At 45.4% G+C, this 72,089-nt stretch overlaps 3 gene segments (V, D, J or C); 1 reads left to right on the top strand and 2 right to left on the bottom strand.

The window, feature by feature from the left end:
• Window positions 1-2,690: 2,690 nt before the first annotated feature.
• LOC145348433 (Ig kappa chain V region Mem5-like) lies at window positions 2,691-10,549 on the top strand. The segment is given in 4 exon segments: window positions 2,691-2,739; window positions 2,924-3,226; window positions 4,350-4,388; window positions 10,221-10,549. Coding segments are annotated over 4 exon segments (720 nt in total).
• A 13,176-nt stretch (window positions 10,550-23,725) lies between these two features.
• On the bottom strand, window positions 23,726-33,911 carry LOC145348432 (Ig kappa chain V region Mem5-like). The segment is given in 4 exon segments: window positions 23,726-24,054; window positions 32,065-32,103; window positions 33,374-33,676; window positions 33,863-33,911. Coding segments are annotated over 4 exon segments (720 nt in total).
• Window positions 33,912-48,555: 14,644 nt separating this feature from the next.
• On the bottom strand, window positions 48,556-55,030 carry LOC145348431 (Ig kappa chain V region Mem5-like). The segment is given in 4 exon segments: window positions 48,556-49,292; window positions 53,722-53,760; window positions 54,490-54,783; window positions 54,970-55,030. Coding segments are annotated over 4 exon segments (711 nt in total).
• Window positions 55,031-72,089: the final 17,059 nt, after the last annotated feature.

Genomic DNA, 72,089 nt, shown 5'->3' with positions numbered 1-72,089 from the left:
TATTGGAGGCTCCAGTGGGAAGGAGGCCCATGTTTACTGGTCCCTACTGGAGGCTCCAGTGGGAAGGAGGCCCATGTTTACTGGTCCCTGTTGGAGGCTCCAGTGGGAAGGAGGCCCATGTTTACTGGTCCCTACTGGAGGCTCCAGTGGGAAGGAGGCCCATGTTTACTGGTCCCTATTGGAGGCTCCAGTGGGAAGGAGGTCCATGTTTACTGTTCCCTATTGGAGGCTCCAGTGGGAAGGAGGCCCATGTTTACTGGTCCCTATTGGAGGCTCCAGTGGGAAGGAGGTCCATGTTTACTGGTCCCTATTGGAGGCTCCAGTGGGACATGGACATCATGGTCGATGTGGAGCAGTTTCTTTCTGTTTTGCACATGTCATTGTCCACCTTTGCGGAGGTCGCAAAATGGATAAAGGGGAACTTGTAGCTGTGATGTACAGGGAATTTGAAAAGGTATTTCATAAATTGCCACATTAAATGTCACTACACAAGATATGATGGTGTGTGGGTAAGATAGACTGTGGGTAACATATTAGCATTAATAGAGGATTGGTTATCTAACAGAAACAAGGGAGAGGGGATAAATGATTGTTTTGGGGTTGGGGAGCTGTAATTAGTGGAGTTCTGGAACAATCAGTGCTGGGACCACAACTATTCACAATCCATATCAATGACTTGGATAAAGGGAATGAATGGAACTAATTTCCCAGTGACACTAAGATAGGTTAGTCTGCAGCTCCAGCAAGTGATTAGGGAAACAAATGGAATGTTGGTGTTTATTACAAGGAGAATGGAATCTAAAAATAGGGAAGTTTTACTGCAGCTGTACAGGGTCTCAGTGAAACCACATCTGGAATACTGTGTACAGTTAAGGTCTCCTTATTTGAAAAAGGATATCATTGTGTTAGAAACAGTTCAGAGAAGATTCACCTGACACATTCCTGGGGTGAGGGGTTACCTCATGAAGAAAAGTTGGACAGGTTGGGCCTGAACCCATTGGAGTTTAGAAGAATGAGAGGTGATCTTATTGAAACATATCAGATTGTGAGGGGACTGACAGAGTGGATACCAGGAGGATGGTACCTCTTCTGGGGCAGGGTGAGATGAGAATACAGAGGAACAAAGAGAATGAGCGATGTGCCACAGGGATCGATGCTGGGCCCACTGTTATTTGTCATTTATATTCATGATTTGGATGAGAATATAGGAGGTATGGTTAATATGTTTGTAGATGACACCAAGATTGGTGGAATAGTGGGCAGTGAAGAAAGTTATCTCTGATTGCAACCGGAATTGGACCAGTGGGCTGACAAATGACAACTGGAGTTTAATTGAGATAAATGCGAGGTGATGTTTTTTGGGAGATTGAACCAGGGCAGGACTTACTCAGTTACTGGTAGAGCATTAGGGAGAGTTACAGAACAAAGAAATCTAGGGGTACATGTTCATAGCTCCTTGAAAGTGGAGTCACAGGTGGACAGAGCGGTGAAGAAGGCATTCGGCATGCTTGGTTTCATTGGTCAGAACATTGGATACTGGAATTGGGACGTCTTGTTGAAGTTATACAAGACATTAGTAAGGCCACACTTGGAATACTGTGTTCTGGTCACCCTGTTATAGAAAGGATATTATTAAACTAGAAAGAGTGCAGACAAGATTTACTTGGATGCTACCAGGACTTGATCGTTTGGGTGATTAGAAGAGGCTGGATCGACTGGGATTTTTTTGTCTGGAGCGTAGCAGGCTGAGGGGTGACTATATAGAGGTCTATAAAATAATGAGGGACATAGATCAAATGGATAATTTATATCTTTTCTCAAAGGTAGGAGAGTCTAAAACCAGAGGACATAGGATTAAGGCGAGAGGGGAGAGATGCAGAAGTGTCCAACTGGGCAATTTTTTCACTGAGGTGGAACAAGCTGCCAGAGATATTAGTAGAGACGGGTATAATTTTGTCTTTTAAAAAGTATTTAGGGAGTTACATGGGTAAGGTGAATATAGACGCATATGGGTCAAATGAAGCAATTGGGGTTAGGGCTTTTAAACAAAGGGCAGCATGGACAAGTTGGGCTGAAGGGCCTGTTTCCTTGCTGTCAACCTCTATGACTCTATGAGATAAAGTGAGGGAGAAACTGAGAGGAATAGAGGGAGGGAGAATGAGAAGGGAGAAAGAAAGAGTGAACGAGAGGGTAAACAAAGAGTGTGAGACAGGAAGGACAAGAAAGGGAGACAGTGAGAGTGTGATGGACAGAAACATAGACTAATGAAGAGTTACTCAGAGAGTGAAAGAGACAGCAATTGAGGGAGTGATATCAATAGAGTGATGGAGACAGAGACTGAGGGACAGATATCGAGAAAGAAAGACTGAGACGGACAGAGACTGAGAGACAAATATTGAAAGAGAGAGAGACAGCGAGTGAGGGAGAGATATCAAGATAGTGAGAGACAGAGACTGAGGGACAGACTGAGGGACAGAGACTGAGGGATAGAGACCCTCAGACTCTGTCCCTCAGCCTCTCTGGAGAGAGAAGAAGAGGAAGTGAAAGGTACTGACGTGGTTTGTCTGGGTCAGACCATTTACAAACTGAGGAACAGACAGTGAGACTCTCACAGGCTGCAGCTTTATAAAGCAGAGCCCAGTGAAGGGAGAGTTTATCAGTAACCAGGCACAGGGACACGAGCACACACCATGATTTCAGCCATCCAGCTGCTCTGGCCTCTGGCATCCTGCATCGCAGGTACAAATCTCTCTCCTTCCACCTTGAATATTTCCCTGCTCTCCATTTCAATCCAATTCTCCTGACTTGTGATTGAAGGGAAAATGCTGAAAGGAGAGGAACAGTCAGTGTCTCCAACAATATCTCATTGTACAGCCTTTCTGTGACAGTTCTTACTTCACTCTGTTTCTCTATTACCCCTCAGGTATCAATGCAGACATCATCTTGACCCAGACTCCCCCGGTGCTGTCAGTGAGCCTGGGCCAGACCGCCACCATCACCTGTACGGCCAGTGAATATGCCAGCGATGACGTGCATTGGTACCAACAGCGAGAAGGACAGAAACCGGCTCTGCTGATCTCCGATGCATCATCTCGATTCACAGGAATATCCGAGCGATTCACCGGCAGTTACCAATCCAACACATTCACCCTGACAATCAGCAATGTTCAGAATGAGGATGCCGCGGATTATTACTGTCAGCAAGATTACACCTTCCCTCTACACAGTGATACAAAGCCTTACAAAAACCCCAATACACACAGTCCCACCTCCTGTACTGACACATCCCACAGTTTTATATAATATATAATAATGGACACACAGCACCACCTCCTGTACTGACACATCCCACAGTTTTATATAATATATAATAATGGACACACAGTCCCACCTCCTGTACTGACACATCCCACAGTTTTATATCATATATAATACTGGACACACAGTCCCACCTCCTGTGCTGACACATCCCACAGTTTTATATAATATGTAATAATGGACACACAGTCCCACCTCCTGTGCTGACACATCCCACAGTTTCATATAATATATAATAATGGACACACAGTCCCACCTCCTGTACTGACACATCCCACAGTTTTATATAATATATAATAATGGACACACAGTCCCACCTCCTGTACTGACACATCCCACAGTTTTATATAATATATAATAATGGACACACAGTCCCACCTCCTGTACTGACACATCCCACAGTTTTATATAATATATAATAATGGACACACAGTCCCACCTCCTGTACTGACACATCCCACAGTTTTATATAATATATAATAATGGACACACAGTCCCACCTCCTGTACTGACACATCCCACAGTTTTATATAACATATAATAATGGACACACAGCACCACCTCCTGTACTGACACATCCCACAGTTTTATATAATATATAATAATGGACACACAGTCCCACCTCCTGTACTGACACATCTCACAGTTTTATATAATATATAATAATGGACACACAGCACCACCTCCTGTACTGACACATCCCACAGTTTTATATAATATTTAATGAACACAAGAAAGGAAACTGAACAAATTATTTGCACTGTCCACTACACACTCCAGTCCCTGTGGTGTCCACCACTCGCTGAAGGCCTCGAGTTTCCCTCTTACTCTCCATGTCCACATATGAAGAGCAGCTGAAAGATTTATCATCTCAAATTAAAATTCTCAACTCTCCCAACAAAACACAGAGATAGTGAGAGAAACAGAGAGAGAGAAAGAGTGAGGGAGAAAGAGTGAGAGAAAGATGAGTGAGTGAGTGAGTGAGTCAGAGACAGAGGTTTTTGTACAGCTCCTCCACTGGAAGCTGTCAGTGTGCCTTGTTTTCGGTACAGGAACCAAACTCAGACTGAGTAAGTAAAGCCCAATCCTCCGTTATTAACCCTTTCAATGCTGAAACTTTCTCAAACACAAATACTGAATAGTTGAAGGTGTTAGTGAGGAAGCTGCAGTCAATGAAATGGTTGATTGAAGAACACTGTGTAGAACAGGGAGTCCAGCTGTATTTCTTTCCTTCCATTCCCCCCTTTAAGCAGCAAGATATAAGTAAGCAGCTTTTACCCACCGTGTGGAGGAGATCTGGACGTTTGCAGACTGTGTTCACATTCCTGCAGCATGGAGTGAAATCACTCTCTAGACTCCTGTCAGTCTCAGTGTGACACACACAGGCAGAGTTTGATGTGAAGTTGAACTCTCTGTCTCACTCTCTGATATAACTGATCACAGCAGCAGCACAGTCAGACACCGAGGTGCCACCTGCCCCAGCTTTCACTCTGCTCTCTCCACTCCCTGCTTATCTCTTGCTGAAGTTCTGATGACAAACAGACACAGCAGGGCTCACAATCCAGTGGCTTCAGTGTTCCAGGCTTTTGGGGAGACTCTCCGTTACTTTCTCTTTGGGATGAGTGCAATCCAATATTTATCCCGAATCCAATGCTGATTGTTCTCATTGCTGTGTGTGGGATCTTGCTGTGTACATGTTGTGACCAGTCCTCAGACAGGGTCCCTCATTTGTTAACATCCTGAACCGGATCCCAATTTTGTTTTCCTCTGGGTGAGGAGTAATCAGCTGGAATCCCACCCTCGATTGGTCACAACAGGGTTCATTTAAAATGGATCCCTTCACCCGTGGAAACCTTACACAGTCCATGTAGTTTTTTATTAGCCATTGAATCCCTACAGTGCAGGAGGAGGATATTCAGTCCATTGACAGAATTACGAGGGACAGAGATAGGGTAGATATGAGGAAACTTTTCCCCTTAATCACAGAGGCAGCAGATTTTGAGAGACGTGAGGGAAATCTTTTCACCCGATTCTCCAAAAGAGCTTCTTACCCAGGCTCCCTGTAACCCTGCGCATTTACCATTGCTAACCCACCTAAAGAACACACTCGGGGCAATTTAGCATGGCCAATCCATCTAACCTGCAGAGCTTTGGAATGGGGGAGGAAACTGGAGCACCCCGAAAAATGTCTCAACTCACATTCTGTCACCCCAGCACCAGTACACACAGCTCAGGGATACAGTTGGATTTTTAACCCATTTCCCTGTTGTTTCCTGAAATGTAACAAACAAACATGTCTTTCACCCCAGGATCAGTTTACTTTGAATTCAGACCATTTCCACATTCTGGGATATAACTCAACAGGAGATGGGTTTTGGATTCTGCTGAGATGTGACAATCAGTCTCCATTGTCTCCATAACCACAGGAGATTAAAGTTTCTATTTTCTGTTTGAAGAAGTCCCTGACACCTTTCAGGTGTGATATTCCATCTTCTCTCGGGTCTGGTCAGTCAAATATAATCCACATCGGAATTTTCCAGAAGTTGGTCACTTTACATTCTCGGCCATCTTGGTTCAGTCAGAGTGTCATAGACATTTACAGCACAGAAAGAGGCCCTTCAGCCCATCCTGTCTCTGCTGGCCATCAAGCTCCTAACGATTCTAAACCCATTTTCCAACACTTGATCCGTAGCCTTGTGTGCTTTGGAATTTCAAATGCGCATCTAAATACTTCTTCAATGTTGTGAGGGTTCCTGCCTCTACCACCCTTTCAGGGAGTGAGTTCCAGATTCCCAACACCCTCTGCGTGAAAAGGTTTTTCCTCCAATCCCTCAAAATCTTCTGTTTCTGAAATTAAATCTGTGCTCCATGGCTTTTTGAATCTACTGCTAAAAGGGGAAAAGTTCCTTCGTATCTGCTCTATGTCTTCATAATTCTGACCTGCTGCAGTTACTCAGGGCTTTGGTGAGGCAGCACTGGGAATATTGTGCACAGTTTTGGTCTCCCTATCTCAGGAAGGATATTTTTGTTCTAGAGGGAGTGCAGAGAAGGTATCCCAGACTGATTCCTGTTATAATGGGACAGATGTATGAGGAGAGATTGAGTTGGTTAAGACTTATATTCATTGGAGTTCAGAGGAATGAGGAAACAACTCATGCAGACTTATAAAATTCGAACACGTTAGGGGGAATAGTGAGGTAAATACATGGGGTTATGGGGAAAGAGTTGATGCAGACTCAATAGGCCAATACAGGAAGCATGTTCCCAATACCGGAAGCATCCAGTTTGAGGCATCATAGCCTGAGAATATGGGGTAAACCTTTTAGGACTGGGGTCAGAAGAAATTCCTTCACCCAGTGAGGGGTAAACCTGTGGAATTCTCTATCACAGAAAGCAGTTGAAGCCAAAATATTGTACATTTTCAAGAAAGAGTTTGATTTAGCTTTTGGGGTGAATAGGATGAAAGAATTTGGTGAGGAAGACAGGATCTGGCTCCTGATTGGATGATCAGCCATGATCATGATGAAGAATGGAACAGGCTCAAAGGGCCAAATGGCCTATTCCTGTTCCTATTTTCTGTGATTCTATGCAGACCAGCATTTATCACCCATCCCTAATTGCCCTGGTGAAGATGGTGCTGAGGTGGTGGAATAAGTTCTACTCCAATGAGTATCGGCCCAACTTGCTCAAGCTTTCCTCATAAGACAATCCCTTACTCGGTGGAATCAGCTGAGTGAACCATCTCTGAACTCTTTTCAATTCTCCTATATCTTTCCTTAGGTAAGGCGACCCTAAGTGTCCACAATATTCTAAGTGTGATTTTCCCAATCTGCTTTAGCAAAACATCCCTCCTTTTATACTCATCCTCATTGGAATGAAGAGCAACATTCCATTTGCCTTCCTAATTTTTTTCTGTTCCTGGATGCAAAGACACCCAGATCACTTGATAGAATCTCTCCAGTTTACTAGTATTCTGCTCTATCCTCCTGCCCAAGTGGACAACCTCACATTTTCCCACATTATTCTCCATCTGTCAATGTTTTCCCACTCACTGAACCTATCACTATTCCTTTTCAGACTCTCTATCCTCCTCACAACTTGCATTTCTACTTTTCATTTTATCATCAGCAAGTTTAGTGACATTACTCTCATTCCCTTCATCCAGCTCATTAATATAGATTGTAGAGTTAAATCCCAAACAACAGCCATCATCCTTTGTGCCGGGTATAACTCCAACCAGCGGAGAGTTTCCTCCTGATTCCCATTGGCTCCAGTTTTGCGAGGGCTCCTTGATGCCACATTTGCTCAAATGCTGCCTTGATGTTAAGGGCAGTCTCTCTCACCTCACCTCTGGAGGTCAGCTCTTTTGTCCATGTTTGAACCAAGGCTGTAATGAGGTCAGGAGCTGAGTGACCCTGGAGGAACACAAACTGAGTGTCAGTGAGCAGATTATTGCTGAGTAAGTGCTGCTTGGTATCACTCTGGACATGTTCAGATCACATTGCTGATGATCGAGAGTAGACTGATGGGGTGGTTATTGTGCGGATTGGATTTGTCCTGTTTTTGTGTACAGTTCATAACCGGGTAATTTATCACAATGTTGGGTAGATGCCAGTGTTGTAGATGTACTGGAACAGCTTGGCTAGGGACACGGGAAGTTCTGGAGCACAAGTCTTCAGGACCTCCGGAGGAGGTCGAGATGGATCATCCACTCGGAACTTCTGGCTGAAGATTGCTGCAAATGCTTCAGCCTTATCTTTTGTACTGATGTGCTGGGTTCCTCCATCATTGAGGATGGGGATATTTGTGGTGCCTCCTCCTCCAGTGAGTTGTTTAATTGTCCACCACCATTCACGGCTGGATGTGACAGGACTGCAGAGCTTAGATCTGATCCATTGGTTGTGGGATGGTTTAACTCTGTCTATCACTTGCTGCTTCTGCTGTTTGGTACACAGTCTCTGTGTTGTAGCTTCACCAGGTTAACACCTCATTTTTCAGTATGCCTGTTGTTGCTCCTGCCATGTCCTCCTGCACTCTTCATTGAACTGAAAGCAGCAGAGAATCCACAGAAACAGACTGATGTTTGTCTGATGTGTCTGTGTGTTTATTAGTTGTGACTGAGCAGATAGCAAGAGTTTCAGCAGCAACAAAGATGTTTCTCTAGTTCACCTCCCACTTTCCCCATCCACTTCCAAAATCCTTATGGGGAAAGGGCCAGCACCTGTCACATCCCCCCTCTAAACTACAGGCCTCCCATCTTTCAGATGAGACAATCTGATATCTGCCCTCTCAGGGGGTGTAAAAGATCCCATGGAACTATTGGAAGAAGAGCAGGGGAGTTCACCCCGGTGAACTGGTCAATATTCATCCCTCAATCAACATCACTACAAATCTGCTTATCTGTTTTTTCTTACTCTGCCTGCTGGGATCTAGCTGTGCACAATGAGCTGTAAAACACATTGGGACATTCTGAGGTGCTGACAGGTGCTATAGAAATGTAATTCCGTCTTTGGAGTTGGAGATTCCTGATCCTGACTCTCACCCATTCTCCACACACTCGCACCCTCCAGAGTTCATGGGGTCATTCGGAGCAGTGACCCAATCTGACCCCTGGACACTGAGAGTAATTCTAGCCTCACCCTTGACCTCAGCCCAGTGCTGGGCAGTATGGTTTGAAATGAAATCTAGAAGCTTCTACACCAGCCAATGGGAATCCTGTGTGAAGTGTGTTGATCCAAGTCTGCTCCAATGTTCTGGGATAAAGTTCTCCTGATCTGTGTGTGATCTGAGGTTTGTTGATGCTCAACCTGTTTCCCCCAGACAGACTGAGCAATAGTTCCAGCTTCCTGACTGGTTAACACTCTGTTAAAGGGACACTGTGTCTTTAAATACTCTCACTATTAACCATTTCAGTGCTGAATTTGTAGTAATCTTCTTTACAAGTGTTTCAGTTACATTGTAAAATGATTTAACCAGCTTCAAATCAAACCTTTAAAGTCAGACATTGACATAATTTGAAATCGAATGTGCCACTTTCCCTTGGATTCCAGCAGCTTTTAATTATAAAAAGCATTATCCATCCTCCAGTCCACCCACATCACACCTGTAGCCAGAGAGGATTGGAAAATAATGGTCAAAGTCTCTGTTATTTCTTCCCTCGCTTCACTTCGCATCCTGGGATACATTTCACCCGGGTCTGGGAATTTCACCATTTTAAAAGATGATAAACACATTAATATCTCCTCGCTCACTATCATTATCCCATTAATTATTTCACAATCCCTCCCCTCCTGAACTTCAATGTCAACTTTGTCCCTCCCACTTGTGATATTTGATGGAAATTATACATTAAGAACCACCTTTATGTCTTCTCCCTCTACTTACAAGTTCCCCTTTTGCTTTCTAATCAGCCCTATTTAATCCTTAGTTATTCTCTTTGCAATGTCCCACGCTATTGCTTGATGAACAAATCTGTCCTAAACGCTATCTCCAGCTTGAATATCCTCCCACTGCTCTGACACTGATTTACCTTCAAGTTGCTGTTTCCTTTCCATTTTGGAAAATTCCAGTTTGGTGAAATTGGCCTTTTCCCAATTTAAAATGTTTACTCTTGATCGATCTTTCCCCTTTTCCGTAGCTACTCTAAATCTATTATGATCATTATTACCCAAATGCTCTCTCACTGATACACATTCCATGTGCCCAGTTTCATTCTCTAAAACTGCTAAAACTGCCCCTTCTCTTGTTGGGATTGTTCCGTACGGGTTAAAAAAGTTCCCCCGGAATGGATTTTCAGAATTCTGCAACGTTGAAACATTGACACTGATTTGATCCCAGTTAATATTCGGGATGTTGAAAGCCTGAAAATGACAGTGATTAAAATTCCTTCTCTTCTCTTCCAGCCCGTGAGAATTCACAACCCACACTGACCCTGCTGCCCCCCTCCCCGGAGGAGGTCAAGACCAAGGGCACTGCCACCCTGGTGTGCCTTGCTGATCACTTCTATCCCGATGAGGTGGAGGTGAAGTGGAAGAAGGATGGTGCAGCCATTTCCAACGGGGTTCAGACCAGCAACTACCTGCGAGCTTCGGACAATACCTACAGCGTCAGCAGCCTGCTGACCCTCTCTGGCTCCGACTGGGAGTCCAACGCTCGCTTCTCCTGTGCCCTCACCCACGTGAGCCTCTCCTCTCCCCTCAGCAAGAGCGTCAGGAGTTCAGAATGTGCCTAGAGTGTTAGAGACAGTCCACAGAGGAGACACAACTTGGAATAGAACAGGGGTGAGCTGGGAGGACAAAGGTCACTGTCAGCATTGAATTACAACTCTCTTCCTTCTTGGGACTGAGTCTGAGACACTTCTGAGGGTCAGCGATTAAAGAACATTGTTGGGATATTGTTGAGGGAGCTTTACTCTGTATTAACCCCATGCTTTTCCTTTACTGGGAGTGTTTGATGGGGACAGTGTGGATTTGTGATAACAAGTAAAACCTCTCGAAGATGCTGAAGACTGTCAGCTGTACAGAAATAATGTGACCCTCTGAAGTATCTGCTTCAGTAAACCAGATCTCCTTCCTGCTCACCCTGCAGTTACAATTGAAGCTTTTGTCACTGTTTAAAGGGACAGGATTCTCATGTTATTGAGAAAATCCCCACAAGTGTTTTAATAAACCTCCATTCTCCCTGTGAATTTCTCCAGCTTCCTCTGGCTGGGCTGTTTATTCAAGTCTTTTTTCTGTCAATGTCAATGTGTAAAAGGTAATAAACATTAAGAATATTCAGTATATGTCTGGTGAGTGCTTTGGAAATGTCCCACCTCCCCATCAGCTGATTGGCTGCATTTCACCAAGTGATTGTCCTGATTGGTTGCTTGGCCTGTCAATCAATGACACAGGAAGAAGTCTCACAACACCAGGTTAAAGTCCAACAGGTTTATTTGGTAGCACAAGCCACTCGCTTTCGGAGCGCTGACCCTTCATCAGGGGAGTGGGAATTCTGTTCACAAACAGGGCATTTAAAGACACAAACTCAATTTACAATTTTGTCTTTAAATGCCCTGTTTGTGAACAGAATTCCCACTCCCCTGATGAAGGGTCAGCGCTCCGAAAGCGAGTGGCTTGTGCTACCAAATAAACCTGTTAGACTTTAACCGGATGGTGTGAGACTTCTTATTGTGTTTACCCCAGTCCAACGCTGGCATCTCCACATCATAATCAATGTCACATCAGCAGAAGATTGGATTCAAATCCAATGATCAATCATTTGAAAATGATCAGTTTGATCTGGAATCTCTTGAGTGACAAGATTGAAAACAGAAAAGAAACTGGAAGTTGCTGGGATTAAACCATCACAATCACAATTCTCCATCCCATATTCACCACCTCCCCCTTGACCTTTCCATCTCACGTGGTCCCACTACTCCCATAGTTTCAATCTGAGATAAGACCATCTCTCATCACTTCCTTCTATCAATCCCCAGACACATCCCCCTTCCATACCCCAACCCTACTCCCTTCTGTATCCATCCCTGCAAAAATCTATTCCCCAATTTACTTACATTCAAATTTCCAAATCCCGACTATCATAAATTTCATTGTACCTGAAGCCAGTTTATTGTCAGACCAGCTCTGAAAGGAGGCAACCCCTTTGTTTCTCCTCACCCAACTCTTCCAGCTGTGTCCATTGACTTACAACCACACTTTCCAAATCCCAACTGTCTCATCTCTGGCCCTCTGATCACCACAACATTTCTGCGGTGACTGCTTTGCTCCCCTTTACCTCCACCTTTGATATCCTAATCCCCAATAAAACCATGATTCTCTCTCCCTCTGGCCGTTCCCCCTACTCTGGCCTCATCTCCACTCACTTCATTCCAGGGATACAGAGCTGAAAAGATCTGGTGGACAACTGGTTTATCCATTCACTGGCTGATCTAACTGGAGCCCTTCAAACATTTCCCAGCTCCTAATCTCATTTGCTAAAACTGCTGACTATTCCAGGATCATCCTGGAATGAGAAGATAAGCTCTGGCTTCTTTTCCCAATTGCAGATTGTATTTTTAAACCCCTTTCCCCTGTCTGGTTCCCCTTCACCTCCAGCAACAAGTGTGAGGATCTCACGGAGGTCTTTGTCTCTAAAATTGAGACCATCCAATCTGCTGCCTGTGCCTTCCACTAGCCCGTCGGGACAAACTTCCTCTAATTCTCTCCCCAACGCCACCCCACTCCCTCCACCGTCCCCACCGCCCTGCCCCAGCCCCTGCTGTCCTCGCCCTGAACTCACATCTTTCTCTAGTTTCTCTCCGATCCCCCCTCATGGCTTCTCTGAGCTCACCTTGTCCATGAGAGCCACCTGCTGTTCTCAGTCCATCTGCTGCTGAAAGTCTCACCCATGCCTTCGTTCCTCCAGACGTGACTATCCCAGTACACTCCTGGCTGCTTTCCCACATTCCACCCTCCGCACACATCAGCTCATCCCAAACTCTGCTGTCCCAGTCTGAACTCACACCAAGTCCCGCCGTTCCCCTATCACCCCCTGTCCTCACTGACCTACACTGGCCACTGGTCAAGCAATGTCTTGATTTTAAAATTCTCATTCTTCTTTTCAAATCTCTCCATGTTCCCACACCCTCCCTATCTCTGGAATCTCCTCCAGCCCCACAACCCTCTGAGATATCTGTGTTCCTCTAATCCTGGCCTCTTGTTCATTCCTGATCGTAATGTCTCCACCATTGGTGGCCGTGCCTTCAGCTGCCTGGATTCCAAGCTTTGGAATTCCCTCCCTAAACCCCTCCAGCTCTCCGACTCACTTTGATCCTTTCAAACTCTCATTGTCCACCTCTTTATTCCGTCTTCGGTTGGTCTGACCTCCTGACCCAAAATTTCCAATCTCCGGATGGTCATATCCCAGACTGATATGGGGAAATTCCCCTGAGCCTGGAACCCTCTGAGTCTCAGACTGAAATCCGGAGAATTCGGATGTTTCTGACTTACTGCCCAGAGTTGTTACCCAGGAAAAGTTCGAAAGATTCAGAGCAGTTCTTACATCGGGTAAGAATAAAACGGAAACATTTCCCCTGCCTCCACAGGGCACTCTGTCTGACCCCCTCACCCTCCTGAATACCCTCCTGACTCGATTGGCAGCACTAAAACACCAACCACCCCGTGACCTGACCCGTCCTTCACAATATCCCCCAATCTCAAACTCAACCAAAGCCCCAATGCATCCAAACCCTCACCCACTCCAGTGCCATCTTACCCCCTCCCTTACCCCCTAAAGCATTTGCCTCATCAACACTCACACACACACTCACACGCACACACTCACACACGCACACACGCACACACACACACACTCACACACACATATACTCATGCACATACACACACACACACTCACACACACACACACACACACACTCACACTTACACACACACACACACACACTCACACACACTCACACTTACACACACACGCACACACTCACACACGCACACACACACACACTCACACACACACACTCACACACACACACACTCATACACACACACACACACTCACACTTACACACACACACACACTCACACACACAAACACACTCACACATACACACACACACACACACTCACACACACACACTCACACACACACACTCACACACACACACACACTCATACACACACAAACACACTCACACATACACACACACACACACACTCACACACACACACTCACACACACACACTCACACACACACACACACTCATACACACACAAACACACTCACACATACACACACAAACACACTCACACATACACACACACACACACTCACACATACACTCACACACAATTCCCAGCTCATTGATCGTAGGAGGCATCACAAACATACACAACTCCCAGCTCATCAACAACAGGTGGCATCACACACAACACACATACACAAACATACACACACACACGATTCCCAGCTCATCAACCATGGGATGCATCACACACATACTGCACAAACAACTGCCAATATAATACAACCTTTTTGTCTGTGAGAATGTTCACTTTTGACCTTTAGGATTAGTATCTGAGGTTGTCAATTAATCTGTCCAAGAAAAGTAGGACATCCAGAATAAACAGACCAATGAAATACCATTAAAACTGATAAATCTCCGGGGCCTGATTGCATTTATCCTAGGCTGCTTAGGGAGGCGAGAGATGAAATTGCTGGGTCTCTGACGCAAATCTTTGTCTCTTCTTTGGACACAGGTGAGGTCCCAGAGGACCGGAGGATAGCGGACGTGGTACCGTTGTTTAAAAAGGGTAGGAGGGATAACCCTGGTAACTATAAGCCGGTGAGTTTGACATCAGTGGTAGGCAAGTTGATGGAGAGGAATCTTAGGGATAGGATGTATGAGCACTTAGAGCGTTGCGATCTGATTAGGGATATGTAGCATGGCTTTGTTAAGGGGAAGTCTTGCCTTAGAATCTGGTAGAATTTTTTGAGGAGGTGACAAAAACAGTCGACGAAGGATGAGCCGTTGATGTTGTCTATATGGATTTCAGTAAGGCGTTTGACAAAGTCCCTCATGGTAGGTTGGTAGAAAAGATTAAAGCTCAAGGAATACAAGGCCAGGTATCTAGATGGGTTGAGAACTGGCTTGGTAAGAAGAGACAGAGAGTAGTAGTGGAAGGGTCCTTTTCTAGCTGGAGGACTGTCACTAGTGGTGTGCCACAGGGCTCGGTACTGGGACCTCTTCTTTTTGTAGTATATATAAATGACTTGGAAGAGGGAGTAAGTGGTGTGATCAGCAAATTTGCTGATGACACTAAGATGGCTGGATTGGTGGGCAGTGAGGAGCAGTGTCTGGCAATACAACGGGATATAGACAGGCTGATATATTGGGCAGATACATGGCAAATGGAGTTTAACCCTGATAAATGTGAGGTGATACATTTTGGGAGAAATAATGTAGGGGGGAGTTATATGATTAAGGGTAAGCCTATAAAGAGTATAGAAACTCAGCGGGACCTGGGGGTGCAAGTGCACAAGTCTTTGAAGGTGGCAGTACAAGTGGAGAAGGTTGTGAGGAAAGCTCATGGTATGTTAGCCCTTATAGGAAAGGGTATAGAGTATAAGAGCTGGAGTCTAATGTTGCAGTTGTATAGAACGTTGGTTAGGCCACATTTGGAGAACTGCATCCAGTTCTGGTCACCTTACTACCAGAAAGACGTGGAGACCCTGGAGAGAGTGCAGAGGAGGTTTACCAGGATGCTGCCTGGTATGGAAGGACTGGGTTATGAGGAAAGATTGAGCAAATTGGGGCTGTTTTCCTTTGAAAGAAGGCGACTGAGGGGAGATCTAATAGAGGTGTATAAGATTATGAAGGGTATAGATAGAGTCAACAGTGGTAAGCTTTCTCCTATGGTAGAAACGCACATTATGAGGGGCCACGGGCTTAGGGTGAGGGGGGCGAGGTATAACACGGATGTTAGAGGGAGGTTTTCCACACAGAGGGTAGTGGGGCTATGGAATGCTCTGTTAAGCAAGGTGGTGGAGGCAGGCACGCTGGAGTTGTTTAAGAGTTACTTAGACAGACACATGAGTGGGTTGGACATGGAGGGATATAGGAGATTGTTTTAAATAAGGTTCAGGAGACTTGGGACGTCCCTGGGAATGTATAAGGATGTGGATGATACTGATGTTTTCCTCTCTTAATCCACAGGTGCTTCGGTCCGCCTTGTTGTCCAACGAGGGGCATACACGCGATGGGTCGTACAAGGGCTGCTCTTGGATGTTTGAGAGATGTTCATGTCATTAGTGTACGCTTAAACTGGACCAGATGCTGGGCAACACGACAGCTCAGTGACTATCACTGTTTGCTGTGCAGACACATGGATTTGGGCCGGTGTCTGTGGGAGTTTGCGCATTCTCCCCGTGCTTGCGTGGGTTTTCTCCGGGCGCTCCGGTTTCCTCCCATACCCCAAAGATGTGCTATTAGGCTGACTGGAGGTAATAAATTGTTCCTAAATTAGTTTTCCCTCAATGTGGAATGCCATAAGCATAGATAAGAGTCATGGGTGGAGGGGGGACTCAAAATGTTAAAATGGCGGCGCGGGCTCATTGGGCCGAAGGGCCTGTTTCCCGGGCTGTTTTGTCTTTTGTTCTTTGTTGTTATTCAGATGATATTCTACAATTGGCTGAGGTATATGGCAGGTATTATTGCTGATTGTTGTATACTGAAGATGATTGATGCTAAGCTAGTGAAAGGCAGATATATCTGATAAGAAAGTAAATAATGGTTCTGTTTCAAGCTGTAATCGTCATATTATCATCAGAGGGGTCCGGCTGCTCAATCACTGAGGAGCTGGGACCCTTCGGTGATATCTCACAACGATCGTCGGTTTAAATAAAGATATGTCTTTAACTGTGACATCGGCTTCATGATGCTTTGTGGTCACCTTGCAAAAAACCCTGCTAATATTCAGGAACAATTCCTTCTCCTGTGTCTGCTGATCCTGTCCCTTGGGAACAATCCCTCCCTCCTGTGTCTCCTGATCCTGTCCCTTGGGAACAATCCCTCCCTCCTGTGTCTGCTGATCCTGTCCCTTGGGAACAATCCCTTCCTCCTGTGTCTCCTGATCCTGTCCCTTGGGAACAATCCCTCCCTCCTGTGTCTCCTGATCCTGTCCCTTGGGAACAATCCCTTCCTCCTGTGTCTCCTGATCCTGTCCCTTGGGAACAATCCCTCCCTCCTGTGTCTCCTGATCCTGTCCCTTGGGAACAATCCCTTCCTCCTGTGTCTCCTGATCCTGTCCCTTGGGAACAATTCCTGAGGGGAACGTCTGCTCTCTCACCATCACCAGACGGTGAAATATTCAACGGGACTCCAGGGGAAAGTGAAGATTGAGGGCTGACCTTAAAGCCCTTCTGTTGTCACAACAAGATTTAATCTAAAAAGAATCCCTTTTCACGGAAGAGGAGAGGTGAGAGTGACTGCCCTTGACATCAAGGCATCATTTCACCCAGTGTGGAATCAGGGAGCCGCAGCAAAACTGGAATCAATAGGAATCAGATTGGAGGTCAGTCATCTGAGCTCGTGGACATCACTGCAGGAGTTCCTCAGGATAGTGTCCTCGGCCTAACCATCTTCAGCTGCTTCAACAATGACCTTCCTTGCATCATAAGGCCAGAAGTGGGGATGTTGACTGATGACTGCACAATGTTCAGCACTATTCAGGATTCCTCAGATACACAAGCAGTTCCTATCTGAATGCAGCAAGACCTGAACAATGTCCACATCTGAGCTGGCAAGTGGCAACTAATATTCATGCGACACAAATGCCAGGCAATGACCGTCACCAATAAAAGACACTCTAACCATTGCCCTGACATTCAATGGCACAACCATCACAGAACGCCCATTATCAACATCCTGGGGATTACCATTGACCAGACACTGAACTGGGTGAGCCATAGAAAAACTCTGTCTACAGAAGCAGGTCAGAGGCTAGGAATCCTGTGGCGACTGACTCACGTCCTGACCCCCAAGGCCTGTCCACCATCTACAAGGCGCAAGTCAGGACTGTGATGGAATACACTCCACTTGCCTGGATGAATGTATCTCCAACAACATTCAAGAAATTAGACACCATCGAGGACAAAGCAGCTCGCTTGATTGTTATGCCTTCCACAAAACCTCCACCAGCGACAAACTGTGACAGCCGTTTGCACCATCTACAAGATACAGCACAGGAACTCACCAAGTCTCCTTTGACAGCACTTTCCAAATACACAAGCACTACCACCTAGAAGGACAAGGGCAGCAAACACCTGGGACACCATCACCTGGAGATTCCCCACCAACTCATTCACCATCAAGACTTGGAAATATATCGCACTTTCTTCACTGTCACTGGGTCAAAATCCTCAAACTCCCTCCCTAACAGCCCTGTGGATGTACCTGCACTTCATGGACTGCAGTGGTTCAAGAAAGCAGCTCACAGGAAAATAGGGATGGGTAATAAATGTTGTAAGAAGTCTCACAACACCAGGTTAAGGTCCAACAGGTTTATTTGATCGTAAACACCACAAGCTTTTGGGACACATTGTTCCTTCATCAGGTGAGTGGAGAGTTCTGTTCAGAAACAGGGCATATAAAGGCACACAACATTTACAGAATACTGATTAGAATGCAATCTTTACAGATAATCTGCGACTTAATTCTTAAATGTGCAGACAATGTGAGTGGAGATAGCATTCAGCATAAGTTAAAGAGATTGTATTGTTTCCAGACAGGGCAGTAAGTGAGATGTTGCAAGTTCAGCAAATCATGGGGGTTTCAGATAGTGTGACATGAACCCAAGATCCCGGTTGAGGCCGTCCTCATGTGTGCGGAACTTGGCTATCAGTCTGTGCTCAGCCACTCTGCGCTGTTGTGTGTTGTGAAGACTGCCTTGGAGAATGCTTACCCAAAGATCAGAGGCCGAATGCCATGCCCATGAGAATGGAAATTGTGAAATTAAACAGGAGTTTATGGATTGAATGATGTATTATGAATAGAGTATTATGAACTGCCCACAAATCTACCAACCTTTGTGTTATCCGCATTATGAATGTGCGAATGACACAAAGGTTGGTGGATTTGCGGATAGCGATGAAGACCAGAGGATATAGCAGGGTATAGATCAGTTGGAGACTTGGGCGGAGAGATGGCAGATGGAGTTTAATCTGGACAAATGTGAGGTAATGCACTTTGGAAGGTCTAATACAGTTAGGAAATATACAGTAAATGGCAGAACCCTTAAGAGTATTAATAGGCAAAGGGTTCTGAGTGTACAGGTACACAGGTCACTGAAAGTGACAATGCAGGTGGAGAAGGTAGTCAAGAAGGCATACGTCATGCTGGCCTTCATCGGTCAAGGCACTGAGTTTAAAAATTGACAAGTCATGTTGCAGCTCTAAAGAACCTTAGTTAGGCTGCACCGAGAATTTTGTGTTCAATTCTGGTTGCCGCACTACCAGAAGGATGTGGAGGCTTTGGAGAGGGAACAAAAAAGATGTTGCCTGATATGGAGGGCATTAGTTATGAGGAGACGTTGGAGAAACTTAGCTTGCTCTCACTGGAGCAACGGAGGTTGAGGGGAGACCTGATAGAGGTCTACAAGATTATGAGAGGTGTGGACATAGTGGATAGTCAGAAGCTTTTTCCCCAGGTAAAAAAGTCAATTACTAGGGGGCATAGGTTTATGGTGCAAGGGGCAAGGTTTAAAGGAATGTATGAGGCAGATTTATTACACAGGGAGTAGTGGGTGCTTGGAACTCGTTGCCGGGGGAGATGACGGAAGCGGATACGATAGTGACTTTTAAGGAACGTCTTGACAAGTTCATGAAGAGGAGGGGAATAGAGGGATATAGTCCCAGAAGGGGAAGTGTTTTAGTTAAGTCGGGCAGCATAGTCAGTGCAAGCTTGGAGGGCCGAAGGGCCTGTTCCTGTGTTTTAATTTTCTTTGTTCTTGGTATTTCTCTCTGAGGTCGGCCCTGTTGAAAATGGATTGTTTCCAGATAAAAACAGACTCTGCGATGTTCTATTGGTGTCAGAAGGAGAGAGCAGCAGGAATCTTTATCATGCATGTTCAGTGGGGAAGTTTTGTCGAATTTGATCAATAAAATCAAGAAGGAATTCCAGGCTGGAAGCCAGGCTTCAGGAGCTTTTAAACACATCGGTTTAAACAGGAAGCAAAAGAATTTAGGTGTGACATTGAACCGACAATCATTTGGGAAATGTTCATCCCATCCCAATAAATGTGGTCAGATCCTCACAAAAAGGAGATCCAGTGTCCAAGGAAGAAAGGGATCCTTGGAGAATTTTGATTGGACAGTTGACCTGTGTATTCAGCCCAGACCTGATGCCAGTTGTGAGGTGTTGGAGCAGAGTACATGATGAAGCAGGCCAGGACAGAGGGGAAGCTCTGACAGCAAACTAAACATTGAGGGAACTAAACTTGGAGAAACCCACACTCAAGTTCCCAGCCCTGACTGAACCAGATGAGATGGGTGGTAAGAAGCAGAAAGGATATACCCAATGGTGGGGATGTCCAGAACCAGGGTTCACAGTCTGAGGATCAAGGATAGAGTGTTTAGGACAGAGATAAGGAGAAATTTCTTCACCCAGAACATGGTCAGCCTGTGGAATTTGCTACCATAGAAAGCAGTTGAGGCCAAAACCTTGTATGCTTTCAAGAAGCAGTCTGTAACTAGTGGTCTTGAGCAGGGATCAGGGCTGGGACTTCTTTTGTTTGTAATATATACAAGTGACTTGGAAGAAAATATAGTTGGTCTGATTAACAAGTTTGCAGATGATACTAAGATTGCTGGAGTTGCGGAAAGTGATGAAGATTATCAGAGAATATAGCAGGATACAGATAGGCTGGAAAATTGGGTGGAGAATTGGCAGATAGAATTTAATCCAGATAAATGTGAGATGATGCATGTTGGTGGATCCAATTCAGGTGGAAGCTATAAAATAAATGGCAAAACCATCAGGAGCATAGACACACAGAGAGATCTGGGAGTCAAGGTGCACAGATCCTTAAAAATGGCAGGACAGGTGGAAAAGGTGGTGAAGAAAGCATATAACATGCTCACCTTCATCGACTGGGGCATCGAGTATAAAAGTTGGCAAATTATGTTCCAGTTATACAAAACGTTGACTAGGTCACATTGGGAATACTTTGTTCAATTCTGGTCGCCACACTACTGGAAGAATGTGGTGGCTTTCGAGGGAGTACAGAAAAGGTTTGCCAGGATGTTGCCTGGTATGGAGGGCATTAGCTTTGAGGAGAGAGTGAACAAACTGGGACTGTTGTCCCGGGAAAGACAGAGGCTGAGGGGTACCTGATAGAAGTTTATAAAATAATGAGGGGCAAAGATAAGGTGGAGAGTTGGAAGCTTTGTTCCCAATTACAAGGGGGCACAAGTTTAAGGAACGGGGAAAATGTTCAGTAGAGGTGTGCAGTGGAAGTCTTTTACACAGAGGGTAGTGGTGGCCTGGAATGCAGTGCCAAGTAAGATGGTTGAGGCAGTTATGTTAGCAATATTTAAGACTTTCCAAGATAGAAACATGAACAGGCAGAGTATAGAGGGATACAGGGGCTAGATAGAACAATGTGATTGGCACAGGCTTGGTGGGCTGAAGGGCCTGTGCCTCTGCTGCATTGTTCCTGATTCAGTTCGATAAAGCACTTGAGATGGAAGGGATCAAAGGAACAAAGGATACACGAGGAATGCTGTTGAGTTGGATGATCAGCCATGATCATAATGAATGGTGGAACAGGCTCAAAGGGCCAAATGGCCTCCTCCTCCTCCTAGCTTCCACGTTTCTATGTAAGATTTAGTGATGCTTCACATGCCAGTCTCCTGGGTAGGTTTTTGAGCAGCACAGGATTCATCATAGTCTTGGTGGGAAAGAATGCGAAATGTTACCCTTTAATTTGAGAATCCAAGAAGAGTTGTGAAAAGCACTCATTGTTCTCCATGGGATAATGTCCAAGATAATGCAACGGAAAAGGGCTAAGAATAGACTTCGCTCACAGAAATACAATGTTCAAGAGAAGGGAGATCTCCAAGATACAAAGACTTAACACGAGTCACCAATTTTCAAACTGCTTTACAGATAAACATGCCTGTTCCAAGAAATTATTAATTATGTTGGGACGTTATAAAGAAAAAGTGCATGTTTTGCTTTGTCATTGTGTCTACATATGGCAGGGTTTATGATGGTTTTGTTTCATTTAAATCTGTTGTCTTTAAAGAAAGTGGGATGAAGGTATGACACTTCCATAACAGTTTGAGGACCACATTGGACCTTGTCCAATACCAGTATCCTGGAATGGAAAGAGTTCAAATTCCTCCCAGTGCCATAATGGGATTTGAACCCAAATCCCATTTGGGTTCCCCAGGCCTGTAACATTGTTATTGTGCTACCATCCCTCCCTGTTTCCAAACTGGCATTTTCACCAACTCAGCCTTTGTCAATGTGCTCGCCATTGCATCCTTTGATATTTATATTCTTCATCCAATTAGATTGTCCAAGACAGGTGATGATCATTGGTCCAATGATCAATGGACACAGTTTGGAAGAGTTGGGTGTGGAGAAACAAACAGGTTGTCTCTCTGCTGGGCTGATCTGAGAATAAACTGGCTTCATGTAAAATCAAGTTAAAGATAGTTGGGGTTTGGAAAGTGCAGTTGTAAGTGTATTCTGGAATAGGTTTTTGCAGGGATGGATACAGAAGGGGGTGGGTTTGGGGGTGTGGAAGGGGGATATGGCTGGGGAGTGATACAAGGAAATGATCAGAGATGGTCTGATCTCTGATTGAAATTATGGCAGCAGTGAGACCATGTGAGATGGTAAGGTCAAGGGGAAGGTGGTGAATATGGGGTGGAGGATTTTGACTGTAATGATTTAATCACAGCAACTTCATTTCACCCCAGAGTCAGTTTCCTTTGACCTCAGACCATTTCCACATTCTCAGATATAACTCAACAGGAGATGGGTTTTGGATGTCTGCTGAGATGTGACAATCAGACTCCATTGTCTCCATAACAACAGATTAAAGATCAGAATTGTGATTGTGATGGTTTAATCCCAGCAACTTTCAGTTTCTTTTCTGTTTTCAATCTTGTCACTCAAGAGATTCCAGATCAAACTGATCATTTTCAAATGATTGATCATTGGATTTGAATCCAATCTTCTGCTGATGTCATTGATTGACAGTCCAAGCAGCCAATCAGGACAATCATTGGTGAAATGCAGCCAATCAGCTGATGGGGAGGTGGGACATTTCCAAAGCACTCACCAGACATATACTGAATATTCTTAATGTTTATTACCTTTTACACATTGACATTGACAGAAAAAAGACTTGAATAAACAGCCCAGCCAGAGGAAGCTGGAGAAATTCACAGGGAGAATGGAGGTTTATTAAAACACTTGTGGAGATTTTCTCAATAACATGAGAATCCTGCCCCTTTAAACAGTGACTAAAGCTTCAATTGTAACTGCAGGGTGAGCAGGAAGGAGGTCTGGTTTACTGAAGCAGATACTTCAGAGGGTCACATTATTTCTGTACAGCTGACAGTCTTCAGCATCTTCGAGAGGTTTTACTTGTTATCACGAGTCCACACTGTCCCCATCAAACACTCCCACGACAGAAACAGCACAGGGTTAGATACAGAGTAAAGCTCCCTCTACAATATCCCAACAATGTTCTTTAACCCCTGACCCTCAGAAGTGTCTCAGACTCACTCCCAATAAGAAAGGGAGTTGTCATTCAGTGCTGACAACAACCTTTGTCCTCCCAGCTCACCCCTGTTCTATTCCAAGTTGTGTCTCCTCTGTGGACTGTCTCTGACACTCTAGGCACATTCTGAACTCCTGACACTCTTGCTGAGGGGAGAGGAGAGGCTCACGTGGGTGAGGGCACAGGAGAAGCGAGCGTTGGACTCCCAGTCAGAGCCAGAGAGGGTCAGCAGGCTGCTGACGCTGTAGGTGTTGTCTGAAGCTCGCAAGTAGTTGCTGGTCTGAACCCCGTTGGAAATGGCTGCACCATCCTTCTTCCACTTCACCTCCACCTCATCGGGATAGAAGTGATCGGCAAGGCACACCAGGGTGGCAGTGCCCTTGGTCTTGACCTCCTCCGGTGAGGGGGGCAGCAGGGTCAGCTTGGGTTGTGAATTCTCACGGGCTGGAAGAGAAGAGAAGAAATTTTAATCACTGCCATTTTCAGGCTTTCAACATCCCGAATATTAACTGGGATCAAATCAATGTTAATGTTTCAACGTTACACAATTCCGAAAATCTATTCCAGGGAACTGTTTTAACCAGTACAGAAACATCCCAAGAAGAGAAGGGGCAGTTTTGGGTAGTTTTAGAGAACAAATCTGGGTAGCTGTAAGTTGTATCAGTGGGGGAACATTTGGGTAACGCTGATCATCATAAAGATAACGATTTAGAGTTGTTATGGAAAAGAGGAAAGATCGATCAATGGTAAAAGTTTTAAATTGGGGAAAGGCCAATTTCATTAAACTGGAATTTGCCAAAATGAACCAGAAACGGTGACTTGAAGGTAATCAGTTTCAGAGCAGTGGGAGGATATTTGAGCTGGAGATAGAAATATATTCACACAAAGCAATAGCGTGGGATATTGCAAAGAGGATAACTGTATGAACACGGCTGGTTAGAAAGCAAAAAGGTAACTTGTGTGTGGAGGGGAAAGGTACAGAGATGATTCTGAATGAACAATTTATATTAGATATTACAAATATGGGGATATGGCTGAGGTCTTAAATAACTTTTTTGTTTCTGTCTTCACGGAGGAGGACGTGAATAATTTGCCGGATGTTGGAGATGGAAAGGTGGTAGGACTGGAGGGTGTCGATGACATTACTGTTACTAGAGAGGCGGTGCTCGACAGACTGGAGGGGCTGATTGTGGACAAGTCCCCAGGACCGGATGGAATGCATCCGAGGGTCCTGAAAGAAATGGCGGAGGTGATAGTGGATGCCTTGGTGGTTATTTTCCAGACGTCGCTGGATTCCGGGGAAGTGCCGGAAGATTGGAAAACGGCTAATGTTACGCCGTTGTTTAAGAAGGGTGCCAGGCAAAAGGCGGGGAATTATAGGCCTGTTAGTTTAACGTCTGTTGTAGGTAAAATGTTAGAATCCGTCATCAAGGAGGAAATAGCGAGGCATCTTGAGGGGAACTGCTTGATAGAGCAGACGCAGCACGGTTTCGTTAAAGGGAAGTCGTGTCTGACAAATTTACTGGAGTTCTATGAGGATGTGTCTTGGGCGGTGGATAGAGGAGAGCCGGTGGATGTGGTCTTTCTTGATTTTCAGAAGGCGTTTGACAAGGTACCTCACAAGAGGTTATTGCAGAAGGTCAGTGGGTATGGAGTTGGTGGTAGGGTGTTAGCGTGGATAGAGGACTGGTTGTCAAATAGGAGGCAGAGAGTGGGGGTCAATGGTTGCTATTCGGATTGGCGGATAGTGACTAGTGGAGTGCCCCAGGGGTCGGTGCTGGGGCCTCAGCTATTTACCATTTATATACATGATCTGGAGGAGGGAACCGAGTGTAGGGTGTCAAAATTTGCTGATGACACCAAAATTGGTGGAAAGGCAAATTGTGCGGAGGGTGGGGAGAGTCTACAAAAGGATCTAGATAGGCTGGGCGAATGGGCCAGGAAATGGCAAATGGAATTTAATGTTGGCAAGTGCGAGGTGGTCCACTTTGGTAGGAATAATGGTCGGAAGGATTATTACTTACGTGGAGAAAAACTGCAGCAGGCGACGGTGCAGAGGGACCTCGGGGTCCTTGTGCATGAGTTGCAAAAACCCAGCTTGCAGGTGCAGCAGGTGGTCAGGAAGGCGAATGGGATGCTGGCCTTCATCGCGAGGGGGATTGAATATAAAAGTAGGGAAGTCTTGCTGCGGCTGTATAGGGCATTGGTGAGGCCGCAGCTGGAGTACTGTGTGCAGTTTTGGGCGCCGTACTTAGGCAAGGATATTTTGGCCTTGGAGGGAGTGCAGAGGAGGTTTACTAGGCTGATGCCGGAGTTGAGGGGGTTGAGCTATGAGGAGAGGCTGAATAAATTAGGCTTGTACTCCTTAGAGTTTAGAAGAATGAGGGGGGATCTCATTGAGACGTATAAGATCATGAATGGGATGGAAAGGATAGAGGTGGAGAGACTCTTCCCGCTCAGAAAGGATAGTAGGACTAGGGGGCATAGCCTCAAGATAAAGGGGGGGCGGTTTAGAACAGAGTTGAGGAGGAACTTCTTCACTCAAAGGGTGGTGAATCTCTGGAATTCTCTGCCCGTTGAAGTGGTGGAGGCTACCTCGCTAAATATTTTTAAGACGCAGGTTGATGGGTTTTTGATAAGAGAGGGGATTAAGGGTTAAGGGGAGAGGGCGGGAATGTGGAACTGAGCCACGACAGATCAGCCATGATCTTATTGAATGGTGGGGCAGGCTCGAAGGGCTAGTTGGCCTACTCCTGCTCCTATTTCTTATGTTCTGATGTTCTTATGTTCAAATGAGAGGGACAAATCTGACATCGTATTTCAGGAGGAGAGAGATTGTGAAATAATTGATTGGATAATGTTAGTGAGAGAGGAGGTATTAATATACTTATCATTTTTGAAAGTGGAGAAATGCCCAGGCCCGGGTGAAATGTACCCCAGGATGCGAAGGGAAGCAGAAGAAGAAATAGCGGAGAGCCTGACCATAATTTTCCAATCCCCTCTCGCCACAGTTGTAGGGTGGGAGGACTGGAGAACGGGTAATGCTGTACCGTTGTTTAAAATTAGAAGCTGATGGGATCCGAAGGAAAGTGACAAGGTGGGTTTCAAAGTAGTTCAGTGTCTGGGGGTAAAGGTTTGACTTGAAGCTGGTTGAATCATTTTACAATGTTACTGAAATATTTGTAAAACATTACTACAAATTCAGCACTGAAATGGTTAATGGTGAGGGTATTTAAAGACACAGTGTCCCTTTAACAGAATGTTAACCAATCAGGAAGCTGGAACTATTGCTCAGTCTGTCTGGGGGAAACAGGTTGAGCATCAACAAACCTCAGATCACACACAGATCAGGAGAACTTTATCCCAGAACATTGGAGCAGACTTGGATCAACACACTTCACACAGGATTCCCATTGGCTGGTGTAGAAGCTTCTAGATTTCATTTCAAACCTTCCTGCCCAGCACTGGGCTGAGGTCAAGGGTGAGGCTAGAATTAGTCTCAGTGTCCAGGGGTCAGACAGGGTCACTGCTCCGAATGACCCCATGAACTCTGGAGGGTGCGAGTGTGCGGACAATGGGTGAGAGTCAGGATCAGGAATCTCCAAGCTCAAAGACAGAATTACATTTCTATAGCACCTGTCACCACCGTCTCAGGAGTGGGATTTGAAGCATCAGTGTGTTTCTGTGGATTCTCTGCTGCTTTCAGTTCAATGAAGAGTGCAGGAGGACATGGCAGGAGCAACAACAGACAGACTGAAAAATGAGGTGTTAACCTGGTGAAGCTACAACACAGAGACTGTGTACCAAACAGCAGAAGCAGCAAGTGATAGACAGAGTTAAACCATCCCACAACCAATGGATCAGATCTAAGCTCTGCAGTCCTGTCACATCCAGCCGTGAATGGTGGTGGACAATTAAACAACTCACTGGAGGAGGAGGCACCACAAATATCCCCATCCTCAATGATGGAGGAACCCAGCACATCAGTACAAAAGATAAGGCTGAAGCATTCGCAGTAATCTTTAGCCATAAGTGCCAAGTGGATGATCCATCTCAACCTCCTCCGGAGGTCCTGCAGACTCGTGCTCCAGAACATTCCATGCCCTTGGCCAAGCTGTTCCAGTGCAGGTACAACATTGGCATCAAGCTGGCAATGTGGGAAATTCCCTGGTTATGATTTGTCCACATAAGAGAAATCCAATCTGCACAATACCCGTCCCTTCAGTCTAATCTTGATTGTTAGCAATGTGATCTGAACATATCTACAGCGATATCAAACAGCACTTACTCTGCAATAACCTGCCCATTGACCCTGACTCTGGGTTCCAGCAGGGTCACTCAGTTCCTGACTCATTACAGCCTTGGTTCAAACATGGACAAAAGAGCCGAACTCCAGAGATGAGGTGAGAGTGACTGCCTTTGATATCGAGGCAGCATTTGACCAAGTGTGGTATCAAGGAGGCCAAGCAAAACTGGAATCGATGGGAATTAGGGAGGAAACTCTCTGCTGCTTGGAGTTATACCTGGCACAAAGGAAGACGTTTGTTGTTTGGGGTTTAACTCTACAATTTATATTAATGAGCTGGATGAAGGGAATGAGAGGATTGTCGCTAAATTTACTGATGATACATTTATGAGTAGGAATGCAAGTTGTGAGGAGGATACAGAGTCTGAAAAGGAATAGAGATAGGTTCAGTGAGTGGGAAAACATTGACAGATGGAGGATAATGTGGGAAAATGTGAGGTTGTCCAATTTGGCAGGAGGATTGAGCAGAATCCTAGTAAACTGAAGAAATTCTATCGCGTGATCTGGGTGTCTTTGCATCCAGGAACAGAAAAAAATTAGGAGGGCAAATGGAATGTTGCTCTTCATTCCAATGAGGATGAGTATAAAAGGAGGGATGTTTTGCTACAGCACATTGGGAAAATCACACTTAGAATATTGTGGACACTTAGGGTCTCCTTACTTAAGGAAAGATACAGGAGAATTGGAAAGAGTTCAGAGATGGTTCACTCGGCTGATTCCACCGAGTAAGGGATTGTCTTATGAGGAAAGCTTGAGCAAGTTGGGCCGATACTCATTGAAGTAGAACTTATTCCACCACCTCAGCACCATCTTCACCAGGGCAATTAGGGATGGGTGATAAATGCTGGTCTGCATAGAATCACAGAAAATAGGAACAGGAATAGGCCATTTGGCCCTTTGAGCCTGTTCCACTCTTCATCATGATCATGGCTGATCATCCAATCAGGAGCCAGATCCTGTCTTCCTCACCAAATTCTTTCATCCTATTCACCCCAAAAGCTAAATCTCACTCCTTCTTGAAAACGTACAATATTTTGCCCTCAACTGCTTTCTGTGATAGTGAATTCCACAGGTTTACCCCTCACTGGGTGAAGGAATTTCCCCTCACCTCAGTCCTAAAAGGTTTCCCCCATATTCTCAGACTATGATGCCTCAAACTGGACGCTCCCAGCATTGGGAACATGCTTCCTGTATCTCTCCTGACTAGTCCTGTTGTAATTTTATAGGTTCTTGTGTGATCCCCCCTCATTCTTCTGACCTGCAGTGGGGGCAGCACGGTGACACAGTGGCTAGCACTGCTGCCTCACAGTGCCAGGGACCCAGGTTCAATTCCCAGCTTGGGTCACTGTCTGTGTGGAGTTTGCAAATTCTCCCCATGTTTGCGTGGGTTTCCTTCAGGTGCTCCGGTTTCCTCCCACAGTCCAAAAGGTGTGCAGGTTAGGCCAAGCTAAATTCTCTCTCCGTATTCCCGATGAGGCACCGGAACATAGCCACATGGGGATTTTCACAGTGACTTCATTGCAGTGTGAATGTGAGCCTACTTGTGACTAATAAATAAACTTAAAAAAAAAACCAACGCAATCTCTCCTCCTACATCAATCCCCTTATCGTAGAAATCATTCCAGTAAACATTTGCTGCACTCCCTCTGTCCCAAAAATATCCTTCCTCAGATCAGGAGAGCAAAACCGTACACATTATTCCCAGTGTGGTCTCACCAAGGCCCTGTATAACTGCAGAAAGACAGAATTACGAGGGACAGAGATCGGGTAGATATGAGGAAACTTTTCCCCTAAATCACAGAGGCAGCAGATTTTGAGGGATTTGAGGGAAATCCTTTCACTCAGAGGGTGCTGGGAATCTGGAACTCGCTGCCTGAAAGGGTGGTGGAGGTGGGAACTTTCATAACATTTAAAAAGCATTTAGATGACCACTTGAAATTCCAAAGCAGACAAGGCCACGGACCAAATGCTGGAAAATAGGATTAGAATAGAAAGATGCCTGATGGCCAGCACAGGCATGGACAATAAAATCCTTAAAGTGCAGGCGGAGGTCATTCGGCCCATCGAGTCTGCATCAACTCTTTTCCCATAACCCCATGTATTTCCCTCACTATTCCCCCTAACCTGTTAGAATTTTATAAATCTCCATGAGTTGTTTCCTCATTCCTCTGAACCCCAATGAATATAAGTCCTAACCAACTCAATCTCTCCTCATACATCTGTCCCATTATAACAGGAATCAGTCTGGGATACCTTCTCTGCACTCCCTCTAGAACAAAAATATCCTTCCTGAGATAGGGAGACCAAAACTGTGCACAATATTCCCAGTGCTGCCTCACCAAAGCCCTGAATAACTGCAGCAGGTCAGAATTATGAAGACATAGAGCAGATACGAAGGAACTTTTCCTCTTTTAGCAGTAGATTCAAAAACCAGGGATCATAGATTTAATTTCAGAAACAGAAGATTTTGAGGGATTGGAGGAAAAACCTTTTCACGCAGAGGGTGTTGGGAATCTGGAACTCACTCCCTGAAAGGGTGGTAGAAGCAGGAACCCTCACACCATTTAAGAAGTATTTAGATGAGCGTTTGAAATTCCAAAGCACACAAGGCTACGGATCAAGTGTTGGAAAATGGGTTTAGAATAGTTAGGAGCTTGATGGCCAGCAGACACAGGATGGGCTGAAGGGCCTCTTTCTGTGCTGTAAATGTCTATGACACTCTGACTGAACCAAGATGGCCAAGAATGTAAAGTGACCAACTTCTGGAAAATTCCGATGTGGATTATATTTGACTGACCAGACCCGAGAGAGGATGGAATATCACACCTGAAAGTTAGTAAGAAGTCTCACAACACCAGGTTAAAGTCCAACCAGTTTATTTGGTAGGAAAACCACAAGCTTTCAGAAACGCTATTCCTTTGTCAGGTGTGACAGGAAACAACAGGGAAATGGGTTAAAATTCCAACTGTATCCCTGAGCTGTGTGTACTGGTGCTGGGGTGACAGAATGTGAGTTGAGACATTTTTCGGGGTGCTCCAGTTTCCTCCCCCATTCCAAAGGTCTGCAGGTTAGATGGATTGGCCATGCTAAATTACCCCGAGTGTGTTCTTTAGGTGGGTTAGCAATGGTAAATGCGCAGGGTTACAGGGAGCCTGGGTAAGAAGCTCTTTTGGAGAATCGGGTGAAAAGATTTCCCTCACGTCTCTCAAAATCTGCTGCCTCTGTGATTAAGGGGAAGAGTTTCCTCATATCTACCCTATCTCTGTCCCTCGTAATTCTGTCAATGGACTGAATAGCCTCCTCCTGCACTGTAGGGATTCAATGGCTAATAAAAAACTACGTGGACTGTGTAAGGTTTCCACGGGTGAAGGGATCCATTTTAAATGAACCCTGTTGTGACCAATCGAGGGCGGGATTCCAGCTGATTACTCCTCACCCAGAGGAAAACAAAATTGGGATCCGGTTCAAGAAGTTAACAAATGAGGGACCCTGTCTGAGGACTGGTCACAACATGTACACAGCAAGATCCCACACACAGCAGTGAAACAATCAGCATTTTCAGTGATGTTGGATCCGGGATAAATATTGGATTGAACTCATCCCAAAGAGAAAGTAACAGAGAGTCTCCCCAAAAGCCTGGAACACTGAAGCCACTGGATTGTGAGCCCTGCTGTGGCTGTTTGTCATCAGAACTTCAGCAAGAGATAAGCAGGGAGTGGAGAGAGCAGAGTGAAAGCTGGGGCAGGTGGCACCTCGGTGTCTGACTGTGCTGCTGCTGTGATCAGTTATATCAGAGAGTGAGACAGAGAGTTCAACTTCACATCAAACTCTGCCTGTGTGTGTCAGACTGAGACTGACAGGAGTCTAGAGAGTGATTTCACTCCATGCTGCAGGAATGTGAACACAGTCTGCAAACGTCCAGATCTCCTCCACACGGTGGGTAAAAGCTGCTTACTTATATCTTGCTGCTTAAAGGGGGGAATGGAAGGAAAGAAATACAGCTGGACTCCCTGTTCTACACAGTGTTCTTCAATCAACCATTTCATTGACTGCAGCTTCCTCACTAACACCTTCAACTATTCAGTATTTGTGTTTGAGAAAGTTTCAGCATTGAAAGGGTTAATAACGGAGGATTGGGCTTTACTTACTCAGTCTGAGTTTGGTTCCTGTACCGAAAACAAGGCACACTGACAGCTTCCAGTGGAGGAGCTGTACAAAAACCTCTGTCTCTGACTCACTCACTCACTCTTCTTTTTCTCTCACTCTTTCTCTCTCTCTGTTTCTCTCTCACTCTTTCTCTCTCACTCTTTCTCTCTCTCTGTTTCTCTCAATATCTCTGTGTTTTGTTGGGAGAGTTGAGAATTTTAATTTGAGATGATAAATCTTTCAGCTGCTCTTCATATGTGGACATGGAGAGTAAGAGGGAAACTCGAGGCCTTCAGTGAGCGGTGGACACCACAGGGACTGGAGTGTGTAGTGGACAGTACAAATAATTTGTTCAGTTTCCTTTCTTGTGTTCATTAAATATTATATAAAACTGTGGGATGTGTCAGTACAGGAGGTGGGACTGTGTGTCCATTATTATATATTATATAAAACTGTGGGATGTGTCAGTACAGGAGGTGGGACTGTGTGTCCATTATTATATATTATATGAAACTGTGGGATGTGTCAGTACAGGAGGTGGGACTGTGTGTCCATTATTATATATTATATAAAACTGTGGGATGTGTCAGTACAGGAGGTGGGACTGTGTGTCCATTATTATATATTATATAAAACTGTGGGATGTGTCAGTACACGAGGTGGTGCTGTGTGTTCATTATTATATATTATATAAAACTGTGGGATGTGTCAGTACAGGAGGTGGTGCTGTGTGTCCATTATTATATATTATATAAAACTGTGGGATGTGTCAGTCCACGAGGTGGTGCTGTGTGTCCATTATTATATATTATATAAAACTGTGGGATGTGTCAGTACAGGAGGTGGTGCTGTGTGTCCATTATTATATGTTATATAAAACTGTGGGATGTGTCAGTACAGGAGGTGGGACTGTGTGTCCATTATTATATATTATATAAAACTGTGGGATGTGTCAGTACAGGAGGTGGTGCTGTGTGTCCATTATTATATATTATATAAAACTGTGGGATGTGTCAGTACAGGAGGTGGGACTGTGTGTCCATTATTATATATTATATAAAACTGTGGGATGTGTCAGTACAGGAGGTGGGACTGTGTGTCCATTATTATATATTATATAAAACTGTGGGATGTGTCAGTACAGGAGGTGGTGCTGTGTGTCCATTATTATATATTATATAAAACTGTGGGATGTGTCAGTACAGGAGGTGGGACTGTGTGTCCATTATTATATATTATATAAAACTGTGGGATGTGTCAGTACAGGAGGTGGTGCTGTGTGTATTGGGTTTTTGTAAGGCTCTGTATCACTGTGTCGAGGGTTGCTGCCATATTGCTGACAGTAATAATCAGCGACATCCTCATTCTGAACATTGCTGATTGTCAGGGTGAATCTTGTCCCAGATCCACTGCCGGTGAATCGGTCGGATACTCCTGTGAATCGATTTGTTGCATCGTAGATCAGCAGAGCCGGTTTCTGTCCTTCTCGCTGTTGGTACCAAGAAACATAGTAACTGACAGATTGACTGGTCGTACAGGTGATGGTGGCGGTCTGGCCCAGGCTCACTGACAGCACCGGGGGAGTCTGGGTCACGCTGGTGTCTCCATTGATACCTGAGGAGTAATAGAGAAACAGAGTGAAGTAAGAACTGTCACAGAAAGAGGCTGTGCAATGAGATATTGTTGGAGACACTGACTGTTCCTCTCCTTTCAGCATTTTCCCTTCAATCACAAGTCAGGAGAATTGGATTGAAATGGAGAGCAGGGAAATATTCAAGGTGGAAGGAGAGAGATTTGTACCTGCGATGCAGAATGCCAGAGGCCAGAGCAGCTGGATGGCTGAAATCATGGTGTGTGCTCGTGTCCCTGTGCCTGGTTACTGATAAACTCTCCCTTCACTGGGCTCTGCTTTATAATGCTGCGGCCTGTGAGAGTCTCACTGTCTGTTCCTCAGTTTGTTAATGGTCTGACCCAGAGAAACCACGTCAGCACCTTTCACTTCCTCTTCTTCTCTCTTCCACCCTCTCTGCCTCTCTCACTCTATCGATATCTCTCCATCACTCGCCGTCTCTCTCACTCACTCTCTCTCTCTCTCAATATCTGCCCCTCAGTCTCTGCCTCTCACATTCTCACAGTTTCTGTCTCTCTCAGTCTCTGTATCTCTCAGTCTTTCAACATCTGCCCCTCAGTTACTGTCTCTAGCAGTCTCTCGACATCTGTCCCTCGGTCTCTTTCTCTCACTCTCCGTATATTTGTCTCTCGGTCTCAGTCTTGCTCAGTCTCTCCATATCTATTCGTCAGTGTCTGCCCCTCACTCTCTCTCTGTCTCTCTCCCTGTCTTTCTCTCTCTCCTCCGCTCTCTTCCCCTACTGCTCTTTCCGTCTCTCTTCCTCTCTCACTTTCTTTCTCAGTTGTCCTTCTGTCTATTCATTTCCCCAGAAGAGGCGCCATCCTCCTGGTCTCCACTCTGTCAGTCCCCTCACAATCTGATATGTTTCAATAAGATCACCTCTCATTCTTCTAAACTCCAATGGGTTCAGGCCCAACCTGTCCGACTTTTCTTCATAAGATAACCCCTCACCCCAGGAATGTGTCAGGTGAATCTTCTCTGAACAGTTTCTAACACAATGATATCCTTTTTCAAATAAGGAGACCTAAACTGTAGATGGTATTCCAGATGTGGTTTCACCGAGACCCTGTACAGCTGCAGTAAAACTTCCCTATTTTTAGATTCCATTCTCCTTGTAATAAACACCGACATTCCATTTGTTTCCCTAATCACTTGCTGTAGTTGCAGACTAACTTGTTGTGATTGATGTCCCAGGACAGCCAGATCCCTCTGTAGCACCGAGTTGTACAATCTCTCTCCATTTCAATAGTTTACTGCTTTTCTATTCTTCCTGCCAAAGTGGACACCTTCACATTTACCCAGGTTGTACTGCAAATGTGTAGCCACTCACTTCCTCTGTCCCTATCTGTTTGCAGACTCTCGACCCCCTCTTGGTAACTTACTTTTCCCACCTATCTTAGTGTCACTGGGACATTAGTTCCATTCATTCCCTTTATCCAAGTCATTGATATGGATTGTGAATAGTTGTGGTCCCAGCACTGATTGTTCCAGAACTCCACTAATTACAGCTCCCCAACCCCAAAACAATCATTGATCCCCTCTCCCTTGTTTCTGTGAGCTAACCAATCCTCTATCAATGCTAATATGTTACCCACACACCATCAGCTCGTATCTTTTGTCATAACATTTGATCTTTTTAAAGTTTTATTTATTTCTTAGTTACAAGTGAGCTTACGTTAACACTGCAATGAAGTTACTGTGAAAATCCCTTAGTTGCCACACTGCGCTCAGAGGGAGAATTTAACATGGCCAATGCACTTAACCAGCATGTCTTTGGATTGTGGGAGGAAACCAGAGCACCCAGAGGAGACCCACGCAGATACGGGGAGAAACATACAAACTCCACACAGTGACCCAAACCGGGAATCGAAGCTGGGTCCCTGGCACAGTGAGGCATCAGTGCTAACCACCGTGCCACCGAACTTTAAACTTTAAACTTTAAAATATATAAATAAACACCCTCCAGTGGGGACCAGTATACATTAGAGTCACACAAGTGTTGTTCCAACAATCCCCCTGACCTCACTGACCTATCACCCCTGACTTCATAAGAACTTAAGAAATAGGAGCAGGAGTAGGCCATCTAGCTCCTCGAGTCTGCCCCGCCATTCAATAAGATCATGGCTGATCTGATAGTGGTTCAGTTCCACTTACCCGCCTTCTCCCCATAACCCTTAATTCCCTTATTGATCGGGAGTCTATCTACCTGTGACTTAAACATATTCAACGAGGTAGCCTCCACTGCTTCAATGGGAAGAGAATTCCAAAGATTCACTACCCTCTGAGAGAAGAAGTTCCTCCTCAACTCTGTTCTAAACTGACTCCCCCTTATTTTGAGGCTATGTCCTCTAGTTCTTGTTACCTTTCTAAGTGGACAGAATCTCTCTACGTCTACCCTATCCAGCCCCTTCATCATCTTATATGTCTCTATAAGGTCACTCCTCAGCCTTCTAAACTCCAATGAGTACAGGCCCAATCTACTCAATCTCTTCTCATAAACTAACCCCCTTCATCTCCGGTATCAACCTGGTGAACCTTCTCTGTACTCCCTCCAAGGCCAATATATCCTTTCGCAAATAAGGGGACCAAAATTGCACACAGTACTTCACTGTGCTCCAGCTCCCTCCATGGTGTCACCCCTCCCTAACTCTGCATCCTGCTGTACATTCTCATTCCTTCCCTCACCTTCCATCTTCTGATTCTGCTCTCCTGCCCATCGCTGCTTCCTTCATCCCACCATTGACAGCAGAACTTTCAGACACCCAGGCCCTGCACCCTGATCTCGCATTCTTAATCCCTCCTCCTCTGCATGTCTCTCACCCCATCAAACTCCATCCTTTCACTCAAGCCTCTCTCTCCCTAAAGACCCCCAGCCCTTCCTCCTATTCCTCTGACTGCAACTCTGAAACACCTTTAGCTGTGTTGTACGATGAGGTGCTATATAAATTCAGATTCTTTGTGGATTACAGGTTGAGCAGAATTGGCCACAGTGGTGAAGGTTCCTACAGTCAAATATCCTGCTGACAGGATCCAGATTTTAACACACACAATGGGGCATCGAGTAATATAGGAATTTTTTTTAAGTTTATTTGTTTGTGGGGGGTGTGTGTCAGTGGCTATGTCAACATTTATTACCATTTCTTAATTGTCCTTGAGGGGGTGGTGGTGGTGAGCTGCCTTCTTGAACCGCGGCAGACCATTTGGTGTAGGTATACCCTCAGTGCTGTCAGGGAGGGAGTCCCAGGACTTTTACCCAGCAGCAGTGAAGGAGCGGTGATATATTTCCAAATCAGGATGTTGAGTGACTTGGAGGGGAACCTCCAGGTGATGGTGTTCCCCGGGATCTGCTGCTTTTGCCTTTACAGATGAACTGGTCAGTGGTTTCGAAGGTGTTGCCTCAGGAAACTTGGTGAATTCATGCAGGGCATCTTGTAGATAGTACACACGGCTGCCAATGTTTGAAGGTGGTGGAATGTTTGTGGAAGGGGTGCCAATCAGCTGGGGCTGCTCTGTTCTGGATGATGGCAGTTTCCTTGAGAGTTCTTGGAACCGCATTCTTCCAGGCAAGTGGAAAGTATTCCATCACACAACTAACTTGTGCATTGTAGCTGGTGGACAGGCTTTGGGGAGTTAGGAGGTGGGTTACTCTTCACAGTATTCCACACTACTGATCTATTATTGTACCATAGTATTTATATGACTAGTCCAGTTAAATTTCCAGTCAATCGTAACCACCAGAATGTTTAAAGTGGAGGATTTAGTGAGGTAATGCCATTGAATGTCAAGGGGAGATGTTAAAATTCTCTTTTGTTGGAGATAGTCATTGCTTGGCACTTCTGTGGTATTATTGTTATTTGCCAGTTGTCAGCCCAAGTCTGGATATTGTCCAGGTCTTGCTGCATTTGGATATGGACTGCTTCAATATCTGAGGAGTTGTGAACGGTGCTGAACATTGTGCAATCATTGGCGAACATCCCCACTTCTGACCTTATGATGGAGAGAAGGTTATTGATTAAGCAGCTGAAGATTCTTCAGTCTAGGACACTGAGGAATTTGCGCAGTGATGTCCTGGGGCAATCTCTGATTGAAATCCTATAACCACAACCACCTTCCTTTGTGCTGGCTATGACTTCAACCAGCAGAGACTTTGCCCCCTGATTCCCTTTGATTCCAACTGGGGCTCCTTAGAAAAATAGAAACATAGAAAATCTACAGCACACTGCAGGCCCTTCGGCCCACAAAGCTGTGCTGAACATGTCCCTACCTTAGACATTACTAGGCTTACCTATAACCCTCTATCTTACAAAGTTCCATGTACTTATCTAAAAGTCTCTTAAAAGACTCTATCGAATCCGCCTCCACCACCGTTGCCGGCAGCCCATTCCATGCGCCAACCACTCTCTGAGTGAAAAACTTACCCCTGACATCTCCCCTGTACCTACTCCCCAGCACCTTAAACCTGTGTCCTCTTGTGGCAATCATTTCAGCCCTGGGAAAAAGCCTCTGACTGTCCATTCGATCAATACCTCTCAACATCTTATCCACTTCTATCAGGTCACCCCTCATCCTTCATCTCTCCAAGGAGAAAAGGCCGAGCTCCCTCAACCTATCCTCATAAGGCATGCTTCCCAATCCAGGCAACATCCTTGTAAATCTCTCTGCACCCTTTCTGTAGCTTCCACATCCTTCCTGTAATGAGGCAACATCGAGGGCCGAAGGGCCTGTACTACGCTGTAATGTTCTATGTTCTACGTCCAGAACTGAGGCACCTTGATGCCACGTTTACTCAAATGCTGCCTTGATGTTAAGGGTAGTCTCTCTCACCTCACCTCTGGAGCTCAGCTCTTTTGTCCATGTTTGAAACAAAACTGTAATGAGGTCAGGAGCTGAGTGACCCTGGCAGAACACAAACTGAGTGTCAGTGAGCAGGTTATTGCTGAGTAAGTGCTGCTCGATAGAACTGTCAACATTTTCAATCACTTTACTGATGATTGAGAGTGGATTGATGGGGCGGTAAGAGGCCAGAATAGATTTATCCTGGTTTTTGATATACAGGACATACCTGGGTAATTTTCCACATTGCCGGATAAATGCCAGTTTTGTATCTGTACTGGAACAGCTTGGCTGGGGACGCGGACACTCCTGGAGCACAAGTCTTCAGGCCTATTGCTGGAATATTATCAGGACCCAGAGTCGCTGCTGTACCCGGTCACAAATGTATCAGCTTTATCTTTTGCACTGATGTGCTGAGCTCCTCCAGAATTAAGGATGGGGATATTTGTGGAGCCTCCTCCTCCTTGTTTAATTGTCCACCACCATTCACGTCTGGAGATGGACTGCAGAGCTTTGATCTGATCCATTGGCTGTGGGATGGGTCAGCTCTGTCTATCGCTTGCTGTTTGACACACAGTCCTGTGTTGAAGCTTCACCAGGTTAACACCTCATTTCTCAGTATATCTGCAGTTGCTCCTGCCATGTCCTCCTGCACTCTTCATTGAACCAGGGTTGATCCCCTGGCTTGGTGGTAATGGTAGAGTGGGGGATATACTGGACCATGAGGTTACAGATTGTGGTTGAGTACAATTCTGCTGCTGCTGATGGCCCACAGTGCCTCATGGATGCCCAGTTTTGAGTTGCTTGATCTGTTTGAAATCTATCCCATTTAACACGGTGGTAGTGCCACACAACATGATGGAGGGTATCCTCAATGTGAAGATGGGATTTTATCTCCACAAGGACTGTGCGGTGGTCACTCCCACTGATACTGCCATGGACAGATCCATCTGTAACAGGCAGGTTGGTGAGGGTGAGGTCAAGTATGTTTCTCCCTCTTGTTGGTTCCCTCCCCACCTGCCGCAGTCCCAGTCTAGCAGCGATGTCCTTTAGGACCCAGCCAGCTCGGTGTGTGGTGGTGCTACTGAGTAACTCTTGGTGATGGACATTGAATTCCCCACCCAGAGTACATTCTGCGTCCTTACCACCCTCAGTGCTTCCTCCAAGTGGTGTCCAACATGGAGGAGAACTGATTCATCAGCTGAGGGGGGGACGGTATGTGGTAACCAGAGGAGGTTTCCTTGTCCGTGTTTGACACGGTACCGAGAGACTACATGGAGTCTGGAATGTTGTTGAGGATTCCCAGGATAACTCCCTCCTGACTGTATCCCACTGTGCCTTCTGTGCTGGGAGATTGGAGGTAGTGAACACGGTTCACCATTTTCTCCCGTCTCAGTAACAAACATCCAGCTGCTCTGAGCTCCTTCTTTCACTTCCTCTGTTGGTTACGTTTCAATCTTCCGATCTGACAGTCTTTGCAGTTATTTTTGACACTGGGGATTTGTGCTGTGGTCTGAATCTCTAACAATAACTGTCCAATCAGTGAAAAGAACAACAGCTCAGAGCAGTCAGGACTGAGGAGCCAGGCTCACTGGGAAACACATTGGGAAGATCAAAGCCATGGTCTTCATCTCCCGATACAAACTCCATCCCTTCCCCTTTGGAGTGTCTGACACTGAACCACACAGTCCACAGCCATGGTGTCCTATTTGACCCTGAGATGAGTTTCCCACCACATCATCCACTCCATCAGTCAGAACACCTATTTCCACCTCGGTAACATCTCCCGAGTCCTCCTGCCTCACATCATCTTCTGCTGAAAATCTCATCCGTGTCTTTGTTGCCCGCTGAACGTTACTATTCCAATGCTGTCCTGGCCGATCTCACACCTACCACCCTCCGTAATCATCAACTCACCCAGAACTCTGCTGCTCGGATCTGAACTCACACCAAATCCCGTTCACCCACCACCCCCTGTTCTCACTGACCTACACTGACCCCCGGTCCAGCAATGCCCTGATTTTAACATTCTCATTCTGCCTCTCAAATCCCTCCCTATCCTACACCCTCCCTATCTCTGAAACCTCCTCCAAGCTGCCTAATTTAGTGTGCTCAGTAATCTTGGATATGTGACTCTCTATTCCTTCATCCAAGTCATTGACAAATATAGTGAACAGCTGAGGCTTCAGCACAGATCCCTGGGGACATCACTATTCACAGCTTGCTGATTGGAATAACACGCACACTATCCCTACTCTCTGTCTCCTATCTCCGAACCAATTCCTTATCCATGGCAAAAGCTTTCCTCTAATTCCATACTTTATTCACAGCCTCTCGTGTGGCACCTACCCGAATGTCTTCTGGAAATGCATAGAAATAATATCCAGAGACATTCCCTTCTCGAGCACATTAGTGGCTCACTAACAAATGTAACCAGCTTCGTTGAACATGTCTGACTCTTTTGAAAGCAATGTTGACTCTCTGATCAGTTCATGTTTCTCACTCGTTCTGTCTCTAATAAAACATTCCAGTGAGTTTCCCACAACACACATTAAACTGTGCTGTTAGCTGTGAATGACTCTGGTAAAACAGCTAGTACAGACATGAGGGGCTGAATGGCCTCCTCCTGTGTTGTAGATCTATCTGACTCCTTGACTGAAACATCTGGATTGGAAGAGGAGGTTAAACAGTGAGTTGAAGGTAGACAAAGTGTTATTAGTGGGTCATGTCCAATGTACATTGTGTCCATCTCTCTCTCAAAAAGAAGGCAGCAAATTTCCCAAAAAACTATGTGCCATTGGAATGGGAAAATGGGAGGTTTTCCTGCCACTTTCTGGGCATAATTAGTTGAATATCCGGCACTTGGTGTCTCACAAAATCCACGAGGGATTTACGCCTGTGGACGGGGTTAATCCCACCCGTGAGAACTGAATCAGAAACCCCAAATCCCTGCCTCGCGATGGTTTTCCCCAACCTAATTCCCCACTCCCCTGATCACAGGCCCCGACTTCCCCATCCCCACCTCCCCTTCCCCAATAGACTGGCCTCCCGATGGCTTCCTCAATACCCCCCACCCCTCCAATTGTCAACCCCGACACCCCACTCCCTGATCACCAGTCTCCTCCTCATGGCTTCCTCAACTGGAAGGTTCCTGCTGAACTCAGCAACAACTCTGGCCTCCCTCGCCCCCCACACCAGCTTCTAAACAAACATCAGTGATGGAATTGTGGGGACAGGCAGAAAGAAAATTTAGTAAAAGTCAAAACAGCTTTACAGTCATTGTCATTGCTCATGCACTTTGACCCGAGCAAACCATTCGGAATCCTTGTGATGCCTCTCCGTACTTTGACAGGGGGATGAACACACAGTAGATGTACAGTTGGGAGTGAGGTTCAGTCAGATATAGAAGGAAAACTCAGTCAGACCAGCAGGCAGAGAAGACTTGGGCTTGATAAGGCACATGGGAGGATTGGAAGGCTAAACAGCATCTATTTTAATACAAGGAGCCTGACTGGTCAGGCAGATGAACTTAGAGAGTTGGTCAGCATGTGGAAATATGAGATTGTTGTAATCACTGAGATATGGTTGAAAGAAGGACAGGACTGGAATCTCGACATTCCAGGGTATAGAAGTTCCAGGCGTGATGGGGATGGGGGTGGGGGGCGGTGTAAGAGAGGAGGGGATAGTGTTTTATTGATTGACGAGACCAAGCCTGAAGTAATGAGGGAGGAGATATTGGAACGCTCTTCAAATGAGGCCATATGGGTGGAGTTGAGAAATATAAAGGGTGATCATTGTACTGGGATTATACTACAGCCCTCCCAACACTCAGAGGGAGATAGAGGAGCAGATATGTAGGCAAATCACAGAGAGAGGTGTGAGAGGAATAGGGCTATAGTAATCGGGGATTTCAACCTCACCAATATTAATAGAATCACCTCAGTGTGAAAGGATTAGACAGGGTGGAATTTTCGAAGTGATTCCAGGAGAGCTTTTTGTGTCAGTAGATAGATAATCCAACTCGGGATCGCCAGTGCTCGACCTAATCCTTGGGAATGAATCCGGGCAAGTTGTTGAAGCATCAGTGGGTGAGCATTTTGAGGATGGGGCAGGTGGACACAGCAATGAAACATGGAGTTTAATCCTGATAAGTGTGAGGTGATGCTCACACTTCCAGAGAGAATTCTCTGGAATTCTCTGCCCATTGAAGTGGTGGAGGCTACCTCGCTAAATATATTTAAGACGCGGGTAGATAGGTTTTTGGTAGGCAAGGCAATTAAGGGTTATGGGGAGAAAGTGGGAAAGTGGAACTGAGCCACTTCAGACCAGCCATGATCTTATTGAATGGCGGGGCAGGCTCGAAGGGCTAGATGGCCTATTCCTGCTCCTATTTCTTATGTTCTTATGATGCATTTTGGAGATTTAATAAAGGTCGGATATACACAATGAACGGTCGGTCCTGAGGGAGAATTGAAGAACAAAGGGACTTTGGTGTACAAGTCCATGGATCCCTGAAGGTTGCATTACAGGGAGATAGTGCAATGAAGAAGGCAACTGGAATGCTTGCCTTCATTAGCCGGGGTTTGAATATGGGAGCAGGAAAATGAGATTAATATCGATTGGTATTGGATGGTCAGCATAGACATGGTGGGCCGAAGGGTCTGTTTCTGTGCTGTGTGACTGTATGATGCTCTATGGAGTTGGAACAGGTCTATCCCATAGACTGGCAGATGGGACAGAGAGGTTAAATTCATTTGCTTTGAGGACTTTGTCAGACTTTGAGAAAATGTACTCACAAATCGACAAAGAAAGCCCAGCAGTTATCCACACAGTGAAAAATTTCACCACTATGCATTTCACCATCGTGTCATGGTATCACCCCTTGTACAATGGCCACTGTTCCAAAAGTTACACGATACCCAAATTGGCCAGAGCAGAACTAAAGTGTTGGCCAATAGTTACGTCTGGTGGCCTGGCATTGACAGAGACATTGAACAAATGGTTGGGCAGTGTGAGAGTTCTCCGACTCAACAAGCGTTACCTCCACCAATGAACATGCTCCCTTGGTCACAGCTTCATGTAGGATTTGGACAGATGTTCCTGGCGTTAGTCGATGTCCATTCCAAGTGGCTGGACGATCAGCTCATGAGACCCATCACAGCCTCCATTTACCATTGATAAACTGAGGCAGATCTTTGTGATCCATGGTCTTCCTGAAGTGTTGCTATCAGACAACGGAGCAGCATTCACGCTGATGAATTTCAGACTTTGGTCAAGTCTAATGACATTTGTCATGTCAGGTCAGTCCCCGACCATCCTGCCCCGAATGGGTTGGTGGAGTGAGCCATGCAGATGTTCAAGGCTCCATGTGAAGCAGGTTCATGGACCGCTGCCATTGCGATTGGCCAGTTATTTGCTGTCCAACAACACTACACCTCACACCATCACTGGGGTCATGTCGGGGTCACGCCTGCAGAGTTGTTAATGGGTCGGTACCTGTGTACCTGTTTAGATTTAATGTTCCCAAATTTGTCGGGGAGGGTGGAGGCTCAGCAAGCCTCTCAGAAAGGGTATCGTGACTCTCAGAAAGGGGACAGATTGTTTAATGAAGGCAATCTTGTATTGAGAGGGTAATGTTGTTGTTTCTCTGCCTGTGTGTTAACTGTTGTACTTTTTGTTTTATCACAGGGAGTCCAAGATGTTCCGGGGGAAGGAGTGTGTGAGCCTGGTCCCTTTAAGGGGCAGTCCTTCACAGGCCACATGACCAGGCTGGAGCCAATGGAGTGTGAGGGTGTGAACCTGGGCCAATCGGGCATGAGGGTGATCATTCCTGGGACTGGAGGCTTCAGTTGGGGTCAGGATGTTGTTGGGAGTAGACCTGTGTGGTTGTGTTGTTCAACCCTTCATTGTAAATAGCTCTTCTCATCAATAAAGCCTTTACTTAGTTATTTCCAAATCCAGTCTCCTCCAGTTATTACAATCAGCATCTGTACCACTTTGGACAGCAACAGTCTCTGATAACATCAAATACACAGACTAACTATTCAACTGGAACAGTTTCACCAGCTGCTGTCACCCTCCCTACTTCCCTCCATTTATTCTGCATTCTCACCATCTCCCCTCCATTTCTCACTGAATCCTCCAGTTTCCTAGTCTTTCCTGTGACCAGGTTCACCTGCCCCCTTCCCCTTGGGATTGTTCGATTGTTCCAGAAACTTTCTGGTTGTGGTCAGGGTTCTCTCCACCGCAACCCGAGACATTGGGTCTGGGATAGTGTCGATGTTTAACATTGTGTCCCACCTTGGACTGAATACATAACCAGTGAGGGTCTGACCCACACGATGAGAGTTTGTCACCGTAAAGGAGTCAGGGATCCCGAATGCTGCCATATAACCTGTGTGTGATAATTATTCACTGGATTTAGCTCAGAGTTACATAATATTGGATGTTGTTTTGGATCAAAGGGAAATCTCAATGTTCAGGAAACATAGGTGATTGAGAACAAAGGGGTAGCTTCATGTAATAGTGTGTGTGTCTAGCCCTCAGTTAATGCATATAGTTAAATGCATTGTCGTGTATTATAGAGTTTGTGTGTTTTGTTTTCTTTTTACATGGGAAGAGATAAACACATTTTAAACTCTTCTTTCAGCACAGAAGCTTTCAGCATTTGGATTTGTGTCAATTGTTGTCAAACCTTCTAAAATAAACATTTCCTGTTGAGAACATTATCAGGACCCACAGCTCAAATCTTTAAACTTTGTAAGCATTATAACTTCCACTATCAAAATTGAAACTCCCTCTTCCTGATGTGTGTGTCTTTGTATCCAGAATGAAAGTGCCACATGTTTATCAACACAAACTCTTTATCTCAGATAATATCTTTGTATCTCAAAGGTCACTTGCTGAAAGGTCAGATTCTCATTGAACAGTGTGTCCATATCAGAGCTCCTGTCCCCAAGTAGAAAATAACAGTGGTCCTGAAGGGGTTAAATCATTTTCCATAGAATCCCTATTGTACAGAAGAAGTCCAGTCAGCCCATCGAATCTACACTGTCAACAATCCCATCCCAGGTCCTATCCCTATGACCCCACACATTTACCTCACTAATCTCTCTAACCTCCACATCCTGGGGCACTAAGGGGCAATTTAGCATGGCCAATCAACCTAACCCACACATCTTTGACTGTGAGAGGAATCCGGAGCACCCAAAGGAAACCCACGCAGACACGGTGAGAATGTGCAAACTTCACAGTGACCCAAACCGGGAATCAAACCCAGGTCCCTGGAGCAATGAGACAGCAGTGCTAACCACTGTGCCACCTGGTTCTAAACCATGACCATGGTGTGGGAATGAAAATCTTCAGATCAATTCTCAGAGTCTTAACGTTGCTGCCAATCTTGTACCATTTGTGGATCTCTGGAAATAAAAACACAAGGTGCATTCTGCTCGAGGGGGGAATGGATTCAGCAATCTGAAAGTTTAAGCTGTTGTTGCAAAGAGTTCACTCTGGGCCCGATTTTACCGATCGGAGCCGAAGGGCCGGATCCGGGCGTAATACGGATCCGAGCCCGGAATCGTCTGTGCAGCGAGCCCATACGCTTCTTACCGGCTTCGATCCGATCCCTGCTGTGGGCAGGGCTTAGCACTGCCGGAACGATCGGAGCTCTGAACTGCACATGTGCAGTTAGAAAAAAACCTGAAACAGAGCGCCCGGGAGTGAAAGAGAAAAACAGCAGAGAGAGCAGGAGGGTGGGGGAGGATGTGGGGGAGGATGGACTTGGGAGAATCTTGCAAACTGAAAATAATGTAGCATCTTCTTTGTGCTGCCTAATTATCTATGGGAAAGGTAATGAAACTACAGTGTCCGAGTGAGCAATTAGTGACCTGTATGTCCCTGGAGCCATAAACCAGCTGCTCAAATGTTCAGTCATGTGGTGAACTTGGAAGAATTGTCCCCGTGGTGGAACTTGGTTGGAAATAAGATTCAAGGAGATTATTCAATCTGGGAAATCAACCATAGTGAAAAGAAGTTTGTATTGGCAACTCTGCTCTCACATTCCATGGCAGATGTGTCCCTACTTATGAATGGGATTTGCATGGACAACATTGGGTGCAGCTAATCTGCCTCTGGAGCAGCCTTGGATCCTTTCTTTCTCCTTTTCATCTGAACATTGCACAGAATTCGAGGAATTCCCTTTGGAAGATAATGTCAAAATTATAATGGCAGGAAATAAAAACCCGACAGTCAAAAATTTGGGAAAATATTTCAAAATATGGATGGGGGGATATATATTTTGAAATATTTTCCCAAAGACTGTCAGATTGGAAGATTGAAACGTAACCAACAGAGGAGGTGAAAGAAGCAGCGGAATATTTGTTACTGAGACGGGAACAATTATCTGAACAACATTAAACTTTCAGACTCAAAACTAATAAAAACACTAGCAGTGGAGGGGGTGGGAGGAATCTTGGAGACTGACACCGACAGGAACAATCTAAACGGCTGAAACTCCCATTTCCTCAGTCCCTGCCTGTCACTGCTCAGGAACCCCCCGAGGGGAACCCTCTCGGTCTGTCACTCTGTCTCTCTCTCTCTCTCTCTCTCCGTCTCTCTCTGCTTCTGTCTTTCTCTCCTCTCTCATTCTCCCTCCTGGATGAAAGCTTTAACGATTTGCAGCAAATTAATTCATTTTCACCTTTCTAATATTTGAAAAATTCACTGAATGACATTTTGAGTCCCCAGTTTAAATTTTTCCCTCTCACTCACTACACCTGACACCAGGAAACGGTCAATACCGTTTTACTGTACCAGTTCGAGCAGCTGGATGTTTGTTACTGAGACGGGAGGAAATGGTGAACCGTGTTCACTACCTCCAATCTCCCAGCACAGAAGGCACAGTGGGATACAGTCAGGAGGGAGTTATCCTGGGAATCCTCAACAACATTCCAGACTCCATGTAGTCTCTCGGTACCGTGTCAAACACGGACAAGGAAACCTACTCTGGTTACCACATACCATCCCCCCCTCAGCTGATGAAGCAGTTCTCCTCCATGTTGAACACCACTTGGAGGAAGCACTGAGGGTGGTAAGGACACAGAAGGACAGATCAGCCATGATCTTATTGAATGGCGGGGCAGGCTCGAAGGGCCAGATGGCCTACTCCTGCTCCTATTTCTTATGTTCTTATGAATGTACTCTGGGTGGGGAATTCAATGTCCATCACCAAGAGTTACTCGTTGAAACCATGGGAGTAGTGGGACTGTGTGAGATGGTAAGGTCAAGGGGGAGGTGGTGAATATGGGATGGAGAATTGTGATTGTGATGGTTTAATCCCAGCAACTTTCAGTTTCTTTTCTGTTTTCAATCTTGTCACTCAAGAGATTCCAGATCAAACTGATCATTTTCAAATGATTGATCATTGGATTTGAATCCAATCTTCTGCTGATGTGTCATTGATTATGATGTGGAGATGCCAGCGTTGGACTGGGGTAAACACAGTAAGAAGTCTCACACCATCCGGTTAAAGTCTAACAGGTTTATTTGGTAGCACAAGCCACTCGCTTTCGGAGCGCTGACCCTTCATCAGGGGAGTGGGAATTCTGTTCACAAACAGGGCATTTAAAGACAAAATTGTAAATTGAGTTTGTATCTTTAAATGCCCTGTTTGTGAACAGAATTCCCACTCACCTGATGAAGGGTCAGCGCTCCGAAAGCGAGTGGCTTGTGCTACCAAATAAACCTGTTGGACTTTAACCTGGTGTTGTGAGGCTGCTCACTGTGTCATTGATTGACAGGCCAAGCAACCAATCAGGACAATCACTTGGTGAAATGCAGCCAATCAGCTGATGGGGAGGTGGGACATTTCCAAAGCACTCACCAGACATATACTGAATATTCTTAATGTTTATTACCTTTTACACATTGACATTGACAGAAAAAAGACTTGAATAAACAGCCCAGCCAGAGGAAGCTGGAGAAATTCACAGGGAGAATGGAGGTTTATTAAAACACTTGTGGAGATTTTCTCAATAACATGAGAATCCTGTCCCTTTAAACAGTGACTAAAGCTTCAATTGTAACTGCAGGGTGAGCAGGAAGGAGGTCTGGTTTACTGAAGCAGATACTTCAGAGGGTCACATTATTTCTGTACAGCTGACAGTCTTCAGCATCTTCGAGAGGTTTTACTTGTTATCACAAATCCACACTGTCCCCATCAAACACTCCAAGGACAGGAACAGCACGGGTTAGATACAGAATAAAGCTCCCTCTACGGTATTCCAATAATGTTCTTTAACCCCTGACCCTCAGAAGTGTCTCAGACTCAGTCCCGAGAAGGAAGAGAGTTGTAATTCAATGCTGACAATGACCTTTGCCCTCCCAGCTCACCCCTGTTCTATTCCAAGTTGTGTCTCCTCTGTGGACTGTCTCTAACACTCTAGGCACATTCTGAACTCCTGACACTCTTGCTGAGGGGAGAGGAGAGGCTCACGTGGGTGAGGGCACAGGAGAAGCGAGCGTTGGACTCCCAGTCGGAGCCAGAGAGGGTCAGCAGGCTGCTGACGCTGTAGGTGTTGTCCGAAGCTCGCAGGTAGTTGCTGGTCTGAACCCCGTTGGAAATGGCTGCACCATCCTTCTTCCACTTCACCTCCACCTCATCGGGATAGAAGTGATCAGCAAGGCACACCAGGGTGGCAGTGCCCTTGGTCTTGACCTCCTCCGGGGAGGGGGGCAGCAGGGTCAGCGTGGGTTGTGAATTCTCACGGGCTGGAAGAGAAGAGAAGGAATTTTAATCACTGCCATTTTCAGGCTTTCGACATCCCGAATATTAACTGGGATCAAATCAGTGTCAATGTTTCAATGTTGCAGAATTCTGAAAATCCATTCCGGGGGGACTTTTTTAACCCGTACGGAACAATCCCAACAAGAGAAGGGGCAGTTTTAGCAGTTTTAGAGAATGAAACTGGGCATGTGGAAGGTGTATCAGTGAGAGAGCATTTGGGTAATAATGATCATAATAGATTTAGAGTCGCTACGGAAAAGGGGAAAGATCGATCAAGAGTAAACGTTTTAAATTGGGAAATGGCCAATTTCACTAAACTGGAATTTTCCAAAATGAACTGGAAACAGCAACTTGAAGGTAAATCAGTGTCAGAGCAGTGGGAGGATATTCGAGCTGGAGACAGAGTTCAGGACATGTCTGTTCATCAAGCAATAGCGTGGGTCATTGCAAAGAGAGTAAGGATCAAATCGGGTGTATTTGAGAGCAAAAAGTTAACTTGTGTGTGGAGAGAGAAGACATATAGGTGGTTCTTAATGAATAATTTACATCAAATATCACAAGTGGGAGGGACAAAGTTGACATTGCAGTTCAGGAGGGGAGGGATTGTGAGCTACTTAATGGGATAATAATAGTGAGCAAGGAGATATTAATGTGTTTATCATCTTTTAAAATGGAGAAATTCCAGGGCCGGGTGAAATGTATCCCAGGATGCGAAGTGAAGCAACAGAAGAAATAACAGAGACTCTGGCCATTATTTTCCAATCCTCTCTGGCTACAGGTGTGGTGTGGGTGGACTGGAGGAGGGATAATGCTTTTTAAAATGAAAAGCTGTTGGAATCCAAGGGAAAGTGGAACATTCGAGTTCAAATTAGTTCAGTGTCTGAGTGTAAAGGTTTGATTTGAAGCTGGTTAAATCATTTTACAATGTTACTGAAAAATTTGTAAAGAAGATTACTACAAATTCAGCACTGAAATGGCTAATAGTGAGAGTATTTAAAGACACAGTGTCCCTTTAAGAGTATGCTAACCAGTCAGGAAGCTGGAACTATTGCTCAGTCTGTCTGGGGGAAACAGGTTGAGCATCAACAAACCTCAGATCACACACAGATCAGGAGAACGTTATCCCAGAACATTGGAGCAGACTTGGATCAACACACTTCTCACAGGATTCCCATTGGCTGGTGTAGAAGCTTCTAGATTTCATTTCAAACCTTACAGCCCAGCACTGGGCTGAGGTCAAGGGTGAGGTTAGAATTAGTCTCAGTGTCCAGGGGGTCAGACAGGGTCACTGCTCTGAATGACCCCATGAACTCTGGAGGGTGCGAGTGTGTGGAGAATGGGTGAGAGTCAGGATCAGGAATCTCCAAGCTCAAAGACAGAATTACATTTCTACAGCACCTGTCAGCACCTCAGAATGTCCCAATGTGTTTTACAGCTCATTGTGCACAGCAAGATCCCGGGGAGCAGAGTGAGAAAGAACAGATAAGCAGATTTGTAGTGATGTTGATTGAGGGATGAATATTGACCAGTTCACCGGGGTGAACTCCCCTGCTCTTCTTCCAATAGTACCATGGGATCTTTTACACCCCCTGAGAGGGCAGATATCAGATTGTCTCATCTGAAAGATGGGAGGCCTGTAGTTTAGAGGGGGGATATGACAGGTGCTGGCCCTTTCCCCGTAAGGATTTTGGAAGTGGATGGGGAAAGTGGGAGGTGAACTAGAGAAACATCTTTGTTGCTGCTGAAACTCTTGCTATCTGCTCAGTCACAACTAATAAACACACAGACACATCAGACAAACATCAGTCTGTTTCTGTGGATACTCTGCTGCTTTCAGTTCAATGAAGAGTGCAGGAGGACATGGCAGGAGCAACAACAGACATACTGAAAAATGAGGTGTTAACCTGGTGAAGCTACAACACAGAGACTGTGTACCAAACAGCAGAAGCAGCAAGTGATAGACAGAGTTAAACCATCCCACAACCAATGGATCAGATCTAAGCTCTGCAGTCCTGCCACATCCAGCCGTGAATGGTGGTGGACAATTAAACAACTCACTGGAGGAGGAGGCACCACAAATATCCCCATCCTCAATGATGGAGGAACCCAGCACATCAGTACAAAAGATAAGGCTGAAGCATTCGCAGCAATCTTCAGCCAGAAGTTCCGAGTGGATGATCCATCTCGACCTCCTCCGGAGATCCTGAAGACTTGTGCTCCAGAATTTCCCGTGTCCCTAGCCAAGCTGTTCCAGTACATCTACAACACTGGCATCAACCCAACATTGTGATAAATTACCGGGTTATGAACTGTACACAAAAACAGGACAAATCCAATCCGCACAATAACCTCCCCATCAGTCTACTCTCGATCATCAGCAATGTGATCTGAACATATCCAGAGTGATACCAAGCAGCACTTACTCAGCAATAATCTGCTCACTGACACTCAGTTTGTGTTCCTCCAGGGTCACTCAGCTCCTGATCTCATTACAGCCTTGGTTCAAACATAGAGAAAAGAGCTGACCTCCAGAGGTGAGGTGAGAGTGACTGCCCTTAACATCAAGGCAGCATTTGAGCAAATGTGGCATCAAGGAGCCCTCGCAAAACTGGGGCCAATGGGAATCGGGGGAAAACTCTCCGCTGGTTGGAGTTATACCCGGCACAAAGGAAGATGGTTGCTGTTTGGGATTTAACTGTACAATCTATATTAATGAGCTGGATGAAGGGAATGAGAGTAATGTCACTAAACTTGCTGATGATAAAATGAAAAGTAGAAATGCAAGTTGTGAGGAGGATACAGAGTCTGAAAAGGGATAGAGATAGGTTCAGTGAGTGGGAAAACATTGACAGATGGAGAATAATGTGGGAAAATGTGAGGTTGTCCAATTTGGCAGGAGGATTGAGCAGAATACTAGTAAACTGGAGAGATTCTATCGAGTGATCTGGATGTCTTTGCATCCAGGAACAGAAAAAAATTAGGAAGGCAAATGGAATGTTGCTCTTCATTCCAATGAGGATGAGTATAAAAGGAGGGATGTTTTGCTACAGCACATTGGGAAAATCACACTTAGAATATTGTGGACACTTAGGGTCTCCTTACTTAAGGAAAGATATAGGAGAATTGGAAAGAGTTCAGAGATGGTTCACTAGGCTGATTCCACCGAGTAAGGGATTGTCTTATGAGGAAAGCTTGAGCAAGTTGGGCCGATACTCATTGGAGTAGAACTTATTCCACCACCTCAGCACCATCTTCACCAGGGCAATTAGGGATGGGTGATAAATGCTGGTCTGCATAGAATCACAGAAAATAGGAACAGGAATAGGCCATGTGGAGAAATGGATTGGCCATGCTAAATTGCCCCGAGTGTGTTCTTTAGGTGGGTTAGCAATGGTAAATGCGCAGGGTTACAGGGAGCCTGGGTAAGAAGATCTTTTGGAGAATCGGGTGAAAAGATTTCCCTCACGTCTCTCAAAATCTGCTGCCTCTGTGATTAAGGGGAAGAGTTTCCTCATATCTACCCTGTCTCTGTCCCTCGTAATTCTGTCAATGGACTGAATAGCCTCCTCCTGCACTGTAGGGATTCAATGGCTAATAAAAAACTACATGGACTGTGTAAGGTTTCCACGGGTGAAGGGATCCATTTTAAATGAACCCTGTTGTGACCAATCGAGGGTGGGATTCCAGCTGATTACTCCTCACCCAGAGGAAAACAAAATTGGGATCCGGTTCAGGATGTTAACAAATGAGGGACCCTGTCTGAGGACTGGTCACAGCATGTACACAGCAAGATCCCACACACAGCAATGAAACAATCAGCATTTTCAGTGATATTGGATCCGGGATAAATGTCGGAATGAACTCATCCCAAAGAGAAAGTAACAGAGAGTCTCCCCAAAAGCCTGGAACACTGAAGCCACTGGATTGTGAGCCCTGCTGTGGCTGTTTGTCATCAGAACTTCAGCAAGAGATAAGCAGGGAGTGGAGAGAGCAGAGTGAAAGCTGGGGCAGGTGGCACCTCGGTGTCTGACTGTGCTGCTGCTGTGATCAGTTATATCAGAGAGTGAGACAGAGAGTTCAACTTCACATCAAACTCTGCCTGTGTGTGTCACACTGAGACTGACAGGAGTCTAGAGAGTGATTTCACTCCATGCTGCAGGAATGTGAACACAGTCTGCAAACGTCCAGATCTCCTCCACACGGTGGGTAAAAGCTGCTTACTTATATCTTGCTGCTTAAAGGGGGAATGGAAGGAAAGAAATACAGCTGGACTCCCTGTTCTACACAGTGTTCTTCAATCAACCATTTCATTGACTGCAGCTTCCTCACTAACACCTTCAACTATTCAGTATTTGTGTTTGAGAAAGTTTCAGCATTGAAAGGGTTAATAATGGAGGATTGGGCTTTACTTACTCAGTCTGAGTTTGGTTCCTTTACCAAACGGAGAGCACACTGACAGCTTCCAGTGGAGGAGCTGTACAAAAACCTCTGCTCTCTGACTCACTCACTCACTCATCTTTCTCTCTCTTTCTTTCCCTCACTCTTTCTCTCTCTCTGTTTCTCTCTCACTCTTTCTCTCTCTCTGTTTCTCTCAATATCTCTGTGTTTTGTTGGGAGAGTTGAGAATTCTAATTTGAGGTGATAAATCTTTCAGCTGCTCTTCATATGTGGACATGGAGAGTAAGAGTGAAACTCGAGGCCTTCAGTGAGGGGTGGACACCACAGGGACTGGAGTGTGTAGTGGACAGTGCAAATAATTTGTTCAGTTTCCTTTCTTGTGTTCATTAAATATTATATAAAACTGTGGGATGTGTCAGTACAGGAGGTGGGACTGTGTGTCCATTATTATATATGATATAAAACTGTGGGATGTGTCAGTACAGGAGGTGGGACTGTGTGTCCATTATTATATATTATATAAAACTGTGGGATGTGTCAGTACAGGAGGTGGTGCTGTGTGTCCATTATTATATATTATATGAAACTGTGGGATGTGTCAGTACAGGAGGTGGGACTGTGTGTCCATTATTATATATTATATAAAACTGTGGGATGTGTCAGTACAGGAGGTGGTGCTGTGTGTCCATTATTATATATTATATAAAACTGTGGGATGTGTCAGTACAGGAGGTGGTGCTGTGTGTATTGGGGTTTTTGTAAGGCTCTGGATCACTGTGTCACTCCCGCTGTAATATGGCTGACAGTAATAATCAGCGACATCCTCATTCTGAACATTGCTGATTGTCAGGGTGAATCTTGTCCCATATCCACTGCCGGTGAATCGGTCGGATACTCCTGTGAATCGATTTGTTGCATCATAGATCAGCAGAGCCGGTTTCTGTCCTTCTCGCTGTTGGTACCAAGCAATATTATCGTAAATGCTTTGACTGGTCGTACAGGTGATGGTGGCGGTCTGGCCCAGGCTCACTGACAGCACCGGGGGAGTCTGGGTCACGCTGATGTCTCCATTGATACCTGAGGAGTAATAGAGAAACAGAGTGAAGTAAGAACTGTCACAGAAAGAGGCTGTACAATGAGATATTATTGAAGACACTGACTGTTCCTCTCCTTTCAGCATTTTCCCTTCAATCACAAGTCAGGAGAATTGGATTGAAATGGAGAGCAGGGAAATATTCAAGGTGGAAGGAGAGAGATTTGTACCTGCGATGCAGAATGCCAGAGGCCAGAGCAGCTGGATGGCTGAAATCATGGTGTGTGCTCGTGTCCCTGTGCCTGGTTACTGATAAACTCTCCCTTCACTGGGCTCTGCTTTATAAAGCTGCAGCCTGTGAGAGTCTCACTGCCTGTTCCTCAGTTTGTAAATGGTCTGACCCAGAGAAACCACGTCAGCACCTTTCACTTCCTCTTCTTCTCTCTCCAGAGAGGCTGAGGGACAGAGGCTGAGGGACAGAGACTGAGGGTCAGAGACTGAGGGTCTCTGACCCTCAGTTTCTGACCCTCAGACTCTGTCCCTCAGTCCCTGTCTCTCACTCTCTCGATATCTCTCCCTCACTCACTGTCTCTCTCTCTCAATATTTATCCCTCAGTCTCTCTCTCAGTCTGAGTCTTTGTCTCTCGATATCTGTCCCTCAGTCTCTGTCTCCATCACTCTGTTGATATCACTCCCTCAATTGCTGTCTCTTTCACTCTCTGAGTAACTCTTCATTAGTCTATGTTTCTGTCCATCACACTCTCACTGTCTCCCTTTCTTGTCCTTCCTGTCTCACACTCTTTGTTTACCCTCTCGTTCACTCTTTCTTTCTCTCTTCTCATTCTCCCTCCCTCTATTCCTCTCAGTTTCTCCCTCACTTTATCTCATAGAGTCATAGAGGTTGACAGCAAGGAAACAGGCCCTTCAGCCCAACTTGTTCATGCTGTCTTTTTTTTTAAAGCCCTAACTTCAATTGCTGTATTTGGCCCATATCCGTCTATACCCAGCTTACCCATGTAACTGCCTAAATACTTTTTAAAAGACAAAATTGTACCTGCCTCTATTACTACCTCTGGCAGTTTGTTCCACCTCCGTGTGAAAAAATTGCCCATTTGGACACTTCTGTATCTCTCCCCTCTCGCCTTAAACCGATGTCCTCTAGTTTTAGAATCCCCTACCGTTGAGAAAAGATGTAAATTATCGAGTTGATCTATGCCCCTCATTATTTTATTGACCTCTACAAGGTCACCCCTCAGCCTCCTACGCTCAAAACAAAAAAGTCCCAGTCGATCCAGCCTCTCCTGATAACCCAAATCACCAAGTCCCAGTAGCAGCCTAGACTTTTCTGCACTCTTTCTAGTTTAATAATATCCTTTCTATAACAGGGTGACCAGAATTGTACACAATATTCCAAGTGTGGCTTTACCAATAAACAAAGAACAAAGAACAACCCAGCACGGGAAACAGGCCCTTCGGCCCCACGAGCCCGCGCCGCCATCTTAACAAAGCATTTTCCTACACCTACCTTGTCCCGTGTGTATGCGAATGGTACCCCTATTGTTACCAGGCCCTGGGACCTCCACTTGTCCATGGTTCATAGCCATTATCTCCTCGTTCTCCCGAACCAGAAATGCATCCTCTAAACGCAGCTCTAACTGCCTGACCCGGGCCCTCAAACGCTGCAGCTCTAAACGCTTGACGCAGATTTGGGCCTTCGGGAGACGTGATGCCTGCAGGAACTCCCACATGTGGCACCTAACACAGCTAACGCATCTCCCCATAGCCCCTGCCATGTCCTGACCTCCCTTGGAATTATATATCCCAAAATGGAACACAGCAAAGATGGAACCAGTGACTCACCTTGCCTAAGCCTGCTCTCACCTGAGCCAGTGAGCCAAAGCCCTTAAAGCTCTCACTCTGCTCCCACTCACTCCGCTGCCTGCTCCCGACGCTGCCCGCTGTCTATTATTGCCTTTTTTTAATACCCCCCGCTCTCCCTTCCCAACTAGCCCCTCGCCTAACTTCCGCTACAGAAATAAAAAGTACTCAAAAAAACCCCGCGAACTGGAAATGCAGTCAAAAGCTTCCAAAGTAAAATCAAACAATGTCTTGTACAACTTCAACAAGACATCCCGATTCCAGTATCCAATGTTCTGACCAATGAAACCAAGCATGCCGAATGCCTTCTTCACCACTCTGCCCAGCTGTGACTCCACTTTCAAGGAGCGATGAACGTGTACCCCTAGATTTCTTTGTTCTGTTACTCTCCCCAATGCCCTACGATTAACTGAGTAAGTCCTGCCCTGGTTCGATCTACCAAAATACATCACCTCGCATTTATCTAAACTAAACTCCAGTTGTCATTCGTCAGCCCACTGGCCTGATTCTGGTTGCAATTGGAGATAACTTCCTTCACTGTCCACAATGCCACCAACCTTGGCGTCACCCACAAACATATTAACCGTACCTCCTATGTTCTCATCCAAATCATTAATATAAATGACAAATAACAATGGACCCAGCATCGATCCCAATGGCACATCGCTCATTCTCTTTGTTCCTCTGTATTCTCATCTCACTCTGCCCCAGAAGAGGTACCATCCCCCTGGTATCCACTCTGTCAGTCCCCTCACAATCTGATATGTTTCAATAAGATCACCTCTCATTCTTCTAAACTCCAATGGGTTCAGGCCCACCCTGTCCAACTTTTCTTCATGAGGTAACCCCTCACCCCAGGAATGTGTCGGGTGAATCTTCTCTGAACTGTTTCTAACACAATGATATCCTTTTCCAAATAAGGAGACCTAAACTGTACACAGTATTCCAGATGTGGTTTCACTGAGACCCTGTGCAGCTGCAGTAAAAGTTCCCTATTTTTATATTCCATTCTCCTTGTAATAAACACCAACATTCCATTTGTTTCCCTAATCACTTGCTGGAGCTGCAGACTAACTTGTTGTGATTGATGTCCCAGGACAGCCAGATCCCTCTGTAGCACCGAGTTGTACAATCTCTCTCCATTTCAATAGTTTACTGCTTTTCTATTCTTCCTGCCAAAGTGGACACCTTCACATTTACCCAGGTTGTACTGCAGATGTTTAGCCACTCACTTCCCCTGTCCCTATCTGTTTGCAGACTCTCTACCTCCTCTTGGTAACTTACTTTTCCCACCTATCTTAGTGTCACTGGGACATTAGTTCCATTCATTCCCTTTATCCAAGTCATTGATATGGATTGTGAATAGTTGTGGTCCCAGCACTGATTGTTCCAGAACTCCACTAATTACAGCTCCCCAACCCCAAAACAATCATTTATCCCCTCTCCCTTGTTTCTGTGAGCTAACCAATCCTCTATCAACGCTAATATGTTACCCACACACCATCTTCTTACCCACACATCATCATATCTTGTGTAGTAACATTTGATGTGGTAATTTATGAAATACCTTTTCAAATTCCCTGGACATCACAGCTACAAGTTCCCCTTTATCCATTTTGCGACCTCCGCAAAGGTGGACAATGACATGTGCAAAACAGAAAGAAACTGCTCCACATCGACCATGATGTCCATGTCCCACTGGAGCGTCCAATAGGGACCAGTAAACATGGGCCTCCTTCTCACTGGAGCCTCCAATAGGGACCAGTAAACATGGGCCTCCTTCCCACTGGAACCTCCAATAGGGACCAGTAAACATGGGCCTCCTTCCCACTGGAGCCTCCAATAGGGACCAATAAACATGGGCCTCCTTCCCACTGGAGCCTCCAATAGGGACCAGTAAACATGGGCCTCCTTCCCACTGGAGCCTCCAATAGGGACCAGTAAACATGGGCCTCCTTCCCACTGGAGCCTCCAATAGGGACCAGTAAACATGGGCCTCCTTCCCACTGGAGCCTCCAATAGGGACCAGTAAACATGGGCCTCCTTACCACTGGAGCCTCCAATAGGGACCAGTAAACATGGGCCTCCTTCCCACTGGAGCCTCCAGTGGCCAAGCTTCAAACTCCACATTCTCTCCATCACATCCGCCTCTTATTTCCAGCTTGTCCCAAATGCAGTGGGTCTGGACTCTGTCTCACACCAAGTGTCATTCCAACAGCGCTCCTGACCTCACTGACCTATCACGCCTGGCCTCAGTGATCTATCACCCCTGGCCTCAGTGATCTATCACCCCTGACCTCACTGATCTATCACCCCTGACCTCAGTGATCTGTCACCCCTGACCTCACTGACCTATCACCCCTGGCCTCAGTGATCTATCACCCCTGGCCTCAGTGATCTATCACCCCTGACTTCATTTACCTGTTACCCCTGACCTCACTGCTCTCCAATTCCCTCCATGGCCTCACTCCTCCCTACCCCTGTGTCCTGCTCCAGACTCACATTTCTCCCTCACCTTCCATCTGCTGACTCTGTTCCCCGGCTCATCGCTGCTTCCTTCATCCCACCATTGAGAGCAGAGCCTTCAGATGCCCAGGTCCTACTCTCTGACCTCCCACCCTTAATCCCTCCCCCTCTCCAAATCTTTCTTCTCATCAAACTCCATCCTTTCACCCAAGCCTTCGATCTCTCTTCCTAAACTACCCCCAGCCCCTCCCCCATTCCTCTTATGCTGCTCTGTGAAACATAATGTGCTGTGTTGTACACTAAGGTGCTATATAAATTCAGGTTCTGTGTGGATTTTAGTTGGGGACAGAATTAGACACAGTGGTGAAGGCTTTTGCAGTCAAATATCCTGCTGACAGGATCCAGACTTCAACACACAGATTGGGACATTGTGTAAAGTAGGAATTATTAAAAATGTATTCATTGATGGGATGTGGGTATCACTGGCTATCCCAACATTTATTGCCCATCCCTAATTGTCCTTGAGAAGGTGGTGATGAGCTGCCTTCTTGAACCGCTGCAGTCCATGAGGTGTACACACACCCACAGTGCTGTTAGGGAGGGGTTTCCAGGATTCTGACCCAGTGACAGTGCATGAACGGAGATGTATTTCCACTTCAGAATGGCATGTGGCTTGGAGGGGAATCTCCTGGTGATGTTGATCCCAGGGATCTGCTACATTTGTCTTTCCAGATGATAGTGGTCATGGGTTTTGAAGGTGCTGCCTCAGGAACCTTGGTGAGTTCATGCAGGGCATCTTATAGATGGCACACACTGCTGCCACTGTTCGACAGTGGTGGAAGGATTTAATGTTTGTGAATGGGGTGCCAATCAAGTGGGGCTGCTTTGTCCTGGATGATGTTGAGCTTCTGCAGTGTTGCTGGAGCTCTACTCATCCAGACAAGTGGAGACTATTCCATCACACTCCAGACTTGTGCCTTGTAGATGGTGAACAGGCTTTGGAGAGTCAGGATGTGAGTTACTGGCTGCAGGATTCCTATCCACTGACCTTCTCTTGTAGACACAGTATTTATAGGCTGGTCCAGTTCAGTTTCTGGTCAATCAGAACCAACAGGATTTTACAGTGGGGGATTCAGCAATGGTAATGACATTGAATGTCAAGGGGAGATGTTCAAATTCTCTCTTGTTGGAGATGGTGATTCCGTGGTGCTTGTGTGGTACGAATGTTACTGTTTCAATATCTGAGGAGTTGTGAATGGTGCTGAGCTTTGTGTAATCATCAGTGAACATCCCCACTTCTGAAGGTCATTACTGAAGCAGCTGAAGATAGTTGTGTCTCAGACACGACCCTGAGGAACTCCTGCAGTGATGTCCCAGGATAACTCCCTCCTGACTGTATCCCACTGTGCCTTCTGTGCTGGGAGATTGGAGGTAGTGAACACGGTTCACCATTTTCTCCCGTCTCAGTAACAAACATCCAGCTGCTCTGAGCTCCTTCTTTCACTTCCTCTGTTGGTTACGTTTCAATCTTCCGATCTGACAGTCTTTGCAGTTATTTTTGACACTGGGGATTTGTGCTGTGGTCTGAATCTCTAACAATAACTGTCCAATCAGTGAAAAGAACAGCAGCTCAGAGCAGTCAGGACTGAGGAGCCAGGCTCACTGGGAAACACATTGGGAAGATCAAAGCCATGGTCTTCATCTCCCGATACAAACTCCATCCCTCCCCCTGAGCACTGTCTGCTGCTCAACCAGACTCTCTACAACATGAGCAGTGACAGGCAGGGACTGAGGAAATGGGAGTTTCGGCTGTTTAGATGGTCCCTGTTGGTGGAAGTCTTGAAGGTTCCTCCCACCCCCTCCACTGCGAGTGTTTTTTTTGTTTCAAGTCTGAAAGTTTAATGTTGTTCAGAGAATTGTTATCCGAATGGAAATATACATCTCTTTCTATTTGTGTGTGTTTGTGTACAATGAAGAATTTGTGTGTGTGAGCTTTCATGTCTTTCCTTCCCTAATTTCTCATTTGTGTGTGAAGTTTCAGCAATTTGAAGCTTCACAATGTGGATAATGAGTTGGATTCAAGGACAATATCATGAAACAAAGCAAAGGTTGAAGTTCTGAGGTTTGAGCTGAGATTTCTGTCCAAAAAGCAGAGTTTGATTGTTCTGTAAAGGTACACCAGCTTTTCCCTGTGTTGAAAATGAATCGCTTTGTAGCAGTCTCTTGCAGACAAACACAGAGTGAACTCTTTGCAACAACAGCTTAAACTTTCAGATTGCTGAATCCATTCCCCTGAGCAGAATGGGCCTTGTGTTTTTATTTCCAGAGAACCACAAATGGAACAAGATTGGCAGCAGCATTGAGACTTGGAGAATTCACCGGGCTGATACCGGAGATGTGGGGGTTAGCTGATGAAGAGAGATGGAATAGACTGGGCCTGTACTCTTTAGAGTTTAGAAGGCTGAGGGGAGATCTTATAGAGACTAACAAGATAATGAAGGGGCTGGATAGGGTAGAGGTAGAGAGATTCTTTCCATTTAGAAAGGAAAACAGAACTAGAGGGCACAGCCTCAAAATAAGAGGGGGCAGTTTAGATCGGAGTTGAAGAGGAACTTCTTCAATCAAAGGTGAATCTCTGGAATTCCCTGCCCATTGAAGTGGTGGAGGCTACTTCGTTGAATATATTTAAGTCACGGGTCGATAGATTTCTGATATACAAGGGAATTAAGGGTTATGGGGAGTAAGCGGGAAAGTGGAACTGATCCACTTCAGATCAGCCATGATCTTATTGAATGGCGGGGCAGGCTCGAAGGGCTAGATGGCCTACTCCTGCTCCTATTTCTTATGTTCTTATGAATTGATCTGAAGATTTTTATTCCCACAGCATAGTCATGGCTTAGAACCAGGCGGCACAGTGGTTAACACTGCTTCCTCACAACTCCAGGGACGTGGGTTTGATTCCCGGCTTGTGTCACTGTGGAGTTTGCACATTTGCCCTGTGTCTGCGTGGGTTTTCTCCAGATGCTCCGGTTGCCTCTCACAGTCAAAGATGTGTGGGTTAGGTTGGTTGGCCGTGCTAAATTTTACCCCTTAGTGTCCCGGGATGTGGAGGTTCGAGAGATTAGTGGGGTAAATATGTGGGGTTCTGGGGATAGGGCCTGGGATGGGATTGTTGTCGGTGTAAATTTGATGGGCCAAATGGACTCCTTCTGCACGATAGGGATTCTGTGGAAAATGATTTAACCCCTTCAGGACCACTGTTATTTTATGCCTGGGGACAGGAGATCTGATACGGACACACTGAACAATGAGAATCAGTTCTTTTAGCAAGTGACCTTTGAAAAACGACAATGTTATCTAAGATAAAGAATATGTGTTGATAAAAACATGGCACTTTCAATCTGGATACAAAGTCACACACATCAGGAAGAGGGAGTTTCAATTTTGATAGTGGAAATTATAATTTGAAGATTTGAGCTTTGGGTCCTGATAATGTTCTCAACAGGAAATGTTTATTTCAGAAGGTTTGACAACAATTGACACAAATCCAAATGCTGAAAGCTTCTGTGCTGAAAGAAGAGTTTAAAATGTGTTTGTCTCTTCCCAAAATATAAACCCAAAAGTTTGATGGATGCAATTTGCAACAGAGTTAAAGAAGGCAGCTCAACAACAAAACTATTCGGATCTGGAATCATTTTAAAATATAAAAATCACCAGCAACAATCTCCAGAGTTACTTTCAAGAGAATAGAATGTTGTTTGAGAGAAAGAAGAGAAAGAAACAAAACGTGTTAATGTCTCGAATCAAATAGAAAGGCCTGATTTCTATTTTAAAAATATTTTGAGTCTAGGCCTGAGGCCTGTTGCTGCCACTAACTTTTATAATTTTGTATTTAACATTTTATTTCTGCTCTGCTTTGATTTGTAAGATTTGAACTCATTTTGTGTTTTCTCACTTGATCCACATTGATCTTAACCCAGCTATGATTGTGCTCTGATTCATTCAGAAGAAGAATCAGGGTAAGCTGTTTCTCCAGACTGTGTTTTCTCTCTGTACTGACCACACAGCTGTTGTTCAGACTCGATCTTTTGTTTCTCCAGTTTCTCAAGCTAGAATATTAAAAGAAGTTGTTTCTTGTTCATTACAGGTACTGTTCTACCGCATTCTGTGAGCCTTGGACTACAGACCAAATCGCTGAGGAATTTTATCTGGTGTGTTCACCTGAAGCATCAGAAGTTGACGTTTAATTGATGGACATAACAGCTGATTGATGACAGATGTGAAGACACCATCAAGAGCTCCGTCAACAAGCTGAATATTACAAAGGCTGCTTAACATTAAGGTTCCTATGGGAAGAGCTGAGATTTATTTTGGGACAGACAGTGTCACAGTCTTCACAAGACTGGAATGGAACCAGAAATCCAGGTTAAAGAGACATTGTTTCAGAGACTCAGTGCTGCAGCCAAGGTGGAATAGTCACCCAGGGACAACAGCGGGAAGGGTTAGAAATGGAAACGTTATAAAAACATTATTTATTAGTGAAACCAGAGCACTCGGAGGAAACCCATGCAGACACAGGGAGAACATGCAGACTCTGCACAGACAGTGACCCAAGCCGGGATTCGAACCCTGGTCCCTGGAGCTGTGAGGCATCAGTACTAATCACTATGCCATCATGCCACCCCTTAAGTGACTGACTCTTGTGTTCACCCATTGGGGTTACTGAGCCACTTGAGAATGTGTGTACCCAGGGAAGGGTAAAGTGTGCACCAATTCTGGGGGAGTTGTCATGGATCAGAGCAAATTGGATTATTGTCTGTCTTCAAACAAACACAAGACATAAGACTATAAGACATATTCGGCCACTCGGCCCATTGAGTTTGCTCCACCATTCTATCATGGCTGATATTTTTCTTATCCCCATTTTCATGTTTTTCCCCATAATCCTTGATCCCCTTATTAATCAAGAACCTATCTATCAGTGTCTTAAAGACACTCAATGACCTGGCCTCCACAGCCTTCTACGGCAAAGAGTTCCACAGATTCACCACTCTCTGGCTGAAAACATTCCTCCTTATCTCTGTTTTCAAAGATCATCCCTTTAGCCTGAGACCGTGCTCTCTGGTTCTGGTTTTTCCTACCAGTGGAAACATCCTCTCCATGTCCACTCTATCCAAGCCTCGCAGTGTCCTGTAAGTTTCAATAAGATCCCCCCGCCCATCCTTCTAAACTCCAGTGAGTACAGACCGAGAGTCCTCAATCGTTCCTCATAGATAAGCTCTTCATTGCACGGATCACTCTTGTGAACCTCGTCTGGAGCCTTTTACAAGGCCAGCACATCCTTCCTTCGATATGGGGCACAACATTGCTCACAATATTGCAAATGGGGTCTGACCAGAGCCTTATACAGCCTCAGAAGTACATTCCTGCTCTTGTATTCAAACCCTCTCGATATGAATGCCAACATTGTATTTTCCTTCCTAATTGTCGATAGAACCTGCACGTTAACCTTAAGAGAATCTTGAACAATGATTCCCAAGTCCCTTTGTGTTTCTGATTTCCTAAGCATTTTCCCATTTAGAAAATAGTCTATGCCTCCGACTGTCTTCTATTCTTCAGATATATACAAAGTGCTTTCTCCTTTCAATAAAGTTATCTTTCTTCCTTTCCATACACATTATCTTTCTTATATATTTTATCAATTATCATTGTCATATTATCATTATTCAATAAAATGGTTGTTTTAACACAATCCTTGTCCCAGTCGTTCATTCCTGTTACGTCCAGAGTCCGCTTCTGAACCTCAGTGAGACTCTGAAAGGAACTCTCACCGCTCCTTACATGAAAACACTTTATTGGACTGTAAAGTCCCTCCAGACAAACTGAACCAGATAAGTTACTAACTATTATCTGTGTAAAAGGTTCTGAGCAAATGATTCAGGGTCAGAGATAGAGTTTGGGGAAAAGGACACAACACACAAACTATTGAAGAGATCTGAATTTAATAATCTGGCCATTAGCTGTGACATTGGAGCCAGACAGGGGGAGATAAACAAAGATCCGGAATGAGAGACCTCCCCACCCCACCAACCTTCTTTGACATGAAATGGTTAAAAGGGCCTAAAGCGTAAGAAAACAGTTTTTTAAACAATCGAGGCAACAGAGAAACTGACTTTAAGAGAATCTTCAGATGATCGTGGCCAGAAGGAATAAAAAACTGAAAGTAAAATGAGAAGGAATCTGTGTTTGAGACAATCGGAGGGTCTGGGAAAGTCACATTTCCCAACATTTGACTACAACTTGGGTGCAGGTAAAGGGAGAGCTGGACAAAGGATGGGTGGGTGTATTAGTGAGCGTATTAATCAGCTATACAAAGTAGGAACACAGGATTAACACCATGATGACAGGCAGAGCTGGGAGTGAAGATACTGGGCCATTGAAAGAGAAGAGAAGAAGCTACATTGTAGAGTTGTGTAGACAGCTTCAGGAATTGAGGTCTGAGTTCACACAGCAGCAGGAGGAATGAGAAAGAACTGAGGGGGAGCGACTCCCCCAGGACATGCCAGAGTGAGGGATAAGGTAATGGTTAAAGGAGCATCGGAACACCCGGGATTTACCCTCCAATGATGGCAAGGACCAGGATGCTCCAATGGGAGCCTGAAGGTGATCGACAATTTAACCAGTCTTGTCCTGACCTTATTGGCTAATGGGACAACAGAAAAGTGACCACACTTGTGCCCCCTCGGCCTCTAGTTTGAAAAATAACTCTCTACAATGACCCTCTGGCTCCTGTGAAGAAGTAGAGATGCCAGCGTTGGACTGGGGTAAACACAGTAAGAAGTCTCACAACACCAGGTTTAAGTCCAACCAGTTTATTTGATAGTAATCCCACAAGCTTTCGGAAACGGTGTTCCTTTGTCAAGTGTGTGGAAGGTTCTGATCAGAGAAAGGCATATAAAGTCACACACAGTTTATAGAATACTGATTAGAATGCAAGTCTTTGCAGCTCACCAGCTATTCAAGTCTTAAAGATGCAGCCTTCACGACACACGACAACGCAGAGCCGCTGAGCAGAGACTGATAGCCATGTTCCGCACACATGAGGACGGCCTCAACCGGGATCTGGGGTTCATATCGCACTATCTGTAACCCCCATGACTTGCCTGGGCTTGTAAAATGTCACTTACTGTCCCGTCTGGAGACAATACACATCTCTTGAACCTATGCTAATATGATCTCCACTCATATTGTCTGCATCTTTAATGATCAATGACAGACATACAACATATCAGGGGCAGAGGAATAGAAATTCAAATTCCCGGCAGTGGAAACGAGAGCGGGAGGATCCCGGGAATATCTGGTCCAGGGCTGGAATAGAACCCTGTTAATGAGAATATGAGAATGTGATACTGAATCACAGAATTACATCATCTGCCCCTGGAATACCCTGAAACCCATCAGTAACAATTCTGCAATTGTGTTTCCCTTAAACTTCTTTAAGAGGCTTTCATGACAGTCCAAACCTCCCCTACACACTGCTGCATTCTCACACAAGATTACTTTCTCTCTCACAGAACCCCTACAGTGCAGAAGGAGACCGATCAGACCATTGACAACAATCCCATCCACCCCCTATCCCCATAAATCCATTTATTTAACCTGCTAATCCCTCTAACCTACATATGTTGGGACACAAATGGTCAATTTAGCTTGGCCAATCAACCTAACATGCACATCTTTGGATTGTGGGAGGAAACTGGAGTACCCGGGGGAAACCCATGCAGATACTGGGAGAACGTGCAAACTCCACACAGACAGTCACGGGAAGCTGGAATTGAATCGAGTTCCCTGGCGCTGTGAGGCATCATTACTAACTACTGTACCATCGTCCACCCGAGTCATTTATTTCACACACTAACACAGGGAATGCTGGAAAATCTCAGCAGGTCTGACAGCATCTGTGGAGGGAGAGAGCAGAGCCAATGTTTCGAGTCTTGACGGGGAGCGACTACCCAGGAGATGCCAGAGTGAGGGATAAGGTAATGGTTCAGCTGGAACCGAAACGCCCGGGATTTGTGTCAGATTTCAGCATGTGCGGTATTTTGCTTTTATTTGAGACATTAATTTTGTTGAATCTTTATTTAACCTGGTGAGTCAATTGAGAACCAATTCTCATTTACAACAACAACCTGACCAAGAGGCGAATGCAGCACAACAGAAATGACAAAAGATTGAAAGACTAAAAACAGCCCAATACAAATTAGCAGTGAGAGAGAATTGATAGTTTAGTCAGTACAAGGATCAGTGAACAGAGATTTAACCTTTCAGTGAAAGGTTTCCATGGACAGGATGAGATTCCTATCTGCAGGATTACAGACTGACATTAATCACATCTTCTGCTTACAGATCCCTGACTCCTTTACAGTGACAAACTCTCATCGTGTGGGTCAGACCCTCACTGGTTATGTATTCAGTCCAAGGTGGGACACAATGTTAAACATCGACACTACCCCAGACCCAATGTCTCGGGTTGCGGTGGAGAGAACCCTGACCACAACCAGAAAGTTTCTGGAACAAAACAATCGAACAATCCCAAGGGGAAGGGGGCAGGTGAACCTGGTCACAGGAAAGACTAGGAAACTGGAGGATTCAGTGAGAAATGGAGGGGAGATGGTGAGAATGCAGAATAAATGGAGGGAAGTAGGGAGGGTGACAGCAGCTGGTGAAACTGTTCCAGTTGAATAGTTAGTCTGTGTATTTGATGTTATCAGAGACTGTTGCTATCCAAAGTGGTACAGATGCTGATTGTAATAACTGGAGGAGACCGGATTTGGAAATAACTAAGTAAAGGCTTTATTGATGAGAAGAACTATTTACAATGAAGGGTTTAACAACACAACCACACAGGTCTACTCCCAACAACATCCTGACCCCAACTGAAGCCTCCAGTCCCAGGAATGATCACCCTCACTCCCAATTGGCCCAGGTTCACATCCTCACACTCCATTGGCTCTGGCCTGGTCATGTGGCCTCTGAAGGATTGTCCCTTAAAGGGACCAGGCTCACACACTCCTTCCCCCGGAACATCTTGGACTCCCTGTGATAAAACAAAAAGTACAACAGTTAACACACAGGCAGAGAAACAACAATATTACAGAAGGGACACCAGGGAAAGACAGTTCATAATGTCAGCTGGTCCAGAGATTTCTGGAACCTTGCAGAACACTGTAACTCTATCAGGGGCACTTCAGCAGCCATCGATACAGGATCCACTGATGGGGTGGATGTGCTAACCACCTCTGGAGCTAGGCCCTGGACGGCCCTTTCCTCAGCCTTACCCACCCAAGCCAGACGCTGCCTTGGCCTCACCGTAGACATGGAGCTATCTTGTTCAGAGGCTGGTACATACAAAATGGATGCGAGGCCCAATTGCTCATCTCCTGGAACTTGCTCTATTCTCGTGTGTAGGTAGCCAACATGCTTCTTAACTCAACGGCCCTATGTCTCCCCATCTTTTCCACAACTCTCCCTGGCACCCAGGCAGGTCCGCCACCCAAATTCCCTCTCAATATAACGTTGCCATCATTAAACAATCTGTCCCCTTTCTGAGAGTCACAATACCCTTTCTGAGAGACTTGCTGAGCCTCCACCCTCCCCGACAAATTTGGGAACATTAAATCTAAACAGGTACACAGGCACCGACCCATTAACAACTCTGCAGGCGTGACCCCGACATGACCCCAGTGATGGTGTGAGGTGTAGTGTTATAGGACAGCAAATAACTGGCCAATCGCAATGGCAGCGGTCCATGAACCTGCTTCACATGGAGCCTTGAACATCTGCATGGCTCACTCCTGTTGTACCTGTTAATTCTCAGCTACTTTCCACCAGTTTGCTAACTCTAAGGTTTTACCCCGGTGCCCTTATTTTCAAGATAGACAAAGGACAAACACAAGTAAAGGTTCAACAAGTTTACTCATAACAACACTGTTAACTCTTAAATTACCCACATAAAACAAGAGGACATCCCAGATTCAAGTATAATACCCATAAAGATGGTTTGGTTAAAATTGCAGGCTCGATTCTCTGAGTCCCTCTGGTCTGTTGTCACGAAGGTGAATCTTGATGGCAGCTTCTTCCTTCCCTCCCTGGTCAGTATTCTGCATGGTGAAGGTCACTTCCTTCATCAAGTCTTCACTTGCTGGTGTCTGAAAATGTGTCCCTTTATCCCACTACCTGCTTGCCTTTCCAGAAACTTCTCTGGCTTCCGGCCAATGAGGTCCCAGGAGGGGGTTCCAACACCCAGGGGGTTTCTTGATGTCTGCCTGACAGGACACCAGGGTCCGCCCCCAGGTGTCCATCTCCATGCTGTTGCTTATATGTAACCTGTTATCAGATAAGGTAACTGCAGGAACTCTCGGTGACAGAAAGTCTGTCCTGATCTGGGCTTCTAACAATAGGCCGATGCATTTCAATGGGGTGCAATGATCTCCTGCTAAGTATCAGTTGGGTGCAACAACCTTTGCTGGGTGATTGATGGGTCAGGCCCAGACACGTTTGTGTATTTGTACAATTGGCCTGCCCGAGGTTTGACTGTCTTTGATTTTAATATGCCCAATTCTTTAATTTAGGATATCCAATTTTATCAGCCTTAAAACTAGATCCTGTTTATATTACCACACTCCCTCCTGTTGATCCAGTGAACGTCAATGAGCCGATCACACAATTCTCACCAAACCATCTCAAAAAGCAAGTACCCTGAATCTGGGGTTGATAGAATCATCCCTAACCCACAATCGTACCAACAAATTTAAATGAAGTAAAATAATTTTTAAAAAAAGAAACAATACATCAATTGAGTATATACAACATAAAGCAATAAACAGTGCAAAATGACAAGTGACAATACATATTAAATATAGATGGGAGGGTATCCAGGCGTTTGATTGTAGAGCCTCTCCCGATGTTGGATGGCCCTTGCCGAGTCCAAGTTTTACAGAAATTCCTTCTTCCATCAGGTGAATTTAGATGTGAGGATGGTTACGTACACTGCCATATCTAGGATTCGTATTACGGCCAGGTGTGATGGAATGTGGACCCATGGGTAGATTGGGACATTTGAACCCCAATTCCACAGGTCCTCCCAACATGTAATGACTCTAATTTCTCTAATGTTCTTTCCTATTTCCCCTGTTTGTTGCACCATTTTGACAAAGGTCTTGTGTGTTCCGATCAATTGTGTCCGAATTTGTTGAAGTTTCTCGGGAAGAATTGTTATCCCAGTATCAAATTTTTCAAAATAGTCTCCCAAGCTTTGTCTCAATTTCTCGCTAGTATTTATTAGTGTTTTCTCTCTTCTGTGTATGTCTACCATCTCAATTAATCCTATCCTAGCGGGAATCTGTGGTTTAATGCAAAAGGTAGTGTTGTGAATGTTACAAATGGCTGCCCCATTCTGGTAATTTTCCAGCGAGGTTGTAATAAAATATTCTCTCTCCCCCTGTAAGCCACCCGGGTGACATCCCTTTCCAAATTTCAAATTTCCAGTGTACAATTTAGGTTAGTGGTTGTTCTGAATCCACACAGGGCATGTTCATTTTCATACACTGGATATGGACACACAACCATTTTATCTGTGCGTTCACATTTCTCCAGACTGGTGCCTATGAGCTTCCCTCCTTTCTCAACCACATACGATAGAGTCCCCTGGTATCCCATCCACATCCCTCCTTTAGTGATCCCTATATTTTCAGCTTCAAAAAGTCTCAACCCAACCTTATCTTTTAAAATTTTTCCCAACACCATTCCTAGTGCAGTCCCCGGGGTTCCTCTACAACTACCGTTAGACCAGACCTTGGTCAGTTGCCGTAATTGGCAGTCAGTGACATTGGGGTGTCTTTTTCCCTGGTACAGGTGTTCAATCTGTTCATCATTGATCCAGACGGAACTTCTCTCCTGCTAACATGGTCGAGATTCGCTCTTAACTGCCCGACTATCCATTGCTCATAGATGCTACATAGAGCTCGGTTCTGTTGCCTGGCATCATCTTCCACCCTCTCTCAGGCGATCTGATTAATAGTTTGGGCATGTTCTTCTAGTACAGTAACCATAAGGATACTAGCCCTGTTCTCAGCTAAATCTGCCTCGGCATCTTGTTGAGCATTTTCATTTAAGCTGTCCAAGGCCTGTTTAACTTATCGGGTTAGGACTCTGAGTTTATTATCCAAATCAGCCAGATCCAGTGCATTAATCGTGGATAACCCAGCTCCGTATGCAGTCGCCAGATCATTCAGGATTTCCCTCCACTTGTGTCCCTTTGACCTGGGCATCTCTCCCCCCACGTGTGTCCCAGTCTTTCAGCTTAGCAGCTTCTGGGTCAAGTGGAGGGACAATTTTCTAAAGGACACCAGTCTGGTAATTGTGTTCTGGCTAAATCTACCACTACTGGTACCAATTTGTAATGTGTGTTGTCAAATAATATTTTCCCTGTATGTTTTAGTATCAACCCATTTTGGTGCCCTGGGGTGGATTTGGAACAAGTGGGGATGGTTGTGCTAACAGTTGGTCTTAACCCATTCTTAATTTCGGAGTATATATACTCGTTCTGAATAACCTTACCGGGGCACTTCTTCCCTAATTCCAGCCCTTTTTCTGGGCCATGGGCGAGACAGACTAACTCCACGCACCCATGGTTAGTGTACACCCACCAATCACTAATGAGGGTCACCCTTAGGGAGCAGTAATCAGAGCTCCCATTATCTTTCCTATTCATCACTCTTTGGTGATTACACCCATAGGTGATATCCTTATTGGCGTGTACCAATAGGAAGCCATCCTCACATTTGCCTGCATCTGGTGGGGTGAACCACATATACCCGGGGTATCGGAGGCTGATATTCTGGTCTTTGGTTGATGCGGTGTCTGTAGTTCGGTCTGAGATGAGGAGTCCCAGACAGCAGAGAAGTATGTAGTTCATTCTGGGGGAGATCAAGGTAGCACCTGTTAA

This window comes from Carcharhinus amblyrhynchos, chromosome 9 (assembly GCF_965287045.1).
Source record: "Carcharhinus amblyrhynchos chromosome 9, sCarAmb.v2.hapA, whole genome shotgun sequence".
NCBI classification, from domain to species: Eukaryota; Metazoa; Chordata; class Chondrichthyes; order Carcharhiniformes; family Carcharhinidae; genus Carcharhinus; species Carcharhinus amblyrhynchos.
The sequence above is the reverse complement of the archived record's forward strand: the minus strand, read 5'-3'. Positions and strand labels throughout refer to the sequence as shown.